Source organism: Hibiscus syriacus, unplaced genomic scaffold (genome assembly GCF_006381635.1).
Source record: "Hibiscus syriacus cultivar Baekdansim isolate YM2019G1 unplaced genomic scaffold, ASM638163v2 tig00110307_pilon, whole genome shotgun sequence".
Classification (NCBI taxonomy): domain Eukaryota; kingdom Viridiplantae; phylum Streptophyta; class Magnoliopsida; order Malvales; family Malvaceae; genus Hibiscus; species Hibiscus syriacus.
The window spans coordinates 1,327,389-1,399,477 of NW_024062674.1; the positions used below are offsets into that span (position 1 = coordinate 1,327,389).

At 34.5% G+C, this 72,089-nt stretch overlaps 1 protein-coding gene, 2 long non-coding RNA genes and 1 pseudogene across 3 annotated transcripts; 3 read left to right on the forward strand and 1 right to left on the reverse strand.

Annotated features, from left to right (window-relative positions):
* The first annotated feature begins 21,591 nt into the window (after nt 1–21,591).
* On the forward strand, nt 21,592–22,680 carry LOC120116946. Its single transcript, XR_005515591.1, has 2 exons — nt 21,592–21,721; nt 22,292–22,680. It is a non-coding gene; the product is annotated as an uncharacterized LOC120116946 (long non-coding RNA).
* A 6,124-nt stretch (nt 22,681–28,804) lies between these two features.
* Nucleotides 28,805–29,604, forward strand: LOC120116925 (heavy metal-associated isoprenylated plant protein 45). The gene is made up of 3 exons (XM_039137306.1): nt 28,805–28,885; nt 28,964–29,039; nt 29,265–29,604. The coding sequence occupies exons 1-3, from the start codon at nt 28,838–28,840 to the stop codon at nt 29,585–29,587; spliced, it is 447 nt and encodes a 148-aa protein (XP_038993237.1). The 5' UTR covers nt 28,805–28,837; the 3' UTR covers nt 29,588–29,604.
* Nucleotides 29,605–61,271: 31,667 nt separating this feature from the next.
* Nucleotides 61,272–72,089, forward strand: part of LOC120116921 — a 19,560-nt pseudogene continuing 8,742 nt past the window's right edge.
* LOC120116922 lies at nt 66,802–67,964 on the reverse strand. The gene is made up of 2 exons (XR_005515589.1): nt 67,602–67,964; nt 66,802–67,473 (listed from the first exon to the last, which is right to left on the reverse strand). It is a non-coding gene; the product is annotated as an uncharacterized LOC120116922 (long non-coding RNA).

Below are 72,089 nucleotides of genomic sequence, written 5' to 3' on the forward strand. Positions count from 1 at the left end.
TCCAATGCGAAATCTTCTTCCCGACAAATCGATGAAAGGATACTTGGGGTCCGGTTAAAATAATCCCTGGCTCAGCTTTTCCAACTCAAGCTATAGTTCAAGCAAACATTACTGTTTTGAGTTAGGAGAAGAAAACATTACCGAGCGAAAAATCCATGATTCCTCTTGCTCCTAATGGTACTAGGTTGATATGTTCTCTTCAGGAAACAAAGCATTGGCTCACTTGATAAATCTCGACTGAATAGTTTGGATAATACTCCAACTGAATGCGTTCATCGCACTGCTTCGGACAACTTTTAAGCTCGAGTTGCCGAATATGTAGCTTATGCTACAACTATGATGAAAATAAAAAGAATGGTCCCAAATATTAACACTAGCAAACACCTTGTTGATGAATTTGCTCTCTGGATCTTGGATGCCTTTTTAAGATGTGAAGTAGCTTGAACAGCTGCTGCATGAGAATTCTCAACATTCGAACCAATGTCATCAATCACGGCTCCTTGCTCATGGATCAAAACTGCTAGATCTTTGAAGATTTCGTTCACTCCACTTATCTCTTGCTGAACTTCTTTAATCCCCTATTCTCGCTCTTTAATAATAGCTTCATTAAATGTGATTTATTTTCCAACAGTACATCTTCTTGTCCTTTTGCAACCAGAAGTTGTTGGTGTTCTAGACACTTAGATGAATTCTCCATTATAAAAATCCAAAATATCTTATTCATTTGTGGTTCCAAATATTTTGAATAAAATAATAAAATTCACAACAATAATAGATGAATCACGTGAATTCTAAAATTCTTTAAACCTCATATTCAATTAAAAAAAATTAACCCCACCAATTGGGGTGTGACACCCCCTTTTATCCAATTTTTCCTTCATCGGAACACGCCTTTGTAGAATCAGCCACAAAAAGCTTCAACTTTGGGAGGTGCAATACCGATCCATACCATATCGATTTACCAAAAAAAAATCCATCACTTGAACCCTTCCATAGAACTCAATCCTCTTCTAAATTTGAGACTTCAAACTTTAAAGCAATGCCCATAGATTGGACCATTGAGCAATTTTCCAATCAAATAGCTTGCGACGTGGCGGAATGGTCCAACACCATTCTTCAGAACTCTTCGACCCAAACTCAGATATCTACCCTGATTTGTTCCTAGACAATGCAAAAATCTCAGGAAATTTCGTAGATAGAGGCATATCGCAAATCATCTGATTATCCGAATAAAAAGATTTCATAATGTTTTTCAATACCAAGAAGAATTTCTATGTAGATCACTAGAAGGTAGAAGGGTATCATCCCCGATATTATATTTACCTGAAAGGACCTTTCTCCAGAAGATGTCCTCCCAAACAAACCTCCACACCCATTTACCCAAAAGAGGACAGTTAGTGACATCAAAATCAACAATTCCTAAACCACCAGCATTACACAACAAACAAAAAGATGACCACTTGATCCAATGTATTTTCCTTTTGTCCGACGAGTCTCCCCAAGGGAAATTGGAGACAGGACTTACCATTTGGTTATAAATAGAGGTGGGCATCCTAAACATAGATAGGAAATAGATAGGCATGCAGGATAGCATATGTTTATCCATTGTTAACCGACCCCCAAATACGAGAAGCTTGGATTTCCATCCAACAAGCCTTTGGGAAATTTTAGAGATGTCATGGTCCCAAATAGTGATTGAATTTCGTTTTGCCCCAAGGGGAAGCCATAGGTATTTCGAAGGAAAAAACCTTTAGAGCACCGAATGTTGTTAGCCCAATTTTCAATGACCTCAACATCGACATGTTGGTAATACTCAATCCGTATTTTGAAGGAAAAAACCTTTAGAGCACCGAATGTTGTTAGCCCAATTTTCAATGACCTCAACATCGACATGTTGGTAATACTCAATCCCACATAGTATTGGAAATACTATTGGGAATATGTATTTATGGTTTGGATTTCCCACTTCCTTGTTAAGTGAAATAGAACAAGGGGGACTCTCGCGCACCGCGGCCATGACCACGCCGAGCCGAGATGAGACGAGACGGATGACGGTAGCGGCGGTGCGCGAGAGTCCCCTTTGTTCTCTTTCACTCAACAAGGAAGTGAGAAATTCAAACCATAAATACCCATTCCCAATAGTATTTCCAATACTATGTGGGATTGAGCATTACCAACACGATATTGATCACAAATGATCTTCTCTTTCTTAGATTTATTTGGGGCCTGACGCCAAGCTCAAACACACGGAGAATCCTCTTTACATTGTGCACTTGAACCTTGAAAGCTTCATAGAAAATTAAAAGATCATCCGCGAATTGAAGATTCAAGATGCACATATTACTAGCATCGCCCCTCATTTTGATACTCGAGAATAATCCCAATGTAGACGCTTTTAATAACATAAGGATAAGAGCTTTGCCGACAAGGTTAAATAATAACGACGACAATGAACACCTTTTTCTCAACCCCGTAGAGATGCTGAATCGATCGAATGATAATCCATTGACGAGAACCGAAATAGAAGCAGTGGAAACACACCTAAAAACATTGGCACCACCTAGACCCGAAGCCCATTTCAACCATAACTCGACTTTAGAACCCTAGTGGACCGAATCATAAGCTTTAAAGAAATCAATCTTGAATGCGATACCTTTAGATCCGCTCTTCTGTACATAATCAATTGTTTCATTCGCAATAAGAGAACAATCCAGGAATTGTCCTTCTGAAATAAAGGGTAATTGGGATGAACCATGAGCGAATCCATGAATTTACGAAGTCTATTGTAGAGAATTTTAGATAGAATCTTGTAGACTACCTACCAAAGAGACAGGCATGTAATCATCCAACTAGGAGGGATTTAATTTTTTGGGAATTAACGTGATGAAAGAATAATTGGTACTTTTCTCTCTCTCTCCCGATTGTGAGAAATGTCTTCAAAGAAACGCAATAGATCGTCTTTCAAACTCGGCTAAAATCTTTTGAAAAAACCTATATTGAAGCCATTGGGGTCAAGGGCCTTATTCCCGTCAGAGGAATGTACAATCTCCCAAATTTCTTCTAAAGAAAACTTCTTTTTTGATTCTGCAGACTACTATGGATTTAGTTTTTTAAATGGAAGTTTCATAGACACAATATCAATAGTCGTAGATTTGTTGTAAGCTTTGTGGAAGTGGTCTTCGACCAGATTCTTCAGCCGAAGACGATCCTCAACATAGTCATTTCCATGAAAAATTCCAGGAATTGCATTTTGTTTCCGACTCACATTTGCTACAGATTGAAAAAAGCGAGTATTTCGATCGCCTCCCGAGAACCATTTAATTCTTGATTTTTGAAGCCACGTCCTCTCCTTATTCCTATAGGCAAACCTAAGTTTTGACTTTAAATTGTGAAGGTCATTAATCAGACTGGAAGAGGGGTCACCATTCCATATTTTGCATTCCAGATCCTCGATCAGTTTTCCAATGAGGGAATACTCGGAAAATCATCCTTGCACTCACGTGCTCACACTTTAATAACATTTCTAGAACTCTTGAGAAGCCCTCCAATCCTTATGTCGACTAGACTTCTTTAAAGATAATAAATATTGTTAGACTAGATTTCCAAAACCTTATTGATCAAACCAATATTAGTAGAACTTAAAAGTTTTCGACCCCCAATGCTTGGCTGTTGAATGGAGAGGGATGGCATTATGGTCAGAGAGGGCCCTTGACAGAAGTTTCGGGGACAAATCGAGAATAGAAAGGATAAGATCTGCCGAGACTAGAAAATGATCAAGACGAACGAGAGTAACAGGATTACGGTTGTTGCACCACGTAAAGGTACCTCCCTCATTTGGTAAATCCACCAGGTTTGCTCTTTGCAGAAAACTCCTGAACACATCAACTGAATGAGAATTTTCGGAAAATCCAAGCTTTTCTTCAGAGAGAAGACAAGCGTTGAAATCCCCGTTGATGCACCAACTAATATTACGGGATGTAATATAATCAAGTATACTCTCAAAGAATTCCCCTTTTTCTGCTTCGACAGATGGCCCGAATACATTTACAAATCCACACAAGTTGTTTAAACCTTCGATTTTTTCAATTAGGACGATAAACATATAGGAAATCACCTTATCCAATACTTCAAGGAAGTCGGGTTCCACCCACTAATAAGCCCCTACCCACCGATCCTATAGTCGAAGAGAAGACCACATGACCATTCACGCTATCACCCAACCTCCTTACAAGAGAAGAATTCATCGTCTCAAGTTTCGTTTCTTGGAAAAACACTACGTTCGCCTTAGCATCAGAGATAAACTTGCAAGCTACCTAACGTTTTATCTCATACCGAAGCCTCTCACATTCCAGGTTAACACATAAAAATTCATAAAATAATAGTGAAACAAAAACCTGTTAAGAGACGAACTCACCGATTAAAAGTCCATAGAGTCCTCCCCAAGTGTGTGACGGGTAATTCAGACGGTGACGCTATCGCTATTTCGCGGGAGCTATCACATTTTCTAATCGCAATTTGAAACTCTGGTCCTCCCCCTTCAGCTCACACAATTTGTTATAAATCGCCTCTTTTCCCCTTTAAAAATAACCTCCAACGAATTACTGATTGCCCATACTGCCTCAGCTTCAGCTATAATAGATTCTACAACACAACCCGGTTCAGAGCGAAAACGAGAAGCACCACCCTCAAACTCGCCAGTGGTAACCCTGATCTGCTTCCTTACAAGCCTCCTAGGCTTCGCGTGGAGAAGGAACCCTTTAGGTAGCCTAAATATGGGCAGTTCACGACAAAGGGTGGAATAATTACCCATACCAACCAAGTCGTATGACTCGTTAGAGCCTAGAGGTTGAGTTTTTGACCACCTTTAATTGAACTTCAAGTATCTCCACACTATCTGCCACCACCTCAGTAGATAAACCGTGAGAAACAGAAAACCTGCAATTATCCAATTCGTTCAGGCCTACAAAAGAAGAAGACGGTCCCACCAAGGAATTGACTGGGTGGTGAAGTGGTCCTGATGGGTTATTGAACCGAAGAACTATGGCCATGAATATTCAAATTATTAGTAATGTGTACATGAGGATGGCCCACCAACTTAGCACAGGTACCTATAACGTCTTCACGCTATGCTCCAAAACCAGTGGAACAGAATCTACAGGAAAGGCTGCGTCGAAGTTGGAGTCAGCCACAACAGTTCCCAAGGAAATTGGAATACGAGTGGACTTTTCTATGACATCCTTAGAGGACGGATTGTCGTCTTATGAGAAAGATGAATCATTGGCCATTGGCTCCACAAGATCACCGTCTTTAAAATTGGCACCCAAACTGTCTGGCCAGACATCTGCCCACCCATCAGATGTGAAATTCCGACGAGATGACTCTTCAGGGTTAAACCGAGACTCGACCCTAATTTTAGTGTCAAATGGTCGACCTTTCGAAGAAACTTTGATTGAGTCCGGGACTGATGAGGGATCAATAAACCTAATGAAAAATTTCGTAGTATCAAGACTATCTTTCAATCTTGTTTCAGAGGCTAAACCAATATATTTACCCCCATCTATTCCCCAAGTCTTTGAAATTTCTCGTGCCAACATAAAAGGAGGACACCCACTAAAGATACCAAACAAATCATGTAAGGTAGGCCATCTTCTAAGATGAGAGGGGCGAGCCAATCAAACCAATACCAGAGAACATCTTTCTTATGACTCAGAGTGAAGCGCAAACAAGCTTCTGAAAAAACATCAAGACATAAGAATCTACTTTCCGAAAAGCAATCTTAGCCTCAATTCCTTCATTGTAGAGGGCTTCTTGAAACTTCTCTTTGCTGAAGCAGCCCTTCGGAGTTCCGACCATACACCACCTTAGCCATGCAGTTTCCTAAAATGGAAAAAAATGTCGAAAAGACTATCTCTAGCCTTATATCCTTGGATTCCATCTAGACCGCTACCAGAGGGGCAATTTACTTGCAGAAACTGTATAGGTCCCCCAAAAACAGCCTCTTTGTAGGATATGTTATCTCCGACATGAAAAGTCTTCCCGCCAAGCCGGTCGAATTGCTGACATCCTCTGGTTTTTTTCGCCCCGAGTTTCTCCTTGCAAAGTGGGTTATCCTGGCTTTGATAATTATGAGACGGACTTCCTCGTGCTTTCGAATATCTGGCCTACGCAACACTGACAACTCTACCAAATGTTGCCTTCATATTAAACCTGCCCACCACCTTTTCCATATCCTCAATGGAAGCAAAGCTGACAAATGCGAAGGTTGAATCCTTATACTTGGCCCTATTATTAACCTTTGTGATTAAGACCCTGGTGACCTTCCCATAATGGTGGAAAAGCTCACGTAACGCTTTCCCTGACACTCTCTTACTCAGGTTATCAACAAATGCAGTACACTCGTTCGCTTTTGAGAATGAAAGGATTGCCCTGTTCAAATCCTCTTTTTGGTACTTTATGATTGATACTGGGATCAACATCATCGAACACAGCTGTCGGAGCACCTCCATCTCTGACGCCAACGACATCAACTCTCTTCAAACTAGCTGCCCCTTAAATGACTCTTCCACTCCACGCTCTGAGAAGTGACTCTTGGAAGGATCTAGACTAAAGGCAACAACATCTTGAACATCTTTCAGAACACCTCTTTGTCCCGTGCCAATGCTAACTCCGTACTCCGATCTAACTCTCCCTCATGGACAGCTCTTTAGTTCCACGCTCCGTCGAGAAATATGATTAAACAAATGAATTTTAGTAAAATTTTAAAACGAAAACATTTCCTCCTCTTTCCACTCCTACTTTTTAAAATTTTAGTGAAATTTTAAAATTAAAATCTTCTATTGACTGGTAAGTTATTTTATCTTTCATCCTGCCCTATTTTCTTTTCATGATATCAGCACTCTGTGCCTCCATTGTTTTCTTTTCAAAACCTTCGCAATTCAATTGTTTAAACCCATAAAAAATCAGGTTTTTACTTTATATCTCTCCTTCAAAATTTTTAATTTTACAATCCCCAATCTCCACCTGTCGTAACCGACTTTGGGGTGGATCCGGAATTAGACTTCGACTTAAATAAAATAAGTTAGAGCCACCACCGATCACTTTTTAAATATTTAGGTTGATCAGATACCTTAATTTACCATCTTACCTGATCTGCGTTTAACTAGAAATATATCGGGCTCAAGAGTCGGTTACAGTCAAGGAAGGGGATTAGCACCCTTGAACTGCCCTTTCGGTACCATTTTAATTTCTCGATTGTCTTAATTGCGAAAATTAAAATTCAAATTTAAATACTCGATTCGAATTACTTTCTTTTGATTGTTTAAAATCATTCCTAAAATTACAATTGAATAAATAAAATAAAAAAGGTTAGTATTACAATTGAAATAAAATATCAAAGGAAAAAATAAAGTAAAATTAAATAAAATTGAATAAATAAAAGAAGTAAAAGAAAATTTAAATTAAAAGGGTTTAAAAAAATCAAGGACCAAATTGAATTAATTGAAAGCTGCAAAGAGAAAAATCAAAGTCAAAGGGTTACATTACAAAGATTATGAAAAATAAAAAAGGATTAAATTGAATTAATTTAAAATCTCAAGGCCAATTTATAATAGGTGACCAAAATGGAATAAGCATCAAAATAAGAGGGACTACGGAAAATTTTTTAAAATTCTTTAATTACACAAAGGTCCCTGGTATATAAATACCCAAAAACCCATTTATTTGTCATTTGTTTCACTTTCACCCAAACTCTCCTTACCAAAATCCTCTTAAGCCTCTCTCTTTCCCCAAACTCTCCAAACAGTCGATCATCTTCTCCGATGGAACCCCACCGCTTCGTTGTCGTCCGAAAATCGCTCCGTCCACCATTCATGGTGACCGGAGACCTATAAAATACACCCTTCGAAAAGCCTTTTCTCCCCTGACCCCGAATCTAGCCACCAATCATCGAAAAGGGACCTCAATCATCGTAGATCTACTCAAATAGATCTACTCAAATATATGTATGACGCCCTTGCTAAACATACAACCCTAATGTGTTTCGGGTTTATTTCTGGGTCAAATTTAGCGGGTCTGCTATTTGGATCTAGACCATGGTTGGGCTCCTTGCTGGACTATTTGGATTTATTGGACATAAAAAAAGAATAAAAACAAAAATAACAAAATGAATAAATAAATAAATAAGAAATAAAATGTAAAAAACTATATTTAAAAAAAATAGTATTATATATATTTTCGAAAAACGTTTTCAAAACCATATATTATATATATTTTCAAAAATATTTTTCAATTATATATTATATATGTTTTCCAAAACGTTTTTAAAATTCTATTATATATATATATATATATATTCAAAATGTTTTCAAAACTATATATTATATATGTTTTCAAAAATGTTTTCAAAACTATATATTATATATGTTTTCAAAAAATATTTTCTAAACTATATATTATATTTTTTCAAAACGTTTTCAAAACTATATATTATATGTTTTTAAAAATATTTTCCAAAACTATATATTATATATGTTACATATATATACTAAATAAAACCCGAACGAAAATGAGTTACTACAGCTGTCCCTCTTTGCTCATTATCGTGTAACAAAAATAGGGCAAAGACAAAAAGACACGAATTTTCGTTCGGTGCATATGGGCTTGGAAACAAGCATGTTCCTATGAGAGTTGTCAACTTCTGAGTTTGAAATCCAACTCAATGTTGCCGTTGAAGCTTTATCAACTACCCTCTGCTGTGGAGTTGAGATTTGAAGAAAAAGACAGCTCCCTGTTGTTGAGTCGTACTACGGGTGACTCTTAAGATGTCTTTGAACATGATATCCTTCGTTTTGAAGTTGAAATCGTAGTTTGAAATTTGAGTCATAAGGTTACTTCTTGTTGCCAAATCGTAGTTAACATTGGTCTTCTTATTGACTTAAAGGCTTCGGTTTAAAAATTCAACCGGAAAGTAGTTCCTTGCTGCTACTAAGCGGTTAATATGCCTTCGAGCTGAATGGAATCGTACTCGAAAGTTTTCGTTGACATATAGCCCTTCTTGCCTTGAGTTATGCTGTAGATTAGGCTAAGAGATAGTTCCTTGTTGCTAAATCACAACCAACCTAGGTCTTCTTCTTGAGTTAAATACCTCGGTTTACTTCAATCGAAAAGTAGTTCCTCACTGCTACCATGCAGTTAATACACCCTCGAGCTAAATGGAATCAAACTCAAAAGTTTTTGTTGATAGATATCCCTTCTCACCTTGAGCTATGATGTAAATTTAGCTAGTAGATAGTTCATTGTTGCTAAATCACAACCAACCTAGGTCTTCTTCTTGACTTAAAGACCTCGGTTTAAAATTCAACTGATTAGTAGTTCCTCGCTGCTACTATACGGTTGATACACCATTGAGTTGCATGAAATCGAACTTGAGTTATGCTGTAAATGGTCCCGCTAAATGAAAGATGGCTCCCCTTTGCGGGTCTAAGCCGGGAATAATTCTTTAGATGACTCCCCTTCAGGGGAAAGTCAAGTGAGATGACTCCTCTTCACGGTTTAAGTCAACCTTGATTCTTCGGATGATCCCCTTCTCTAGAAAGTCAAGTAGTATATTCTTTCAGTCGGATATCATCCGTCATGGAGTTGAAATCTGGCTTGAAAACTTACTAGACACTCGTCGTCGAGTTAAGATGAACCAAATTTGTTCTGAATTGGCTCTCGAACTCGTTTGAATTGGCTCTCATACCCGATTTGAAGTTGATTCAAATATCTGTCGATCTTTCAATAGGTCATGTTGGTTGAGGTGCAGCTCCTCGCCACTGAGTTAAGCAACCACCATCGATTTTTGAAGACTCTTTTGAATCAAGTATCTTTCATCGTGAAGTTGAAACTTGACTCTAAAGCTGCAAAAATTATGTATGTGGAAATTGATAAATGTGATTCTCTTAAGTATGTCTAAGTGTATACAAAATGAATTAGTTTTTGTTTTGTCTCTTAGATGGAGTCTCATTCTTTGTCTGATGATCTTGTCCTTGGAATCGATCATGCCTCAGCACACTGACGGCCTCATGGAAAATATCTGACATTTGCTCATTTGTTAGATCAATCCAGTGATATTTCTCTCTTGATTGAATGGATCAATTTTAATCTATAGATTCTTAAGTATTCTTTTAGCCTTTGTTTACTCGAGGGAGTAAGACTTTTTTGCATTTTGGTTGATGATCAACTACTGGAACTAGTTGAATCATCATCGTAGTTGACACATCAATATTTAGCAAAAGCTTCCTTACATGGCTTGGAAGCTCAAATGGCAACTACAAGAATACATGATGCCTTGAAATTATATAAACAACCCTCAGTGCCTCTTGCAGAGTGCTTTGGCAACAAATCTTGTCTTAAACGTCATTGAGTTATAAGCATCTTGCTTTCTTTATTTCACGCTCATTTGGGTTGTCATTACCATTAGGGTTTGTATTCCCATTGTTTCTTTTTGGTACGACATCTTCAAGTACAACAATAAACTCATGTTTCAGGAGAGACCCGATAGTGAATGAATTTATCATCATCACGGGCTCAACTCTTTCTGGCCAACTCATTGTTGTAGGTCTCTTTGTACCTTACTAGACGACCATCTTCATAGTAAAGAAAGATATTATGCTGGATAAAGCAACCATCTATATTGTTCATACTTTGAAATGATTATTTAAAATGGTTATTTTTGTTCCTTCGATCTAGTATCACATCTGGCCATGGATTGTAACACTACATTTCACAATGTCAAGCTCTGTTTTGGTAGGAACCACGTCAGGAGACACGGGTGGTAGAAAGAGAAGTGATTGGAAATCTGGAGATGCCCCACATCGTCTCATGTCCTTCAACCGTTATTTCAAAAAACTATGTCTTGTCTGAGATATATCTCTTTTTTAAAAGGTTAGGTATAAAAATGACGTCAGAGCAATTGAAGCAAAGTATCAGCTCACAGAATATTAAATAAATGAATCACATAAGTTGTTTTCAAAAGTTATAGCCCTTTGACAAATGTCAAGATCCATGGGTGATAGGAGAAGACAATGTGATTTGGTTTTGATTTTTATTATTTTCAAATAGAATGTAAACAAAATAGCGCTACTGATACATTCCACTGTAAGGCCCTTTAGAAGTATTTCTATTTCAGTTCTCAGGAATCTTCCATTTATTCAAATTTTAAAGACTCCTTAGGCAGGGATAGCTTCGAAATATCAATCAAAGAACAAAACCTCTGAGTACTTTTGTGCAGTCAACTATAACAGATGTTTCTTGACTCTCTTAGTCTATTTTTATTGAAATTAATTTCAAATCCATGTTTATTATACTTTGTTAAACTTGATTTCCTTGCTTTGCTGGGAGATTCATCTCGACACCTAGAGACTTGTGTCATGATCTGAATGTACTCGTATTCATAAAGTTAGGGAACTTAACATTGCCTATTACTTTAGCGAAATACCCTTAGTTAAAGGATTCAAGTGTCAGAAAGTCTTTGAATTGAGAAACTCACACGAAACTCACTTTATAAAGCTCGGACATTACCACCATAGTTGCTTCAGACATTACCTCTGAAGAATAACAACCTACTACTTTCATCGGAGTGCCCCTAGCATTGTTAAAATTGTCGTTCATTAATATCACATTAATTATTCAATTTCGAGATTTCCTAAGTTTGTCAGGAAGTATCTGTTACAGTCTGAGTGTTAGTGAAAATTAGAAAATTTTGTCTTTAGAACTGATCTAAGCCAAATTTGTTTATTCCACCATTCCATTCGTGAAAATTGTATATCGTCATAGAACGTCTTTAATAGACATACAAACTAAACCGGTCTTGTAATGTCATACATCAAAGATGCCCCATCTTGTCTACTACCATACTTGTACACATGATAAAACATTTTTTCTTTTTCGGGTAAAAGATATGGATCTTGTTTTTAAGGAATTTGATCTCGGCATATTTAAAAAGGCTATAACATCATTTCCCAAATGTGTATTTCATTATACTTGATATTCACTGAATTTCAAACAATTCTCTATTATTCAAAGAAATGTTATTTTAAAAGAAAGGTTCAAGCATATAAAAGATAAATTCGAGCAAGACATTATTTCATTGGAAACACAATTATGTGGTAAAAATGATGATCTCTTCTTGTCACATCCCAAGATACCATGTTCATTGATTATGGCCTTCACTTTTTGGATCCATCTACAGTTACACAAACATCGGCTTCGGGAGTGTCTTCGCTTTCATCATAAAATTACATCTCCTTTATATTTATCATTAGCTGGATCAAAGCTCTAAATTCGAAACATTCTTGTACATCATGTACATCCTCATTGTGATAACAGTAATGACTACCACATTTGCAATCTGATGTGCTAGGATGCGGCGCAAGAAACCTGCTTTCACCATCTGTCTCCATACCCAGGCTAGGGGATATGTTATTTCAGTGACATTTGTTTTGACTCTCTTGTTTCTTTCTTTAACAATTGCACTAACTCCACCTTCTTGGTGGTTAGGCAAAGGGTTTCGTGCATTATTCGGTGCCCTTGAGTTGTTGAAGTGGATCAAATTCTTTTTTTACATTCTCTGTACGATCCTCTTGAATGCGAGGTAGTTCTTGATAGTGTGCCCTGGGACACCGCCATGATATTCACAACGTGCGTTCTCATCATACCACCTGGGGTATGGGGGTTTCATAGGTTCCACTGGATATGGTGACATTATATAAGTGTCAAAGAGTTGCTGATAGAGTTCTTTGTAAGTCATGGGAATATGATTGAAATGTTCCCTTTCTCTTTCTTTCTTGGGTTCCCTTGAATCTTGTTTGGAAGTATCTGACGGTACAACTACAGTTTATTTTGGGTTGGAGATTGTAACAACTTTATTGTTGTAGGTGTTGATGTTATTGACCTCTCCATCCCTCTTCTTCATAAGAGGTTTCTTATTGGTCTCCCCTCCCACAATCTTCCTTTGTTTTATGGCCATTTCTATCATCTCCCCAGCTATAACTAAGTCAGAAAAATTTCCAAATGTGATTGTAACCAGGTGCCCGAAGTAAGAAGCCTTCAGTGTTTGCACAAAGAGTTTCTTGGTTTCCTTTTCATCCAAGGGTTGATGAACTTGCACAGTTAAATCCCTCTATCTCTGTGTATATTGTCTGAAACTTTTGTTATGGTTCTTCTTCATACTTTGCAGCATAACTCGATCTGCTCTCATATCATTTACATGTTTGTATTGTTCCAAGAATGACTTGGCTAGATCTTTCCAGGTCTTGATATGAGACCGGTTTAGCTGGTTGTACCACCGGATGACTGAACCAGACAGACTCTTCTGGAACCAATAAATCAGGAGTTGGTCGTTTCCTACATATCATTTCATCTTTCGATAGAACATGGTAATGTAGGCTGACGGGCAGTTATTCCCATCTAACTTCTCAAACTCCAGGGATTTGAATTTCGGAGGAAAAATAAAATTTAGGACTAAACTTAGTTCCATGTCATCGACTCCATAGTAGTCACGGTCTCCTTTAACCACCTTCATTTGGTCCTCTAACAGCTTGATCTTCTCTTCTATTTTTTTTACCTTGTCCTCTTCATCAAAATCTGGTATATAGTAATCATCCGGATTATTCTCAGGGTTGGATATAGAAGTTTGTACTTTTACAGCAGACGAGGCCTTTGTTTTTGCAGCGGATGAATCCCCTTGAAATCCTGGTAAGATTCCATGTCGAATAACCATTTACGGGGTAGGTGGCATAGTTACCCCTTTAGATGTACATGCTCCAGGTGCACTTGCTTGATTCAGGCTAGCTAATTTTGCAACAATTTCATCAACCAAAGACTCTTGGCTTTTGGTGATCAACTCCAGAGTATTTTGATTATTCTAACTAATTTTCTCCTCCAGCTCTTTTTGTAATCTTAGCATGTTCTCTTCGAGTTGAGCTATCTTGGCTTCCATTTTCTTCTTCTTTGAATGGGTGTTATGAGGATGAGGTGTGTTCAATGCTTGGGGTGGTATGTCCAGTGTTTGTTCTTTTTTTTGATGAGACATTTTCTGTTAGTCAATGTGAATATAAAGAAATGAAGAAAATCTAACAAATGCAAAATATGTATAAATGCATGATGCATGGAATGTTTGAGGCATTGATCCAAAAACACGTTTGTTATTATAAATAATCTTTATTGGGACAAAAGTGTTATTTCTTTATAGACAAAAACATTTTAAAGGTATATTCCGACTAAGTCCTCTAGACCCATAACAACTTCTAACAGGTTGACAAGTCTTCTTCCATAATTTGTCACCTCCTAAATACCTTGTCGGACTACTCCAATTTCTTTTTCCAAACCGTGCAGGTGATGTGCCTCTTTCTGTACTTGTTCCAAGAAATCTCGAATGACTGCATCTCTAGCTTTCACCTTTTACTGAACCTTCTCCCAAGGAAAACGCCATTGAAATCCTCCATCAAAGGGAACTATCTGAAGCTCACTTGTTTAAAATAGTCTACAATGACCTTTAACTCAGCTATGGTTTTGTCATCATATTCTTGTTTGTCTTTGAAGGGACCTCTCCAGGTTAGTAACCTTTTTCTCATCTACCCTTGCAACCTTTGTCAACCCTTTTTTGAAAAGTTGACTTTTGATATGCTTGGTGTAAACTCGGTCCATTCTAATTCATTCGCAATGCAACAAAGTGGTATATTCTTCGATTGTGGGGACTATATCTTCTTGGTTATATGTGAAACAATTGTACCCTGGATTCTAGAATTATACTAAGGCTCGAATTAAGGGCTCATCTATCTTAACATAGAGTAGAAGTGCGATATCACCATATCGCTGGCAGAATCTTCGCTTCTGGTCACTTTTCCAGTTGTCCTAAATGCTCCACAGTTCTTGAACATTGTTTTGCTTAAGGCTGAAAGAAGTATAACTAACCAGATCTGACACATAGTTGCCTTGCAGTGTCTCCCTTTTCCTTCTGAGTCTTTTCTGACCATAGTCAGACCTCTTCATTTTTCACCTCTTGTATTACAACCCCTTTGTCCATTAATGCAAACTATTTATGTTAAACAAACACGTTTTTATGGATCAACACCTCTTTTGAATGATGTAAATGATAAAAAAATAAAATAAAATAAAACAAAAATGAAAGGAAAAAAGTTAGTGAGATAAAGATAATAATCAAAATAATAATGAAAAAAGTCCTACCCCACATGATATTTACCTCACATGCTTATTATTCCTACCCGGACATGATCTATATCCCGTATGATAATTTTGAACAAGTCCTAACTACATAAATTTCTAGTTCACATGCTCTGAACAGAAAATAAAGTAGGAAATAACTCAAAACAACCTAGGTTTTAAAATGAAGTTTTGGGGTGGGCTCCAATTCCTTGCCTCTCGGTTTAGGTTCTAAATAAGGGTACCCGAGTTCTCTTTGCTGGTGCCTCCTTGGGCTTGCCAGACCCTTAATCCTAAGCCCATTACAAGCTTATGTGGACCAAGTTAAACTCAAGAGGATACATTCACTTATGTCTATACGGAGAATAAATTTACACGAATACATAAGGTATATGAATCCTGAAGGTTACTTGCTAAGCCTATACGGAGAATAAATTCTCATGAAAACATCGCTTTCACCTCCACTTATAAAAGGGTTTGGAGCTCGAGTGTAAAGCTTAAGATGAATTTTTGAAAAGCTAAAATCATTGGAAAAAAACATCAGTGCAACTATTTATTTGAAGAAAATAATCAAAGATAAGTAATAAGGATCAAATAAATAAATTAAAATTTACACTTACAATTTCTCTCTTAAAAAGACAACCAGAAATTAACTTTAGCCTGACTCACTTACCTGTCCCCAGCGGAGTCACCAAGTTGTCGTAAACGTCTTTCGGGTGGGCCCGAAATTGGGCTTCGACTTAAATAAAACATGTTAGAGCCATCACCGATCATTTTTTAAAAAATATTTAGGTTGATCGGATACATTAATTTATCATCTTACTTGATCTGCATTTTACCAGAAATATGTCAGGCTCGGGATTCGGTTGTAGTCAAGGAAGGATTAGTACCCTTGAACTGCCCTTTCGGTACCATTTTAATTTCTCGGTAGTCTTAATTGCGAAAATTAAAATTTAAAGACTCGATTCGAATTACTTACCTTTGATTGGTTAAAATCAATCCTAAAAAAGTTAAAAGGGTTAAATAATAGAATAGAATAAAATAAAAATAAATAAAATAAAAAGGTTAGTATTAGAGTTGAAATAAAATATCAAAGGAAAAACAATAAAGTAAAATTAAATAAAATTGAATAAATAAAAGAAGTGAAAGAAAATTTAAATTAAAAGGGTTTAAAAAATATCAATGACCAAATTGAATTAATTGAAAGCTACTAAGAGAAAAATCAAAGTCAGAGGGTTAAATTACAAAGATTATGAAAAATCAATAAGGACTAAATTGAATTAATTTAAAATCTCAAGGACAATTTATAATAGGTGACCAAAACGAAATGCATATCAAAATAAGGGAAACTGCGGAAAGGATTTAAAAATCCTTTAATTACAAAAAGGTCTTTGGTATATAAATACCCAAAAACCCATTTCTTTGTTATTTGTGCCACTTTCACCAAAACTCTCCTTACCAAAATCCTCTCAAGCCTCTCTCTTTCCCCAAACTCTCCCAACTGTCGGTCATATTCTCCGATGGAACCCCACCGCCCCGTTGCTATCCGGAATCGCTCCGGCCACCACCCATAGTGGTCGGAGACATATAAACTACACCCTTCGAAAGCATTTTCTCCCCTGAATTTGAATCTAACCACCAATCATCGAAAATGGACCCCAATAATCGTAGATCTACTCAAATAGATCTTACAATTTACCTTTCCCCGGCGATAATTGGGCCTCTCGGCGACGCTTCACTTCTTCCCGGTTCTTCTCCTGTGAAACAAAACTAAGCTTTTTTTTTATCATTCACTATATTTTTGATTTTTAATGATTTTTGGTGCTTTTTTTCGAAAGCTCCTCACTACCCATTGCCCCTTTTGGTGTGTCTCACTGGAGGCTTTTTATAGCCCCGATTTTGGCCATTTTGAGTCCCGAACCGGACGAGATTCGTGGGCTGTTTGTTGATTTACTCATTCTTATTTCCTCGTGCACACCGTTCGGCCAGGATTTTAGGGATAGTTCAGTCCCGATCTCGATCGAATGTTGACCTCTGATCTCTACGCTTCGCGCGTGGTATGTGCGGTGCCCCTTGCTAAACCTACAACCCTAATATGTTTCGAGTTTATTTCTGGGTCGGTTTAGCGGCCTGCTGGGTCAGATGGGTCTGCTAGTTGGATCTGGACCTTGGTTAGGCTCCTTGGTGGACAGTTTGGACCTAAAAAAAGAATAAAAACAAAAATAACAAAATGAATAAATAAATAAATAAATGTAAATAAAACTATATTTAAAAAAATAATATTATATATATTTTCGAAAAATGTTTTCAAAACCATATATATTATATATATTCAAAAATGTTTTCTAAATTATATATTATATATGTTTTTCCAAACCGTTTTTAAAACTATATATTATATATATTTTCAAAATATTTTCAAAACTATATATTATATATGTTTTCAAAAATGTTTTCAAAACTATATATTATATTTTTTGTTGAAATTATGATTCTTTCATTTTTCGATAGGTTTATGTATTTCATTGAAAAATTATCTTTTAATGGTCATATTAGTTCATCGTGTGTTCTAATTTTACATGTTTAAGTGGTTTGTCCATGATTTGCTTTGCTTTATTAATTTCTTTCAATGACTAGTGTTTGCTAGATATTTCTACGTGTGGTTAAATGATTTCTAATAAGCTATTATAGTGCATTAGAAAAGACTTTGAGATGATTGCTCTAGTATGAGTGCTTTTTGTGTTGGGTGAATCCTTCAAATATTTGTGTAAGCAAATTTTTTGTTTTGGCTTACTTGGTCAGTAGCATAAGATTGGATGCTTGTTGAAACTCTAACAGCTTTTGATAATGTGTATACTGTTCTTGAAGTTGTTTGTGGTCGATATACCAGTTGTCAAGGTGTGAAAGTAATACTTTAGTGATGATGGAATGAATCTTGAATTCGTCGTTCATAGACGAAAATAGGGAATTTCTACCGTGAATATATTATTAAGGAAATGCGTTATAAATTTTATTATTATTTTTTTTAACAAAATCGATAAAAGAAATTACCTAAAACATTATTATTTCTATTTAAAATATTAATTTTTTTAACATTTTCGGTAAAGTGCCCAATAATAACAAAACCGGTAGAAAAAAATAATGTTTTAGGTAGTGTTTTACCGGATATATTAATAAAACCGGTAAAACGCCCAATAATAACAAAATCGGTAAAACGTCCAATAATAACAAAATCAGTAGAAATAATAATGTTTTAGATAATTTTTTATCAGTTTTGTTAAAAAATAATAACAAAATCGATAACACTTTTCTTTACCATATATTAAGGTTATCGCACGTGAAACTTTCGTTTTCACAGAAAGACTGACATGTAACCTTTACCAATTGCATTTTGAGTCTACTTGTCTTCTTCCTTTTTTTTTCATTTTCTTAAAGTGGAAGTAATGCGTCCTCACTACAACACTTCAATTGCTATAGTCGATGACGATGAAGGTTAAATAATTCTTATCTATGTTTCATGTTGTTTCATTCTTTCAAGTCGTATTATGGCATTGATGTTTGAAGGAAGGAATCGGATTACTTTAACTATATGAATTGGAAGTTTTTCCGTAGAATCCGTAACTGTAATATTTCAAACCTAATCTTGAAGTATATCAATCATCAATGAGATTTTTCGGTTTTGTCTTGTATTTATGTAAAACAAATGCTTTGCTGCAGGTGCTGAGGTTTCTATACTTTGCATTGCAAAATTCGACCAAGTAGTTAACTAGCAAGCTTTCACAAACGCCAAGGGGTATGCATCGTGGCAGAAACAATATAGGAGATCGGCACGAACTCCGGCGATCTCGGTGGTAAATAAATTTTTGTTATTCCTTAAGGTTCCAAATTTGAGCACTACGAACGCCAAGGGGTATGCATCGTGGCAGAAACAATATAGGAGATCGGCACGAATTCCGGCGATCTCGGTGGTAAATGCATCGTGCCAGGGGTACAAGTTTTAATGTCAAATAATTAAGAGTTATCTTTGAGTAGATACTACTTTATACTTACTCTAAATTAAAAAAAAAAAAAAACTGACAGGAAAACTCATGGGATGGGGTGGATGGGAATGTAATAAAAGCAATGTTTTATTTCTCAACGAAACAATCTTAGCTTTCAAGATTTTGATATTCTGTTGTTTCTCTTAAATTTTTTATATTCATTAATGAAACAACGTCAGATGACGAAGATATTTAGTTCATTTTTATTTTTCCTCGGCAGTTTTTTTATTATTCAATGTCCTGCCAATGTATTTGTGATTATTCTAAATTTTCAATTTTTTTCATTCTCGTGGATCTTGTTACTTGAAAGCATAATTTTTGAAAATTCGGATAACCTGCTACAACAAAAAATTTGAGAATAACTTTATAATTAATATAACAATATATTTATAACACAATCAACATAAATAATTCATATTATTTATAATTCTAAAAAAATTATGAGTGATATTAATTTTTAATAATAATAAAAATAATTTAATAAAAATGAAGGAAAAATAAATAAAATTTGCAATGGTTTGTTTTAGTAAAAACATATTTTAAAAATATATTTTTAAAAAAATTACCAAACAACGAAAAATAAATTATGAAACACCATCTAAATATCAAAAATATTTCTGGGAATCCGTTTTTTAAAAATTATAATTTATTTTTAGAAAATTAGTTACAGGGAAACAAACAAACCTTTAAATACAAAGAAATGAATAGGCAAATCATCATCTATTGATTTATGCCAAACGCCTTCACCAAATTAGCCAAAGTATACCATCATCCACTGTGGCTACCATTCTCCAAAATTAAGAGGAAAAAAAACATAAAGAGAAGAGATTAAAAAAAACCTTTTGATGAATCTTTTGAGAATCAGAGTCTGTCAGAGAAGAACATGATAACATCTCCATATTCTAAAAAAAATTCGAATTTCATAATCGAAAAAGTATATCTAAATCATTTAACTTGTTTTTAAATTTATATTTAAAATGAATACAATTAACATAAATATTTTTTTGACAATAATAAATATTTAAATTAAACTATCATTTTTTTGCAGTTTTTTAAATATTTTTTTAATGTAAATACAATATAAAACTGACCTAAATCAACACTCTTTATCAAAACTGTTGAAATCAATTATTAAGTTGATTTTTTGAGTTATAGTGCACTATTATATATAGGGACGTGTATTCGATCAAGTCGAGTAAAAAAAACTAAGTTAATTAAGTTGAAAAATTATATTTTAGAATTCAAACTTTATTTTTTAAAAAAATTGAGTCAAGTCAAGTTGTTTGAGTTTCTATTTAAATTTAATTATAAATATTTATAACATTATATTGTTAATTGATTCTAATTCAAATGTATTTTTATAGTCATATAAAATATACACATATATTTCTTAATATATAATATACATATATTGTACAGAGTTGAGGGGATCGACTCGAAATTAAAAACAAATCATCAATTATTAAATATTTAAGTTTTTTGAATTATTCGAGACATATTTTATAACTCAAACTTTATTTAAAAAAAATTCAAGTCAAATTTATGAAATGAAAATTCAAATAAACTGAATCAAAATTTTAATATTGAACCGAATAAAAAAAATTAATTTTTCGAGATAAGTCAAGTTCAATTCAACCTATAGCCCTACCCCTAATGAACTTTTAGACCTGTAATAAAATTATTTAATTTAGATATGATTTTATGTGAAAATAAGTGCTCATACTATAATCTAAGTTAACTTTAGGCATTTAAAGAATTTTTTTTGTTAAAAATATGTGTCTAACGTTTCTTTCCATTATACTTTTAAGTATCTAGTTCGCTACGATCGTGAAATTTAATCGTTATCTAACACATACCACTACTATACAATTTTAAAATTTTTATTTTTTTAAATCTAACCCCATGTTTGCTTCCCACTTGGTCCCTCTATCCCCTCCCACAACACACGCACACTAATTTTCCATTTGCCTCAAATACCTATTAAGTTTAGGTTTATAAATTTAGGGGTTTGAAATAATGAGAAGCATGACGATCAGTTAATGGTTGAAAATCGACAAATAGACGGTCTTCCGACGATTGAGATGGTAACGATTAGAAATGAGTTTGAAATTAAGGACTTTAGTTTTTTTTTTTTTTTGTGATTTTAGAGAATTTTTCAAAATAAATTATAATTCTAAATTTTTGATTTTAAAATTTTATAAATCTAACATATGTTAAATAATAATTAAATTTAATATCTGTATATCTAAAAATATAATAAAAAAATTAAACACCTCTTTAAATAGACACTCTACTACAAATATAATCCCTTCTTTTTATATTAAACCTTTAATAAAAACATAAGTAACTACTCGACGGCAAGAGTAGAGGGGCAACTCGAGAGTAGAGGCGCAACACGAGAGTAGAGGCGCAACCGCTGTCTTTCCCTAGCTATCTCCCGTTCTGACACTTCCTTGAGCTTCCCTCCTTATATATCAAAGGTTACCCTCTTTCTTTATTTTTATTTATTTTTATGCCATTTTGTTATATGAAATAAAGTGTGTGTTTTCTTTTGAAAATCAGTTTCTATCATTGATCCAAATTAATTATTTATATAGATTCGAAAAAACAAAAAAAGTGCAAAATGGGTTTTTTTCGTAGTTGATTGATTTTTTGTTTCAGTGAAATAATTGATTGAACTTATCATCCATGAAATTGTAATTTGTAAATGAATGGTAAAAGCAAACTATAGTTTCTCACTTGGTTGTTCTTTTTCACACTTCAGATTTCGTTACTTGTATTTTGCTTTGATAAGAATTGTTTAAAAATAGAACCAAACGGCTGTAATCATGGTTCCTTATATACGAGGAGCTAGGAAAGTATAACTTAGATTCAACATGATCCCTTTATTGGAAAGGAATGTCATACATTTTGTTACCTGTATGTTTTCGATTGTTCGAATAGGTTTTTTGAAAACAATATGTAAGTTGTATGAAAAACAACCAGTGGAGTCCTAGATTTTATGGGTATTTTTTTGTTTGATTGATAAGATTAAGAATTTCCTTTTTCAGGCTTTCAATATGGAAGAGGCTGCAAAGACTGCAAAAGAATCCCTGGACCTGGCATTTCACATTTCAAACATTCTTGATACTGGTCTTGATCGGCATACTCTGTCAATTCTCATTGCACTTTGTGACATGGGTTTGAACCCTGAGGCATTAGCCGCTGTTGTTAAGGAACTCCAGACAGAGCCCTGTCCCTTGCCCCCAACACCAACTGTACCATCACCAGTTCCTTAAACAGGTTTGTGGTTCTTCCTTGTTGTTTTTTAGAATGATATAGGAGGCTTTAAGGTGGTTTTGACTTCTATTCTCTTATGTCTTGTTTCTAAGTAAGGAAGGTTAAACTGTTAAAGGAAAATGGGGTTGATAAATGTTTCATTTTTAGTCTATGATATGCTTGTAGCCTTGTAGTAGTTAAACTTCATATCCAATATGTATACGTACAAAGATGCATTTCTACAAAGGTGATATCGTTGTGATGGATGCTCTCTCCCATTTACTGAATACCATCTTTGACGATGTTTTTTACTCCTTTTCTTACGGATATGTTACAAGTTTTTTTTTATAGAAGTTGGAGGTCTCATTAAAAACTCCCTTCGTATTCTTCCACATACTTAGAAGTATGTTGAAGAACATAGGAAGGAAGAAAAGAGTGCCTCAAATTTTATTGAATAGTAAACCAAGTACATGTGGTAACACCGATCCCTCATATGGGAATATACACCATTACAAACCATATCACCTAGAAATCTTACATCTTCAAACAAAAAGCCCCTAAGACAATAACCCTATTTCTAAAATACACCTCAAGATGTAAGATAACATAGCGAAATGGAAACCAACAATTACAACCTCAAACAAAAATAAACTATCTTTTTTATATAGAAGTGTAGGCCTCGTTAAAAACCCCCTTCATGATTAACGGAACACCAATCGGTGTTCCTTAATCAGCGGGAGGAGGAAAAGAGTGCCTCAAAATTCATTAATAAGTCAAAGATTACATAATGTTTAAAACAAACAAACCAATTACAAAAACAACCCGAAACACACCAAAGAACACATCTTCACTCAATTAAACAACATCCTAACCCAACAAACAATAACTACCCAATACCAGCCTTAGCTAAGCTATCACTTCTATATTTGTTGTTCTGTCAACCCATCTGATAGCTCCTTCCAAAACTCTTATCATGACAACAATATCTTTCACTAGATGAAGGAAAGCACCAGGACAACTATCTAAATTCTTAACCTAGTCCACATCAAGTTTTCTATCAGATTCAACAATCCACCGATTCTTAAACCTCTGAAGAATAGGCTCAAAGATAAGTACACCCCTCATAATGGCAATAAGCTCTAGCAAAGTTGGAGGGCCTGGATCTGCAGATTCTTTAAAAGAACCCATAATCTTGCCAGCCTTATCTCTTAGTAAACCACCTACACCGCTCTTTCGCCAATCATTGCAAACTGCTGCATCTACATTCAATTTTAGATAACCCTTTGGAGGAGGAATCCAGGACACAATTTTAGTAGTCGAATTTCTAGAAGAAGAACAAAAATCTGCAATAGATGGATCACTAATCAGGGAGTCTTTAGTAATAGTTACCGCGTTGAACTTAGCTAAGAACCAAGAAGCAAGCCTTAGCCTAGCCATGAAAAATAACTCAATCTGATCCAAGGACCTTCCTTCAAACACCACGACATTCCTGAATTTCCAAATGGTCAAAAGCACTGCCCCCGGAATTAAGGACCAAATAGAAGAAGAAAGCATCATATCATTCCAAGCAAGTAAAAATCCTCTGCATTTACATGAATAACCGAACTAATTTTCCAAAAATTCAAAAACTTATTCCATAGGGACCATACCACCATGCAAGAGAAAAATAGGTGAGGGACAGATTCAATCTCTCTTTTACACAAAAAACAAGAAACATCAACAATCCCCGCAACCCCTCTTTTTTGTAGCTCAAACTTAACTGCCAATTTTTGATGGGCTACTTGCCACATAAAAGTTTCTATTTTAGGAGGCACCAACCCATTCCAAATACATTTCACCCAAAAATTGTCTTTTACCGATTCAACAAAACAAGTCTTCATGCAAGAGTTAACAATAAATATGCCTTCCCCATTCCCTCTCCAAAGCAGACCATCTCTTGACTCTTGGGATAGGCTGAAGTTATGAATGATGGCTAGAAAATTAGAAAACTGTTCTAACTCCCAATCACATAGGTTTCTTCTCATCTGGACATACCAAGACCACCCCAAATGAATTGAACTCACCAAATTCATTTAATATCCCAAACTGAAGAAAGAGCATATATTCTCGGGAAAGCAGTCTTCAAAGGATGATCTAGAGCCCAAATATCAAACCAAAACCTGATTCTCTCCCCATTACCCACTTTGACTTGGAACATGCTACGAATCTTAGCACCAAACTCATCATCTTTAAAATGATTATTAACCACCGATTTCCAAATCCAAGAAGCATTTGTTGGTAATTTTTTAGAGAAAAAAATCAGATTAGTGTTCTGATTATATTTGGAACAAATCATCTTCTTCCAAATTGATTCGCTATCATTAGCAAACTTCCAAAACCATTTCTCTAATTAGGCCCTATTCATAAAATTAAGATTCAGCACACCCATACCACCACAACTTCTTGATTTACAAACTGTTGACCAGTTGACCCAGTGTATTTTCTTAGATTCTGCCCCTCCTCCCCACAAAAAATTGGCCATGATGGATTGCAACTTAGAATTCACTGCTGCTGGAATTTTAAACAAAGACAAAATAATATGTAGGTAGAGAGCATAATACTGATTTCAATAAAACCAGTCTCCCTGCCAAAGAAAGAGTTCTTGCCTTCCAACCCGACAGTTTCTTGAAAAATTTCAGCACAACCAGATCCCCCAGAGCTGCAGAGTTCCTATTTGCTCCAAGCGGCAGCCCTTAATAATCAGAAGGGAAAGTACCAACTGCACACCCAAGGTCCCCGGCCCACTCCTTGACCTCTTCATCAGTAATATTAATGCCAAATAGTTTACTTTTGCTGAGATTAAGCTGTAGACCAGACATAATTTCAAAAACCCGTAGAACTCTCTTAACGTTTAAAATATCCGTCTTAGAAGCATTGCAAAAAATAATAAGGTTGTCTGCAAATTGCAGATGGGATAGCATGTAACAAACATAAACTATCAATCACCACAATTTGTTTGTGGCATTTTTGTAGTGTTTTTCATTGGGCTCCCATTAAGGGATAAGGCCTTTTTACATACTATGGGATTAAACAATTCTTTAGCTTTTTGCTTTCCTCTTGCTTTTTTTATGATTCTGAAGCCATATGGTATTTCTGATGTCCTTTGTCCTGAGATCACTGGGTTCAAGTCTAAGCATTGGTCTAGCTGTTTTTGAACCAATGGAAAAAGGGCCATGGTAAATTCTAATATCTTGCGGTTGATGTGTGCAATGCGTGTTCAGAAGTTCTATATGGTTAGTCAATGTCTAAATGGCAATTACTAACTTGTTTCTATAAAGAAACAAAACAAAATGAAAATTAAAATATTGAGTAATGAGACTGTAGTTACTGGATTGATATTATAAGACAATGAGTGTGATAAACTAGTATACATGTCTAATATTTTAACCATTGCATTATATACTATGCAACACTTGCAAAACCAATCCCTCCAAACTGTAAATGCATATTATTGATGCTACACCAAACCAAGCTTTAGTATTATCATCTGTGAACATAGTTCTCAGAAATATATAGGTGACTGAGTGAGGTTCATGTAGTTTGTTATGTTTTGGGATAGTTTCTGGATATCACTCATCTAGCCTTTGGATAAATATAGTCTTAATGCACATATAGGGGTATTATGTAGTATGAACTCCTTAAGTATGGCTTGTATCATATGTAGGACAAAGGTAGTATGAATGAAGGCTGAGAATATGTGCTGTTTCATAATTACCCGACAGTTCTCTGTATTAAATACCAATGTCATGCATGCTTGGTACAATAATATACCCCTGAAATATGTTCTCATTCTATTTTGTCCGTAGTTGCTTTTAAGGCTTTAAAGCATAACATGCTAGTTTTTTCCTATGTCAGTTGCCCAAATCTTTTAGGCATAAATGCTTCTATCACATCATCCTCTATGGTTTACTTGATATTTACTTGCCTGATCCATACAGCTTGAATTACATTTTAACAGTTGCTGTGGGCTTACAAGAGAGCAGTCTTTCTGTTGCCAAGTATTACTGCTCAACCATGTATCAGAATAGTGTGTGCCTAATAGTTCTAGGTTCAGAATCATCACTATCTTGTGACCTATGTTGAGTCATAGGAGATTCTTCAATTTCTTTCATTTTAAGAACTTTTATGCGAACAAGTTTTGTTTGTAAATGTTCTCGAACAAACGGTTACCTTAAGTTATCCTATTTGTCTTATTCTGTTAGAATAAGACCTGTTGACATTATGTTTCTCTTTTATGAATTATATGAATTTTTTTTTTGAATCATTAGCGGGGCAACATCCAATAGATTTGAATTATATGTTGCAAGTGGTCTGAGGGTCTGCATCTGGTAATGCAGGAATAGTTCTTAGTTCTGATTGTATTGACAACATAGAAAGGATATTTAAAGGATGAGATTCTTAGGAGCTAAGTCTTGCAGTGGCATCTTCCATCAGCATCAGCTAACAGTCGCAGACTTTTCTCTGGAAACAATATTGCAGTGCGTCGGCAGTGATGAGGAAGCTGCTGCGTATCAATAGGCACACTAGCACCACATATGCTCTATCGGACAAGTACACTTGAGATACAGATAGATATTCTACTTGCCCCCCAAAACCTCCATCTAACCATTGCTTTCGTTCTTGTAATATTCTTTTGTCCGTATCTAGTCCCTTCAACTTGCTTAAATTAACATCACAACAATATCAAATTATGATACGCCTAAAAGATGGCTTTTTTTTTGAACTACATTCTTTTGTGCCTAACTGAAAGACGCTTTTTGCAGGAAGCATCAAAAGGGTCATAACTTTAAGAGTTGGGCTGAAATGAAAGAAAAAAATATGGGCCAAAAATATAAAATAAAATTATATGAATTTTATCCAAAAAAAAAAAAAAAACCTGCATTGCACAAGCTAGATGGCGACAGTGTGTGTTAATCTTACGTTCAATCATTTAATAAATGTATGTTTAACAAGTTATATTTAAACAATTGAAAAACTCACATATTTAAACAATGTGGGATTTCAAATCACATATTGTTTTATTACGTGGGTTTTCAAGTGTTCAAATATAGCATTTTAAATATGCATTTATTGAATGATTGAGTATAAGATTAATACGTGTGTTGTTGCCTTTGGCTTATGTAATTATGTGTCTTCAACATGCATCATGTGCGTTTAGTCTTTTAGATACAATTCATATGATTTATTTTTAATATTTTTGGCCCCATTCGTGACAAGAAAAGAGTGTTAAATTAAAAAAATAATATACCATGAATGTTGGAATGAAAAGTTATTTTTAAAAACGTCCTAAAAGGCATCAAGGTTGATTAAGACCAAAGCCAGCACGAACCTGAAAAAGCAAATAAACCCGTTAGAAAATATTGAAGTCATTACTTGAATTGCATACAGGGGCGGAACAGTGGAAAGATGGGCTATGGTCTCAAAATTTTGAAAAATTAAATTTTAGACCCTTGAATTTAAAAAAAATTAATTTGTGCCTCACAAAGCTTTTAAAATTTCATGTTAGGCTTTAAATTTTTTGAATGTTCTTAATTAAACCCCTCTTATAATTTTTAAAAATTTTCATTAAGCCTCTCAAATTTTCAAAAATTTTAGTTAGCCTCAATTTTCTTTTGCAAAAATGTAAATTACCCTTCAATTTTTTTTGGAAGTTTTAATTTAAACCTAAATTTTATCACCAAGTTTCGCCACTAATAAGACATTGTAGATGATTCTTACACTCTTTTGTTTGCTTCATTCCCCAAAAGTTAACCCTTAAATTTCATATATGCTATTGCTAGGTTTGATATATGTGTACTTTTATGGGTGTATTTTTGTTTTGGTTTTTTAAGGTCCTACCTGGATGGATATTAGTGACACTTGTTTCATGCACGAAGAAATCAAGGCATCCATTTTGTTTGACTGGAACATATTTGGAAGAGAATAAAATTGTTATTCTCTATCTTTCAACTCAAAATGCATGCTTTTGATTTTAGTATGGCTCCTGGAAACATAAATGTTCAGCCAAGAAGAAGAAAGAATCGATTCCATTGGCTATAGTTTCAGCCTATAGACCAATGCCCATGCTGATATTCTTCTCCATTTATCCACTAAATTCAGTAAATTCAGCCAGTATTCTTTAGATATGATCTTGGGTATCAAAATTCATAATTTTAAGAAGAAATGGAGGGCTAAAAAAAATCACATTTTGCAGCTGTATTTAGCTTCACATGGAAGCCATGTTTCACTACTTAAATAACCTGCAGGCACATAGGATAGCTTTAAGACAAATATAAAAGCCTTTGAAGTTTTTTCATAAAATGTTTGGTATGTTCAATTGCAAGACAAAATTTTCCCATGCCTTGTCTGTAAGTGCTTGCTCTGCCTCCATAATCTCTGCTTCTATATACATATTGATTTTCATCCTATTTTCTTCCCATCTTTAGATTATTGAGCTTTCCGTACATATGGATTGTGAAGGGTGCGAAAAACGGATCCGAAGAGCAATCTCGAAAATCGATGGTGCAACACTTCATTCTTCCTCTTAATGTATATTTCTTGCATGCATATCACAAGGGACGGATACATGAAACTTTTAAGAGGGGTGACCATCCCGCTAGTCTCCTCTCAGTCTATTCCTGAGTCTGACACATGCATAACATATAAAGCAAAATGAAGAGTCGATGTAACATAAAAATTGATACCGAATGAAACGCTTCGTCTGAAGTTAAATCGAAATGAACGCAGGGGTAGACGGGTTGGAAATCGACATGGCTATGCAGAAGGTAACGGTGACTGGTCATGTGGACGAGAAGAAGGTGCTGAAAGTGGTGAGGAGAACCGGAAGGAAAGCAGAGTTTTGGCCATTTCCATACGACAGTGAATACTATCCTTATGCTTCACAGTATTTGGATGAATCCACATATAATTCTTCTTATAACTATTACAGACATGGGTTTAACGAAAGCGTGCATGGGTACTTCCCTGAACAAGCTTACACCACTGTCCCTGACCAAACTGTTCATCTCTTTAGTGATGATAATGTTCATGCTTTCTGCAATATCATGTGATATTCACTTCCGTTTTAATATTTCTCATGAATTTACTCTCTTTTTTTCCGAATTCTTAGCTCTATCTTGTCAAAAGTTTTATTCTAGTATTAAATCAGATTTGAACAAGTATTTATACTTTATTATTCTAGTTCAAATCCAATTTAATACGATAAAATGAATAACTTAAATCAAACCACCGCGCCGTTAATTTTTAACAGATGTGGTGACGTATCCAATAAATTGACATAATTATATATTTGGTCTTTAATATTTACATATTCTATCGATTATTCAATTAGAACATGACACGTTTCAATACATGATTGGAAGATTTTATTTATAAATTTTAATTATTTAATTAAAGGATTTTTATCCAATCAGGTGGTGACACCGATTGAAATGGAAAACAGAAGAACAAATATGCGCTCAGGGAGAATTGAACTTGCGTATGTAGGGGAAGAGGAAACCAGGCGCCCAAACCGTTGGACTAAAGGTCCCGAATGATTTTAACTTACAACAATCTATATTTGACTTTTATCGGGTTCATATCAATTCGATACAGGTCGAGTTCGGTTATCATTCGGTTAATAATTTTTTTTAAAATTTGGTTAATTCGATTAATGATTTTCAAATTAATTCGGTTCGTTAATAATTTTCAAAAAAATTTTGGTTCGATATAACCGAACCTAATTAACCGAATTTTTTTCTTTAACCGTTGATCGAACAAAAATTTATTTGAAAATTATTAGTCGTGAATAATTTATTTAATAAAATAAATTATCCGCGACTAATAATTTTCAAATAAATTTTGGTTCAATTAACTGAACCGAATTAACCGAATTTTTGCTTCGATTAATTCGGTTAATAGTTTTCAAAAAAATTCAGTTAATTCGGTTTGATTAATAATTTTCAAATTAATTCGGTTCGGTTAATAATTTTCAAATAAATTTTGGTTCGATTAACCTAACCGAATTAACCGAATTTTTTTTCTTTAACGGTTTGTAGACACTCATTTTTATCCAATTTATTATTATTATTATATATATATATATTATAGTTTGCAAATGATTTTTGAAATATATATAATATATATAGTTTTGAAAACGATTTTTTGAAAATGTATATATTATATAGTTAAAAATATTTTGAAAATTATATAATATATAGTTTTTAAAAAAACATTTTGAAAATATATAATATATAATTTTTAAAACATTTTGAAAACGTATATATATTATATAGTTTTTAAAACATTTTGAAAATATATATGTATAATATAAAGTTTTTAAAACATTTTGAAAACATATATAATATATATAATTTTTAAAACATTTTAAAAACATAGTTTTTAAAACATTTTGAAAATATATATATATTATATAGTTTTAAAAACATTTTTTGAAAACATATATAATATATAGTTTCAAAACATTTTTAAAAACTATATAATATATAGTTTTGAAAACATTTAAAAAAATATATAATATATAGTTTAAAAATATTTTTGATATATATATATATATAGTTATATTATTATTATTATTATTTTATGATTTATTTATTCATTTTATTTTATTAACTTTATTTCATTTTTATTGGGTCCAATAAGTCAAACTCTAGGTCCAGCAAGGGTGTGGGCTGCCCAACCGGGTAGGCAGGCCTGACCCAGCAAGCCCACCCGAATTAGGGTTTCAACATTTGTCACAACGCCGCAAGCATGACAACTGTTGGATCAGATCAACTGATCCAACAGCCCACAACAGATCAGAGGACTAGGTTTGCAAAACCCTAGGATATCATATGCGCAGCCAGATTTGGACCGTTGGATCTGACCCAATCTAACGGCCAGAAGTAATCTCAACAGCCAGGCATCACGCGTCGCCGGTCAAACATGCAACAAGATCAGAACAAACACGTTCCATAACGTCTAACAGAACGTAAATCTCAACAAGATCGGGAACAACCCCAAGATAATCGGGAGTAGCCCCAAAATGATCAAAAACGGCCCTGATGGGGCCTATAAATACCTTGCAAATCCACGACAAGATAAAAAACACAGACCCATCACAACAAGACCAACAAACCATCATCAAACAAACTAACAGAAGATCGGGAAACCACGAATACAAAGTAACCAACACGATAAAGCAAAAAACCCAACAAGCAAACCAACAATCTTTCGAAACCCACATACAAAAAACAACAAAAATAGTAAAAAACCAGTATGCATCGGAACCGAGAGGAGCACCTCGGGAAAATGAAGGGTTTTGTCGGGGAAGGTAAAAAGTCGAAGTTTTTTTTTTCAGATCTAGGCCAATCAAGATTTTTTGTGGTAATCAGGCTTTGATTTTGGGTTCAAGGCATAGAGGGGAGTGTTTTGGTGAGCTCGGGTTTTTTTCGGCCACCGAAGATGGCGACCGGAGCGGCGGTCGGCATGGCGGGGAGGCCACTATGCGGTGGCCTGCCATCGGGGCCGGCTGATGGGTTGAGAGATGCTCTCGCTTGGTGGGGGAAGGTTTTTGAGGAAATAGTGAAAATGAGTGAGAAATAGGTGTTTTGGGGTATTTATATACCAGTGACTACCTTGTAATTAAAGGATAGTTAAATTCTTTCGTTGTCCCCCAACTTTTGAAGCGTAATTCATTTCAGTCATTGTATGCAATTTGACCACTGAATTTTTAATTTATTCAATTCAGTCCCGATTTTTAATTTACATTTTTTGCAATTTGACCCCTCTAACTCTTTATTTTTCTCTTGCAACTCACTTTTAGTTTCGATTTAATCCATTAGTTTCGATTTGTTTCAATTTAATCCCCTAATTTTTTTATTTTTATTATTATGTTTTTAATTATTATTAGTATTATTTTTTTACCTCATATTGCTTCCATTTTATTACTTTTAAAATAATATTTTTTTCCTTTAATTTATTTAATTTTTCTTTATTATTTATTATTTATTTTATTTATTTTATTTCATTGATTTATTTTATTTTTTATTTGTTTATTTGTTAGTTTTTTATTTCTTTTTTTTACTTTGATTTATTTTTTATTGTTATTTTTTGTCTTTTGATTTTTATTTATTTTTTTATTTTTTATCTAACATTAGTTTTTGACCTTTTTTAGTAGTAATCTCAATCGATTAAAGGTAAGTAATTCGAATTGATTTTTTTTAATTTTAATTTTCCAATTAAAGACAACCGACGAATTAATTGGTATTGAAAGGGCAGTACAAGGGTATTAATTCTTCCTTGATTGTAACCAACTCCCGAACCCGATACATTTATGGTAAAACACATATTAGGTAAGATGGTGTCCGATCTACCTAAATATCATTTTTAAAATGATCGGTGGCGACTCTAACCCATTATTTCAAGTTGAAGCCCAATTTTGGGCCCAACTAAAAGACGGTTCCAACAACTTGGCGACTCCGCTGGGGACAGGTAAGTGAGTTAGGCCGAAATTAATTTTCGGTCGTCTTTTTGAGCGGAAATTACAAGTTTAAATTTTAATTTATTTATTCGATTCTTATTGTTTACTTTTGATTATCTTTTCAAATAAATAGTTGTACTGACGATTTCTTTCAATGGTTTCAGCTTATCAGACTTTTCCATCTAAGGCTCTATACCCGAGCTCCAAACTCATTTTTTAAGTGGGGGTGAAAGCGACGCTTTCGTGAGAATTTATTCTTCGTATAGGCCTAGCAAGTAACCTTCGGATTCATATACCTTATGTCTTTGGTGAATTTATTCTCCGTATGAAAATAAGGGAATGTATCATTTCGAGTTTAACTTAGTCCACATGAGCTTGTAATGGGCCTAGAACTAAGGGTTTGGCAAGCTCAAAGGGGCACCATCAAGGAAAACTAGGGTACCTTCTTTAGAACCTAAACCGGGAGACTACAGGGAATTAGAGCCCACCCCAAAACCTCATTTCAAACCCTAGACTGCTTCGAGATTATTTCTTGCTTTATTTTCTGTTCAAAGTATGTGAACTAGAAATTTATGCGGTTAAGACTGGTTCAAAATTAACATGTAGGATAGAGATCATGTCCGAGTAGGAATAATAAGTATATGGGGTAGATATCATATGGGGTAGGACTTTTTATTTTCATTATTGTTTTGATTTACCTTATTAACTCTTTTTTGTTCTTATTCTCTTTCATTTTTTTTCATTTGCATCATTCAAAAGAGCTGTTGATCCACCAAAAATGTGTTTGTTAAACGTAAATAATTTGCATTAATGGACAAAGGGGTTATGATACAAGATATGAAAAACCCAGAAGTCCAGCTATGATCAGAGAATACTCATAATGGATCTGGATTTACACTGTGCACACAAAAGTCAACTTTTTGAGCTGGCAAAGGTTGCAGGGGCAAGGCAAGAAAAAGTTATTAACCTGGAGAGTCCCTTCAAAGATAACAAACCATTGTTGACAAATCCAAGAAGCAAACAAGTGAGTTTCAGATAGTTCCCTTCAATGGAGGCTTCCAAATGCGCTTTCGTTGAGGGAAGACTCAGTAGAGAGTGAAAACCAGAGATGCAACCTTCTTGGGACAAGTACAAAAAGCAACTAGTCACTTGCACGGTTTAGCCAGAGGAGTCGGAACGGTTCGAAAGGGTATTCAACCGGTGACAAAAAAGGCGGAAGATGAATTAACTTGTTAGAAGTTATTCGGGGTCTATAAGACTTAGATGTTTTTTCTCTCTTAAAAAATAACACTTTTTCTCAATAAAGATTATTTATAATAATAGACTCGTTTTTGGATCAATGCCTCGGACATTGCATGCATCATGCATTTAGACATATTGTGCATTTTTTTATTTTCATTTATTTACATTCAGAGAAGCATGTCTCATCAAAAGGAATAAATACTTTATATACCACCTCAAGCATTGGAGACGCCCCATCCGCATAACACCCGCTCAAAGAAGAAGAAGAATGAATCCAAAATCGCTCAACTTGAAGAAAACATGCTAAGGCTGCAAAGAGAGCTAGAAGATAAGATAAACCAGAGCAATCTGAGTACTCTGGATACAATCACGAAGAACCAAGAGTCATTGGTCAACCAGATTGTTGCCAAGCTAGCTGACCTACGTCAGACAAGTGCACCTAGGGCAGGTTCATCGGAAGGGGTAACTATACCACCTACCCCTCAAGTGGTTCTCTCACCGGGAATCTTACCATAACTTCAAGGGGACTTATCCGCTATAAAGGAGAAAACCCCATCTACTGTAAAGATACAAACTGTTATATTAACCCTGAGAACAATCGGGTTATTACCATATACCAGATTTGGATGAAGAGGATAAAACAAAGAAGATGGAGGAACAAATCAAGCAATTGGAGGACCAAATGAAGAAAATTAAAGGAGACCATGACTACCATGGAGTCGATGCCATAGAACTCAATCTAGTCCCAGACTTGGTTCTTCCTCCGAAATTTAAGTCCCCAGAATTCGAGAAGTTCGATGGAAACAGCTGCCCATCCACCCACATCACCATGTTCTGCCAAAAGATGTCAGGATATGGAGGAAACGACCAACTCTTGATCCACTGCTTCCAGGAGAGTCTGTTGGGCTCAGCCATCCGATGGTATAATCAGCTAAGCAGATCCCATATCAAGACTTAGAAGGATTTAGCCAAGTCATTTATGGAACAATACAAGCACATCAATGACATGAGGCCCGATCGAGTTATGCTACAAAGCATGGAAAAGAAGCATAACGAGAGTTTCAGGCAATACACATAGAAATGGGAGGATTTGGTTGTGCGAGTTCATCCACCCTTGGATGAAAAAGAAACCATGAAGTTTTTTGTACAGACCCTGAAGGCTCCATACTTCAGACACCTGGTTGCAATCACATCAGAAAGCGTTTCGGACTTAGTTATGGTCAGAGAAATGATCAAGTCAGCCATAAAGCAAGGCAAGATTGAGGATGAGAATGCAAGTAAGAAACCTCTTATGAAGAAGAGGGATAGAGAGATTAACAACAGCAATACCTACAACACTAATAAAGGTATTATAATCTCCAAACCAAAATCAACTGCAGATGTAACGTCAGGTACTTCTAGTCAAGATTCCAGAGAACATAGGAAGAAAATGGAACATTTCGACCCTATTCCCATGACCTACAAAGAGCTTTACCAATAACTTTTTGACACCCACGTAGTGTCACCATATCCGGTGGAACCCATAAAGCCCCCATACCCCAAGTGGTATGATAAGAATGCCCATTACGAATATCATGGCGGTGTCATAGAGCACATTATTCAGAACTGTTACGCATTCAAGAGAATCGTGCAGAAAATGCGTAACAAGAATTGGATCGACTTCATCAACTCGGGGGCTTCTAAATAAGAAAGAAGATCATTTCATTTCATCATTTGCAGCAGCCTGTTTGAATTCGTTTTTTGAACTTTCTCATACTTTTGGTGTAACTTGTTTTTTGAACTTTCTTTTTATATGGACATTTAAATAAATTTATGTTACTTTAAAGATGGCGAGCAATAAATCAAATTTGCAAACTTGAAATTCTTTGAATATCAACTGAATTAAAAAATATGTAAATGATTCAAAGTTAAGGATCTTTGACAATGTAACATGATTTAAAAGTGGTAAAACAAGGACTTTGACCTTACCTAAGAAGATATACTCAAACATCGTACCCTTCTCTTGTAAATAATCGATATAGCCTTCTCCTCTCATAAGGAAATGAAAAAGAGGCTTGGTATTTAGGTGTGCATAGGTGCGAATAATATGGGGCATCTTTTTGTTTAAGACGTTCAATGATGATCATAATCTTTACAGATGGAATAGTCAAGTAGGTGAATCTAGTTTAAGTTAGTTACTTGGAAATTGAACTCTAAGGATGAGATTTCTTTACTCTCAACAAACAAGACTATATCAGGTTCTTCTTGACAAACTTAAGAAATTGGACTCGTATACCCATATTATAATGTTATATATATATATACATAAAGCTTGAGTTGTCCCTCTAAAGTAATTGGTTAAACGCCCCGACTTTATGGATAAGATTCAGCTAGCCTGACAAGGGTGGTTATAATATACAATAAGGCTTGAGTTATCCCTCTAGAGCAATTAGTTAAACACCTCGACTTTATGGATAATATTCAACTAGCTTGATAAAGGTGATTATAATATATATACAATGATGTTGAGTTGTCCCTCTAAAGCAATTGGATAAATACCCCGGCTTTATAGATCCTGCTAGCTAGACAATGGAAGATTAAATAAGGAGTTTTGGTAAAGATGGACTAAGGGAGTTAAAGAACACATGTTATAGTCAATCTCACACGAGCACTCAGGAATTTCACTTTTAGACCGATATTTTTGCACTGTCTTTATTAAAGTAGCCTACGAAGCTTGAACAAATGGAAGATTTCAGAGAACCAAAATATAAGGTCTTGTAATTGATTATGTTAGTTGCGTCATTTTTTCCATATCCGATTAAAATACCAAGCCAAGGAAAAGAGGCATGTTGCGATGTTAAAAAAAATAAATGACATTTTTTGGTGGCCGAAACCTTAGAAATTAGGAAACCAATTCATCAATTTGAATATTTGTCAAATAGCTATAACTCTGAAAGCATGAAAGAGCTATTGATTCTTTTGATTTTTTGTAAACTCACATTTATGATTTGATTCGATTGTGAGCCTGAATTAAAACACAATGTTTTACAAAATCCTTATGTTCTTTTTTTCCTAAAATAAGAGAAAGGAGAAAAACATTTTCAAACAGGACAATCTCAAATATGAAAGGTCCTTGAAGCTGAAACCTGAGAAGAAAATGGGGCACGATCGATTCCAAGGAGCAGATCGGCATACAAATCATGAGACTCCATCCAATAGATAAAATAAAACTAATTCATCTTGCATGCATCTTAGACATACTTAAGAGTATCACATTTATCATTTTTCACATGCATAATTTTTGCAGCTTTTAGAGTCAAGTTTCAAGTTCATGACGAAAGATACTCGATTCAAAAGAACCTTTAAAGACCTTCGAGTTTGATTACACTCAGCTCAAAGGCACATCAAATTCGTAACATAACTCAAGGCGAGAAGGGTTAACTGCAAACAAAAGACCTTCGAGTTCTATTACATTCAGCTCAAAGACATATCTAATTTACAGCATAGCTCAAGGCGAGAAGGGCTATATATCAACCAAGACCTTCGAGTTCGATTACACTCAGCTCAAAGGCACATCAAATTTACAACATAGCTCAAGGCGAGAAGGTCTATCTGTCAATAAAAGACCTTCGAGTTTGATTACATTCAACTTAAGGCATATCAAGTTTACAGCATAGCTCAAGGCGAGAAGGGCTATCTGTCAACCAAGACCTTCAAGTTCGATTACACTCAGCTCAAAGGCACATCAAATTTACAGCATAGCTCAAGGCGAGAAGGGCTATCTGTCAACAAAAGACCTTCAAGTTCGATTACATTCAGCTCAAAGGCATATCAAATTTACAGCATAACTCAAGGTGAAAAGGGTTATCTGTCAACCAAGACCTTCGAGTTCGATTATACTCAGCTCAAAGGCACATCGAATTTACAACATAGCTCAAGGCGAGAAGGGCTACTGTCAATAAAATACCTTCGAGTTAGATTACACTCAGCTTAAAGGCATATCAAATTTACAACATAGCTCAAGGCGAGAAGGTCTATCTATCAACCAAGACCTTCGAGTTCGATTATACTCAGCTCAAAGGCACATCAAATTTACAGCATAGCTCAAGGAAAGAAGGGTTATCTGTCAGCAAATACCTTCGAGTTAGATTCTATTCAGCTCAAGGGCATGTCAGATTTACAGCATAGCTTCAGTCGAGAAAATCTATTTGTCAACAAAAATTGTCGAGTTCGATTCCATTCAGCTCGACAACATATCAACCACATGGTAGCATCGAGAAACTATTTTCTGGTTGAAACCGAGGTCTTTAAGTCAAGAAGAAGATCTGGGGCAATCTCTCAGCTTAGTACAACATAACTCAAGGCGAGAAGGGTTATCTGTCTATTAAAACTTTTGAGTTTGTTTCCATTCAGCTCGATGACGTATCAATTGCTTTCCGGTTAAAGTTTAAACCAAAGTCTTTAAGTCAAGAAGAAGACCTAGGTGACAAAAAACCATCTTCCAGTAGCATAACTTAAGTCAAGAAAAGTTATATGTCAACGAGAACTGTTGAGCTCGATTCCATTCAGCTCGATGACACATCAACCACATGGTGGAGTCAAGGAACTATTTTCCAGTCGAATTTTCTAACCAAGGTCTTTAAACCAAGAAGAAGACCGAAGTTGACTACAATTTGGCATCGAGAAGCCACATTCCAATTCAAATTAAGAACTACGGCTTCAATTTCTTATCATTTCAAGATGGACTCAACTTCACAATGGATGAGTCATCTGCAACTCAATTCGACAGGGAGTTATTCTTAATTGAAATATCAGAGTCAACTTTCAACTCCACCGAACGAAAATTTGTGTCCTTTTATCTTTATCCTATTTTTCGTTCCACGAAAAAAGACAAAGAGGGGTAACTGTAGACACTCATTTTTGTCTAAATTTATTATTATTATTATTATTATTATTATATATATATATATATATATATATTATAAATAGATTGCAAATGATTTTTGAAATATATATATAATATATATAGTTTTGAAAACGATTTTTTGAAAAATTATATATTATATAGTTAAAAATATTTTGAAAATTATATAATATATAGTTTTTAAAAAACATTTTGAAAATATATAATATATGATTTTTAAAACATTTTGAAAACATATATATATATATTATATAGTTTTTAAAACATTTTGAAAATATATGTATAATATAAAGTTTTTAAAACATTTTGAAAATATATATAATATATAGTTTTTAAAACATTTTGAAAACATATATATATATATTATAGTTTTTAAAACATTTTTTGAAAAAATATATAATAATAGTTTTAAAACATTTTTGAAAACTATATAATATATAGTTTTGAAAATATTTTTAAAAAATATATAATATATAGTTTAAAATATTTTTGAAATATATATTATATAGTTTATATTATTATTATTATTATTTTATGATTTATTTATTCATTTTATTTTATTAATTTTATTTCATTTTTATTTTTGGGTCCAGGGTCCAGGGTCCAATAAGTCCAACTCCAGGTCGAGCATGAGTGTGGGCTGCCTAACCGGGTAGGTAGGCCTGACCCAGTAAACCTACCCAAATTAGGGTTTCAACATTTATCACACCGTCGCAAGCATGACAGCTTGCAAAACCCTAAGATATCATATGCGCAGCCAGATCTGGACCGTTGGATCTGACCCAATCCAATGGCCAGAAGCAATCTCAACGGCCAGAAGCATCACGCGTCGTCGGTCAAACATGCAACAAGATCGGAACAAATAAGTTCCATAACGTCTAACAGAATGCAAATCTCAACAAGATCGGGAACAACCCCGAGATAAAATAGAGTAACCCCAAAGTGATCAAAAACGGCCCCGATGGTGGGCCTATAAATACCCTGCAAATCACAGCAAGATAAAAAAACATAGAACTATCACAACAAGACCAATATACCATCATCGAACATAACCAACAGAAGATCGGGGAACCACGAATACAAAGTAACCAAACACGAGAAAGCGAAAAACCCAACAAGCAAACCAATAAATCTTTCGAAACCCACATACAAAAACAATAAAAGCTAGTACGCGTCGGAACTGAGAGGAGCACATCGGGAAAACGAAGGGTTTCGCCGGGGAAGGTAAAAAACTGAAGTTTTTTTTTCAAATCTAGGTCGATCAAAGTTTTTTGTGGTGATCGGGCTTTGGTTTTGGGTTCACGAGCTAGAGGGAAGTGTTTTGGTGAGCTCAGGGTTTTTTCGGCCGCCGACGGTGGCGACCGAAGCAACGGTCGGTACGGCGGGGAGGCCACTAGGCGGTGGCCGACCATTGGGGCCGGTTGGATGGGTTTAGAGGTTCTCTCGTTTTGGGGGGAGGTTTTTGAGGAAATGGTGAAAATGAGTGAGAAATAGGTGTTTTTGGGTATTTATATACCAGGGACTACCTTATAATTAAAGGATACTTAAATTCTTTCCGCCGTTCCCCAACTTTTGAAGTGTAATTCATTTTAGTCACTGTATGTAATTTGGCCACTGAATTTTTAATTTATTCAATTCGGTCCCTATTTATAATTTACATTTTTTTGCAATTTAACCCCTCTAACTCTTCATTTTTCTCTTGCAGCTCACTTTTAGTTTCGATTTAATCCATTAGTTTCGATCTATTTCAATTTAATCCCCTAAAATTTATTTTATTGTTTATTATTATTATTATTTTTAATTATTATTAGTATTATTTTTACCTAATATTGTTTCCATTTTATTACTTTAAAATAATATTTTTTTCCTTTGATTTATTTAATTTTTATTTATTATTTTATTATTATTATTATTATTTTATTTTATTTGTTTCCTTTTATTTATTTTTTATATTTTTATATTTTTATTTTTATTGTTATGTTTTTTGTCTTTTGATTTTTTTTATCTAACATTATTTTTTTGACATTTTTTAGTAGTAATCTCAATCGATCAAAGGTAAGTAATTCGATTCGGATTTTTTTAAATTTTAATTTTCGCAATTAAAGACAACCAACAGAATAATTGGTAACAAAAGGGCAGTACAAGGGTGTAATCATTCCTTGACTGTAACCGACTACCGAATCCGATACATTTATGGTAAAACGCTGATCAGGTAAGATGGTGTCCGATCTACCTAAATATCGTTTTTAAAATGATCGGTGGCAACTCTAACCCATTATTTCAAGTCGAAGCCCAATTCCGGGCACAACCAAAAGATGGTTCTGACACCGTTAATCGAACCAAAATTTATTTGAAAATTATTAACTGAACAAGATTAATTTGAAAATTATTAATCAAACCAAATTAACCGATTTTTTTTTAAAAATTATTAACCAAATTAATCGAAGTAAAAATTCGGTTAATCGAACAAAAATTTATTTAAAAATTATTAGTCGTGAATAATTTATATTATTAATTAAATTGGTTAATCGAATACAAATTTTTTATTAAATAAGTTAAAACCATTCAGGACCTTTAGTCCAACAGTTTGGGAGCCTGGTTTTCTCTTCTCCTATAGACACAAGTTCAATTCTCCCTGAGCGAATATTTGTTCTTTTATTTTCCATTTCATTCACCACCTGATTGGATAAAAAATATTTAATTAAATAATTTAAAATTCATAAATAAAATCTTCCAATCATGAATTGACACGTGTCCTGTTCTAATTAGATAGTTAAATTTATTTAATTGAATTAAAATAGTGACTAAATTGATAGAATATGTAAATATTAAGGACTAAATATATAATTATGGCAATTTATTAACGGACACGTCACCACATCTGTTAAAAATTAACGGCGCGGTGGTCTGATTGAATCAATTAAAAGGTTTGGTGGTCTGATTGAGACAAAAAATAGTTCGGAGGTCACATTGACTTTTAACCATAGTTTGGTGGTCTCCCATGTAGTTTACCCAAAATATTATAAGATATTAACTGTGTCCATCGAATTTAAATGGGAGTTTCCATCTTCATTTTGGACCACTAGATAAATGGACATTATGTGATTAAAAATAAAAAAATGAGGATTTTATAATAAGGTTTCAAAGGAGGAAAATGATGAGAAAATGACGCATCTTCCTCTCCCAACAAGCATAGTCGATAAGCGTAAGTTCTCTCCACAACGGTTTGAGGCAATTAACATGGGAAATCAATAAAAGATTTTTCTCTCTACGTGACTCCAAAACACAACAGTTAATTATCCAAAAAAAAAAACACAACAGTCGAACGAAGAAAACCTGATGTTTAAATCAAACAACAACAAAATGTTATGGTGAAGCTAATTAGTGCTACGACGACGTCGAGGCGGTTATCATGCTGAAGCAGGGGCTTGGGCCTTGCACGAGAGGGGACTTGAGAGAAGAAAATGACACGGCTGAAGAAAATAAAAAATAACCAAAAATGTAAAACTCTCATAGAAGAAAAGGTAGTTTAAAGTATGGATGGGCTAATTCCCAAAAAGGTCCCTAAGCCTCTCTAATTTAATGCTAATTAATAAGAATTTTCCAAAAAAATTAGTTTGGACCTCAAAATTTGCACGTTTGAAACTAACCCCAAATTTGAGTTATGACAGTTTTATTTATTTTCTTAAGTAAATATAATTTTCTTCATAGTATGGATCTACAATGTAATTGTTAGAATGAGTTGCTTTCGAATTGTTGTTGGTATCAACCAGTGGCGGATGCACTAAGCCCCATAGGGGCCAAGTACATCCCTATTATTTTAGAAAATTGGTTAAATTTAACTTAATGTGTTAAGGAAAAAAGAAAAAAAATTACAATTTTTGCATACCCATTATTTTTAAGAAAATAAAATTAAAATTAAAATTTTGGACCCTCATACCCATTATTTTTAAGAAAATAAAATTAAAATTTTGGACCCTCATTCTTAAATTTATGAATCCGCCACTGGTATCAACAAATAAAAATTAATTTTTTTAGATTGAACGTGTGGTTGGAAATATTTAGAGTTTTTTATAATTAAGAAACTCTCGTTTTTTTTAAAGGTGGCGAAACTCATTAATCTTAATTTCCAAGTTAGTAATGAATATTCATTTTCTATAAAAAGAAATGCTTAGAGATTGGTGAAATTATTACTACACATAAGGTTTTTCAAGGTAAGAGGTGCACGAACCTAATATTTTGTCACGTAAGGTAAGAGGGTTTTCAATGCTTTGAGGAGGGCACATATTAGATGACTAAATAAAATCCCTAATCATCTAAATTTATAATACTTGAAGCTTATATGCGGCATTAATTACACGTAGAATACTGAAGAATTGAGCAAAACGTAGATATTTTTCTTTCGCATGGTTTAACTGTAAAACTTCAAAACCTGAATGTTGTCTCAATAAATTTTGTAACTCTTTCTCCTTGATTTCTTCGGAAAGACCACTAATGGAGAACCTAAATCCAAAATAAGTATTTCTATCATTTATACAATACATACAAAATCAACAACAAAATACATTCCAACTCATTTGTTTGATTAACTCATCTAAGTAATTCTATATTATTAATCAAGTGAGACATAATTGACCTTGAGAACAGGATGCAACTTGATCTATTCTCAATTGAGTTTCTTAGTTTGCACTGACAATGCCATTGCAATTACATTGTGAACTTTATTAATGAATAGTGTGGTGAGGATCACCTCTCACTCCTCATGCGCTCACTCCAACGTCCTAGTCTAAAAGACTAAAGAAACTGGGAAAGAAAATAAGAGATACTAATATTTTATTTACTTTATTTTGCTAAAATATTTGGAGAATGAGAAATGATATCCTTTTTATAGAAATTATGTGGCAAGAGCAGCCATTGTCGACGATAACATCCATATATGGAAGGAGATTAGGCAAAGCAAAATTTCTTGAGTTGGACTTGCACGGAACCAAGATATACATCAGCAAGGTAATATCTCTTGGACACGGGTGTCTTTTGGTGGTTAAAGAAAACAGTCGTAATATGATAAATTTTGATATTTTATAATATTTTTAATTATAAAATATTTTAGGAACATCTTTTTAAAAAGTATCACAGGACCTCCATATCATTTGGGATGGGCCTGACCGTGCATGGTGTAAATCAAGATGCATCGACGAGTGGTAACATAAGCGATGAATATGGAAGATGGATCTTTAGGTTCACCAAGAGTTCGGACAGTTGTTCTGCTCTTTTAGCAGAGCTATGGGCAATATGTGAAATACTCAAACATGCACGAAGACTGGGCATCTGAAAAACTCGAGTTGAGGTTGATAATGTCGATCAGCGAAATTGGCTCAAATTATCCAATTCACTACAAGGACATGAGCTTGTGGATATGATTTCAAATCTTCTTCAAGGAGATTGAAAGTTGCATATCATACCGATTAAAAGAGAGCACAACATTATTGTGAAAACTTTGGTCAAGATGTGTCATGAAAGTCTATTACCGAAGTATGGTTTGAGAATCATCCATTAGTAGTTGCAGCAGTTCTCTTGGATACTTTCTTCCTTGTTAACCAAAGAAGCACCTAAATATGGACCAATCTAATAAGGACCAATGACTCATCCCAACAAGCAAGGAATTAAAAGGATTATCAGCCCAAAGTTGAAACTTAAACCATTAAACCCAAGGTGAATAGTATTTCAGCCCAATTGTTTTGCGGGTTATTAATTTTTATCGTTCCATTTACTAAAAGGTCATTAAAAATATAGAAGGGGTCTATTTACACCTACGGTAAAAATATAAAATTTTGTATATTTTTACGACTTTTAAGGTTAAAAATTATTTTAATTAAAAACATTTTATTTCCTTTCATTTAATAATTATTATCTTCCCATGACTACAATAACTTGTGTCTTGGTGTTCTAGTTTTCTCCCTAAAGTGGTTCTCAAGTCCCCCCCCCCCCCAAAAAAAAAAAAACGTCATCTTAGACAATTTAGTGTCGTCCCTTTTTCTTATTTTTTTTTACTTCATTTTCTTTTGATTTAGATCTAGATAAACATCTCCCCGTTTTGATTCTTTCTTATTGATTTTCTTGAATTATTTTTCTACTTTTATGACATAATTTTTTTGTCGTTATAATAATTTAGTGTTTTATGTTGCTTTCATCACGATGCACCCCTAATTAGGAAAGGGTTGACGGTCACCTATAGTTAGATCCCTTTTACAACAGTTTTTGATGTATTCAGAACCGTTTGTGAAGTAATCTATCATATTGGTTCTTTTAATCTCCATGCCTACATCAATCCTGAGTCTAATTTTGAATAGAAACAGAGAGGTTATTATTAATTGTTAGATTTTTTTGAAAGATGAAACATGTATTTAACGAAAGGTTTTGGATTTATTTTTCTTCACTCCCTTTGAATTTTTCATATTCAGGTTTAGGATAGTGTAGGGAAAAGGCCATGATGATCAGTTTAAGTACCAAGACAAGAGATTTACAAATTATTCCTAATCTTCAAAAAATAAAAAGTAAACGTTTAAACATAAACATAAAGCACTTTAGTTTCCAATATTTTTCTGATTTTCTTTCATTTTTATTTTCTTTTATTTTTTTGTGGGTTTTTCTTGTTGTTTTCTGCACTGTACTACTATAATTGTTCGAACTAGTTTTTTCTTTTTTTGAATATAAAAAATAAAAAGGTAAAATAATAAAATAAAGAATATACATCAATGTAAACAACTAATTTACTTGTCTTAATAAGGGTATAGAAGAGGAGTAAAAATAAAGGCTTGAGTTTAATTACGTGGTAAAAAAATGGATAAAGGCTTAAAAAGTGGTTCACTATTGGATATATAAATGGGTATTCATTTGGGAAAAAGTTGGAGCTCTCGGTGGGGAGCCTTGCCACCTTTATCCACTACGACGAGGAAGAGGTGGCCCGAGCAACGAGTTGGATTCCCTCGAAAAATGGATGAAAGTCGGATTGGCATGACAGCGATGTCCTCTAAGGTTGAGCAGTGGAGGGATAACTTGGTTGGCTTGGTTATTGTTCTTACTATTATGTGAAGAGATGAGATTGCAATGCGAAGAAGTACGACAGCTGCATTGGTTCGATAGACGTTGGCACTATTAATTGATCGGCGATATCTTATGTGAGTTGGGCGGTGTAAGTGAAAAGAAAAAAAGATAGAAGAAGGCAAGGGTATTATGCGACTGAATAGGAAGAAAGAATGAAAAATAAGGGTTTTGTTTTTTTGGGTATAGGTCACATATGGTATATAAAATAAAAAAAGGGATCCCTTAATACCGGTAATAATCCAGCCGGTTGCTCTTTTATGCGTACGTAACATTGTTACCAAGTTATCCTCTTCTTCTTTTGATAACTTACTTGAGATAAAAACTGACAAAGTTTTGTTTTCTCCTAAAACTACACACTTCAAGTGCTCCGGTAATTTCTTCAAATCAATTTGAGGTGTCTGCAAAATATAAGGTAACAACTTAGGATTTGAAGGAATAAAACGTGAATCAAAATTAACAAAAAAAAAAAATTCTTCAAACTCCTTAGTCTCATAATCAAATTCCTCCAATTCCCTGCATAAATTATCAATAAAGTTGGATTCTATAAATTTTTCAACAGCAGGCTCAATGACATCAACAAAGTTTATACTAGCAACATTATCAAGATAATGCATTGCTTTGTATACATCAAATTTTACGATCTCATCGTCAAACTCCATTGTAAGAATTCTAATTCCTGTATTGATTTTTTTAATTTTTATGCTAAGGAAAGGACGGCCTAGAAGTATCCCAGAACAAGTATTTATTTAGTCATTTTCCATGTCAATGACATAGAAATCTGCTGAAAATATAAGTTCATTTACCTTAACTAAGACATCTTCCAAGAGTCATTCGGGACATATTATTGATCAATCTGCTAGCTGTATTTTCACTCTTGTATCCTTCAAGGTCTCTTTGGAAATTAAGTTGTACACATATAAAGGCATAATATTTATAGAATCCCCTAAATCGCACATTGCATTTTAATTTCCAACTTTACAATTTTGTATAACGAACAAACCTTGATCTTTTAACTTTAGTGGAATATTTCATTGGAAGACATCTAAAACGTGCTCTCCTAATACACATTTTCTATTTCGGTGAGCCTTCTTTTTTGTGGTGAAGAGGTCTTTAAGAAATCTAGCATACCTTGGTATTTTTGAATTACATCAAGGAATGGTTTGTTGATTTTAACCTTTCGAAATACTTCCAATATTTCCTTATCTTCAACTTGTTTATTTCTTTTTACCAACCTGGAAGGAAAAGGTGGCGGAGATTCATAGGGAGATGGTGTCAGATTAGGCTTTGAAACTTTTTTCTTCTTTCTCTAAGGATTTGCGTTAATCCCCTTTTCCTTAGGGAGATATGTGCCAATTATTTTTTCTTCTATTCAGGGTTTTAGATCTTCTTCATTCCTTTGGGGATTTGTTCCTACTACTTCTAGGATTGGTTGTTCCACTATTATAACACTTAGGAGAGTAGTGGCACTTACATTCTCTCTTACATTTGACTTCGTTTGAGAAGGTAATTTCCCTTGTGATTCTAACATTCCCATTGTTTGATCCTGTTAACTAACTTTCTGGTCTAATTCTGGAAAATGGGCCTCAACTCAATTTTGGAATTTTTCTTAGGACAAGGCCAAATGTTTAACAGTGGATTCCAAAGAGGATTTTGGAATTTATGGTTGATAGGTTTGATTTTGCCTTGGGTTTTGTTCATAGATCAACTTTGGATGGTCTCTCCATCCCAGATTATAGGTATTTGAGTATGGGTTATAGGGTCTTTGGGGTGGTCCAAAAAGTTCCCTACATCATTCGTTTTTGTGCTAGTTTCTTTCTGTAACATTAGACAGTAGTTTGTCTGATAATCTGGTATTGTACATATTCCGCTTACTCTTGTTGGTCCAATTTTCCCTGCAACCAAAGAATTAACTACATCAGTTAACTTATCGATTTTATTTTCTAAGTAAATAGTACTTATCTCATGAACCCGTCGACTGGGTTCGCTAGAAGTATCAAACAACTAAAAGTTGGGAACCATTATTGAAATTAACTCCCTTGTTGCAGCTGGTGTTTTCTTACAAGAGTTCATCCACTAGCATATCTATAGTCTTCATCTCTATTGGAAGCAACCTTTCATAAAATACTGGAGGAATGTTTACTCGGATAATTTGCTACGGGCAGCTTGCACAAAGCTTCTTAAATCGCTCCTAGTAGTCGTAAAGTGATTCTTTATCTTTTTGTCTTATTCCCATAATACTTCTCCTTAGTTCGCTTGCTTTTGCTGCTGGGAAAAACCTATCAAGAAAAGTCTGAGTTAAATCAGCTCATGTATTTATAGAATTTGGAGGTAAATAAAATAGGCATTCCTTAGCTAAACCAGATAAATAAAAAAGGAAAAATCCATAATTTTATTTGGTTTTCAGATAATCTCTGAGGTTTCATGCTTGAACAGACCATATGAAACTCTGTGAGATGTTTGTGTGGACTCTCACTGGGAAACCCATGGAATATAGGAAGAAGATGAATAAGACTCATTTTCATAGTAAACAGAGTTTCTCCTTGAGGAAAAGTGATGCATAGGAGTTTTTGTACGACAGGTGTCACAACTAACTGGCGAATTGTTTGATCTGTCATTGGTCCAGGCGTGTTGTTTGTGCCAAGTGTATCTTTTCATATTGGTTCTTCGCTTGTATTAAAGCAAGATGATCCTTCCAGATTTAATTATGGATTTGATTGCTCCAGTTATTCCTGTTATTGTTTCCTTCTTGAAGTGTTTTTGCGTGAATTTGTCTGGCTCATGCTTCGATTTCTGGACCAAATTCTACCAAATCATCTGAATTACTTCTGCTCTTAAATAAAAAAGAATACTTTATCAGTTACTTTAGCCGAAGTACCTGACAACGACGGCAATTTGACAAGCGTCGTTATACTGTCAAATAATTTATTCTTATCAAATACAAATAAATAAAATGATAAAGTAGTAAATATAAGTAGGTTCGGTCCACAGGGACTTTGGAGTTTCTGTAGTTGTGGACTTTCTAATTTTATATCTAGATAAAGATGAGAAGAGATAAGGATTTGGATAAAGATGAGAAAAGGTAGGGATAAGATTAAAATGGAGGATTTTAAATTGTTTAAAAATAATATGAGATAAGGATAAAATAAATAAATCAAGAAATAAGAATAAATTGAGATAAGAAAACTTATTGTAAAAGCAACCTCAGACGTTAGCTTTACCTCAATTCTATTTGATCATCGGAATAAAATTTAACTTCGGATAACTTTCGGTTACAATCTTCAGGGCTCAATCCCTATAACTTTTCTCTCTCTTGTACAATGATAATCGAGAAGTTATCTTTGAATTCAGTCCTTATGTAGACTAACTATGATTATCATCGTTAGTACAACTCAGTTTTAAAGCTTTTGAAAACCCTGACTCAGACTATGTTGAACTTGCTACCAGCCAATTCTTCCTCCCAACTATAAACCAGAACAACATCCAAACCAACGTCAACTTTTTGATTTAAAAGCGTTTTGATTTTAAAGTATAGGTCATTACCAATCTGTTTCTCTAGAAAATTGAGAAATAACCTTAAATTATTTTTGTTCTTTTCAATCCTCACAATAGGAATTGAGTCATTGCTTTAGTCCTTGACTTATGGAGAAATTAGCTAAGAATGACAATCATACATAGCATCTTAAATAAAATAAAAATAAAAACTTTGAAAGTAAAGAAAGAAAACAAACTTTTATAAAACTCAAACTAAAGAAGAAGAATGAAATCTGAATGTGTTTTCAAGATTACCCTGAGAGGGTATTTATCTTCAAAATCCCTAGAAATAATGAAAATATAATTCCTAAAAATAAGAGATAATTCCTAAAGATAATTCTTGAAAATATTCAGACTAAAATCCTAAAAACATGAGATAATATTGAATTAGAATTTCAAAAATACTATTGATTCATTCGTCCTTCTAGAAGTGCTGGCTAGATCTTCTGAATCTACTAACTCAATGCCACGTCAGACATGTCAGATGCCACCCAGATGCCATGCCCACTAATCAGCATTGATTCCAAAAATAAAAAAAACCTACATAATTCTGTCCTTTAAGATCAATTTCTAGAATTTAGTGTCATGCACATAAAATGATTAAAAAAAAACCAGCCACAAAAACCAACAACTAAGGAGCAATTTAAAGACAAAATAATAACTAAATAAACCACCTATCAGATTGACTAATGATGAATGTTTATGTTGTTTATAGTGGTTGATTCTTTACCATACATGAAATTACATTATGTTTTAACTAGTACTACGTATTACAAGGAACTTTATTTTTTATACATGAAGAATAATTACTCAATACAGTGTATAAGTTTAATTTATGAAGAATAATGTAAGTTCGTTGAATCGAAAAAAATCTCTTTAAATTAATAAAATATTAATTTATCGATTAATTAGTATCTCTTTAAATTAATAAATTATTAATTTATCAATTAATTAGTACCTCTGTAAATTAATAAATTATTAATTTATCGATTAATTAGTACATCTTTAAATTAATAAAATTACGTGATACCGATATTATTAATTTAAAAACTTTATTGTAGTGAACTTATAATTAAATTTTATTTTAATTAGTACATTTAGATATATTATTTTTAAATTATAAGTGAAATAAAATTTAAATAGATATTGTATTTGAACTATTAGCTGTTTGAGATAATATCAATGATTTCCCTATGGAAAAGGAAAATTGAATTTCTCTTTGTGGATAATTAAGACAGTAGGTCCCCACTTTCTCGAAGCTTAAGAAATAATTCCAATTTGAAGGTCAAACTCAAACTTTATTTTTTAAAATTATAAATTATAATATTTAAGATGAGCACAGTAAGAGGAGGGATTTCTTCTCCCAGCACAGTGAATTAATTGAGGAGATGGGTGTTCCTGTTATAATCGAAGGTGATTTTAATACTGTTAAAGAAGGTAATGAGAGGATAGGGTCGAGCGGCAGCTCCTGTGCAATGAGAATTTTTAACGAGTTCATTCAGAATAGGAATTTGGTGGACATCCCTTTGTTAGGGAACTGTTTTACATGGTTAAGAGGAGGTGAGTCTATAATAACAAGTTGGTCAGTGATTTAAATAGCGTTTGTGGTCATATTTTGGTCGCGTCGTGTTTATTGTGGTTCCGGACGTAACGGATGTTATCACGGTCACTGCGGGTTTCGCGGTCATGAACTTTTTAAAATTTTACACAACTTATACTAAAACATAATAACATAAGTATACGAAAAGATAATTTTCCTCTTCCCTTTATAGACCAAATGATTGAAAGATTATCTGGGAAAACTCATTACTGTTGCCTTGATGGTTTTTCAGGTTTTTCCAAATCCCAGTAGCGCCAGAAGATCAAGAAAAAACGACTTTTACTTATCCTTCGGTATATTTGTATATAGACGAATGCCCTTTGGCTTTTGTAACGCACCGGCCACCTTCCAAAGATGCATGTTGAGTATATTTTCCGACTATATGGAGAATGACATCAAAGTCTTTATGGATGACCTTACGGTTTATGATCATTCTTTAGTGAATGTCTTGATAATTTAACTAATGTTATTAAAGATGCTTAGAATATAACCTTGTTTTAAACTATGAAAAATGTCATTTTATGGTTGATAAGGGTAAATTTTAGGTCATATTGTCTCCTCAAAAGGGATTGCGGTTGATAAAGCTAAAAAAGATATTATAAGCTCACTTTCTTACCCCACAATTGTAAGGAAAATTCATTCTTTTCTTGGCCATGTAGGATTTTACCGCAGGTTTATTAAAGCCTTTTCGAAGATAGCACAACCTTTATGCAATCTTTTCATAAAGGATCAAGACTTTGATTTGATTCAAAATGCAAGGCGTCTTTCGATTCATTAAAGGAAAAGCTTATTTCAGCCCCAATTGTTCAACCACCATATTGGAATCATCCTTTTGAACTTATGTGTGACGCATCGGATACTAGCGTTGGAGCCATTCTCGGCCAAAAATAGGCAAAGCCACATGTCATAACCTAGCGTCCGAACTTTGGACTCGGCTTAGAAAAATTATTCAACTACGGAAAAAGAACTTTTTGCTATAATTTTTGCTTTAGAAAGATTTAGATCTTATTTGCTTGGCACTAAAATTACAGTTTTTTCTGTTCATGCAGCTTTAGGATATTTGATGAGAAAAAAGGAAGCAAAACTGAGGCTTATCCGATGGATCTTACTTTTACAAGAATTCAACTTGGAAATTAAAGATAAAAAGGGGTGTGAAAACTTGGTAGCTGATCACTTAAGCTGAATTCCCCTTTCTATAACTGATTCACCACTTCGAGAAGAATTTCCTGAAGAAAATATGATGGTGGCGCAAAGGATAACTCCATGCTTTGCGGATATGGTTAATTATTTGGTCATAGGTAAGTTACCATTAGATTTGCCAAGAGCTGAAATTAATAGAATTAAACGAGAATCCCTATATTATATTTGGGAAGATCCTTACTTATGGAAGCACTGCTCAGATCAGGCAATTCGACGATGTATTTCTGAAAATAAGGTAAATTCAATTTTATAATTTTGTCACCCTTACTCTTGTGGTGGTCATTTTGGGCCCAAACGTATAACCCATTAAATTCTTGAATGTGGTTTCTTTTGGTCTCACATCTTTTGGGATTCTTATTTGTTCTGTAAAACTTGTGAGAGATCTCAATGTACATGTAATTTAAGCCGTAGAAATGAGATGCCACTAAAGTCGATACAAGTTTGTGAAATTTTTTATGTTTGGGGAATCAATTATATGGTCCTTTTTTTTGTCATTTGGAAATATTGGTATTATTTTAGCTGTAGATTATGTTTCTAAATGGGTTGAAGCTAAGGCTACCTGGAATAATGATGCTAAAACTACAGTTAATTTTTTTTAAAAATTCTACTTTTCCAAGTTTGGCACGCCACGGTCTATAAGCGATAGAGGAACTCACTTCATTAACCGAGTAATCGAGTCGCTAATGAAGAAAATTGGAGTAACTCAAAGAATTGCTACCTCTTACCATCCACAAAAAAATGGACAGGTAGAAGTATCGAATCGGGGAATTAAAAAAATTCTTGAAAAAATTGTTAAACTGGACCAAAAGGATTGGAGTTTAAAATTAACTGATTCACTTTGGGCATATCGAATCACTTAAAGGTCCCATTGGGATGTCACCATACCGGCTTGTTTTCGATAACCATGTCATTTCGGTTGAGTTAGAATATCGAGCTTATTGGGCTGTTAAACAATGTAACGTGAACATGGATGCGGTTGCCAAAGCTCGAAATTACATATCAAGAACTTGAGGAAATCCGAAAAATGCTTATGACAGTGCTAAGATATTTAAAGAAAAAACAAAGAATTTCATGATAATCGAATTTCTTTCAAAACATTTTCTGTCAGTCAAAAGGTTATGTTATTTAACTTTAAATTTAAACTTTTTTCTGGAAAACTCAAATAAAATGGCTCAACCATTTACAGTGACTCAAGTATTTCCTCACGGTGCTGCTAAAGTTGAAAATAACTCAGGAGTTCGATTTAAATTTAATGGTGAAAGATTGAAGTCGTATTATGAAAATGCTCCAGTTTGTCTAATCAAAGAAATCAATTTAGAGGAACCTGCAGTCTGAAAAAAAATCAGATCGTCGAGCTAACGACTTTAAACAAATGTGCTTGATGGGAGACAACCATTTCATTTATTTTTAGCAAACTTTATTTCATTTTATTCCATTTATTTTATTTTCAAATGCTTAATTTTATTTTATTTTTCTGAATTGATCTGAATTCCAATCGAAATATAATGAACGAGCAATGTTCATGTCTGGAGACAAGAAGTAGGCACACGTTATCATAGCCCAACCCCATGTGGCGTATCATAGCATTCCCCAAGTCAAAAATTTTCCCTCTTCTACCGAAATTTCTAATTAGGGTTAATTTTTTCAATTTTTAGTGGGACCCACTTTATCTACACTATCTATACCTTTCTACAATTCTAAACCAATCCCAACATCCATCTCTTTCCATTCTACATTTTAGTTTGACTCAATGTCAAACTCTCTCTTTTTATTTTTACACGTGACCTAGACTCCCATTAAATAAAAAAACCATCTCTATTTCATTTTTCTTAATCCCCCAACCGCATAATAAAACCAAAATCCATCTTCTTCCCTTCTTATCATCGATATACCTCTAAGCCCACGCCATCAACTACATCGCTGAGCATCAGTTCTAATTGCTCGTTTACCCTTCTTTTTCCCTAACTCCATCGCCTCTCCTTTTTCCATAATGGTACGAACACACAACCAAGAAAGTCAGGAGTTCCACCGTCAGCTACTCTGACTATCATAGATGTTCCAAGCGATTCTGACTCGCTCCTCTCTCCAAATCCTCCTCATCATGGTGGACGTCCACCGTAAGGCTCTCCACCGAGAGTCTCAGTGCCCAAGTATGAAACCGTCTCCATTCCTTCATTCGCCGACCATTCCACCTCTTTCCACCATCACGTTGCTGATCCGAGTATTCCACGACCGTCCATACCCATTATTGGCCAATCTGATATTCTACTCAATGTTATCGGGTTCCACTTCCGTTCCATGCCAGATGTTGCATCCCCACCGTTTGCAACACATGAACAAACCCAAGGTAAATTCTAAACCTGTCGATATTGAACCGTTACTAATGTCACATCCTATTTTAGCTATTCCAAATATTTTAGGAATTGATTCATTTTTTCGGGTGGTGTACCCCCACAATTAAGCCCTACCTCACATGGACCTGAGCCTTCCTCATCTTTCCGCTCACCCGGGCAGCCTCAACCTTTGTTTTTTGACACATGCTCGGATGAAATCGAAGGGCCACCATACGAAACGTTTGATCATTTCAATGAAAGGAATCAAGAGGTCGAACCTATTTTGTACACCCAAGGATATACTGTAAGGTTACCTCGATTTTAAAGGCGACGAGGCTAGGAGTTTTGATAGCATTAGTCACTGTAGGTTTCAAGTTTGTAAGTATATTCCATCTCATACACTTGACACTTTACATTTACGTGATTCTGTGATGCACTATTTTGATATAATTGGTTGGACTCTCTATTCAAATATTAGATGTGATACTTATTACGAGTTAGTTTTGAGTTTTATACCACTTTAATTTTTCTGCAGCGTCGTGTCGTTTCAATCAATACACCTGATGTTATTGTTTTAGGTTGTTGGGGTAATACTTTAGGATGCCTTTAAATGATTTAACTTCTCTATAGGGTTCGTGACTGATGTCATGGACCATGGTTATCTGACATCTTTAAGTGAAATTTGCAAGAATTTCATACTGATATGGCTTATGAAGCACTTACAGGATTGGCATGCGTTTAATTCGATGTACGCGTTACAAAGACGTAGCACATTCATGACCCCGCTCTCTGTTACATACACTGATTCATTGCTTATAACTATTCTGGTCTTAATGATATACATCTTGTTTAAGTAAGGTTAAACTATTTTTCTATAGTGTATGCAAACTGGCACGAAGGTAAACTTAGGATATTGGTTCACTCAAGCTTTCACGTGAGTTATACAAACCAATCGATCCTTGATATTTTGACCTTATATTATACATTTAGCATCTCGTTTGTTTCCATTGACCTTTGACACTGTGAATTTTACTTATGCTTTTGCTATGGATTCACTAGATGCTAGGTGTTTGGACTCAATGGGACTTCTCGCAGGCACTCCCGCTGCCCCTCACATTGTACCTCCCAGCACCATACACCTTGTAATATGTACGTGTACATGAGGAGGACTGAACCACCTCCGTTAACCATAACCCAACCGGATATGCAAGCCGAGATACAAGGCATGTCTGGTTGCCTTGACGCTATGAAGCCAACCTTGCTGAGGTTTTTTCTACCTTCGTACGGGCTCATCTAGACGTCGTGGCCGCGGTCGCCACTAGATCTGGGATTATTCCTTTTCCCTCTTTGTTTATAAATTGATATATGTTTGGGACAAAATGAATTAAGTGAGGGGGAAGAATATGTCAAAGTTTTCCTTGACTTGTTTGATTGTTTGAAATTTTGTTATTATGATTTGATGTGTTGGGATCATTGGTTGTTATTCTTGAACTCCACTTTATACTCTTGCTTCCTTTTGGATTGTGACAATGTTTTGATCGAATTTAATTTGCATGATGGTGGTTGTTATAACTGGTGTTTTTTTTTGGTTGAGTTTACTTATTCTGCTTTGTTGATAGAGATGAACTGATTCGGTGCATATAATTTTTCTTGTGAGATTCAAGCCTAACGAGCATACATTTTCTTTCTTGCTAATTTTAAGGTTCGAACAGTTGTATCTTCAGAACATATATGTGTTATTAATTAATTTAGAAAATTATGAATATATTTACCTTATAATCATCGCATACTATTAAAAAAATTACAACTCAAATGGTTGTCCCTTATTCCCATATGTAATGGGGTAAGGGGGAGGTAAGATAGTAGGCTGCCCACAACACTAGGTTGAGAGCAGCTTCCGTAGGAGACCTCCAAATTATGAAATACCCTCCATGGGACTCGATCCCACGACCTCAAGGTTAAGAACCTTGTACTCTAACAACTCAGAAGAACATTACATAATTGTTCATTATAAATGAAGCCATGGGTTTGCAAAATCAAGCAACTAAGTTTGTGATATGTATGTATATTACAGGGCTGGATGAATGAGTCAACTATATTAGAATTGTGTGAATCCGATGACAAAATTGCGTTTCTTAATTAAATAAAAACAATATTTATGGTTGGGTCAAAGTCATTGCTCTCCAATTTCATTTTGTTATCTTCTATGTAGCCCCAAAGTCAAAAACAGCTTTAACGGATTGAGATTCCTATGTCCCAAGATGATTTGGTTGGTTCAAATTGATTCCATTATCTAACTAATAAATAATGAGAAAATAACTTCAGTGACCGAAAATGCCTTATAATATACGATTTTAACCAATTTTTTTTATTTGCGAAAATGACCAACAAATTCGCAATGCGAACTCCAATTTCGCAACACAGGTTCCAAAATCGCAACGCGAAAGTCAAATTCACAACGATAATATGTATTTCGCAACGCGAATAGGTAAATCGCAACGATAATATGTAAATCACAACGCAAATTCTCCAAATTCGCAACTCGAATTTCGCAACGCTAATTACCGATATAAGTAATTAGCGTTACGAAAACGAAATTCGCGTTGCAATTTTGGAGAATCGCGTTGTGATTTTTCAAATTCGCAACGCGAATAGGTAAATCGCAACGATAATATGTAAATCGAAACGTGAATAGGTAAATCGCAACGCGAATTCTCCAAATTCGTAACTCGAATTTCGCAACGCCAATTACCGATATAGGTAATTAGCGTTGCGATTTTCCAAATTCGCAACGCGAAAGTCAAATTCGCAACGCCAATTACCGATATAGGTAATTAGCGTTGCAAAAATGAAATTCGCGTTGCGAAAACGAAATTCGCGTTGCGATTTTGAAAAATCGCAACGCCAATTACCGATATAGGTAATTAGTGTTGCGAACAAAATTCGCGATGCGATTTTCCAAATTCGCAGCGCGAATAAGTAAATCGCAACGCCAATTCTCCAAATTCGCAACTTGAATTTAGCAACGCTAATTACCGATATAGGGAATTAGCGTTGCGAAAATGAAATTCGCGTTGCGATAGTACGGTTTACCTATATCAGTAATTAGCGTTGCGAATTTGACTTCTGTGTTGAGATTTACATATTCGCGTTGCGATTTACCTATTCGCGTTGCGAATTTGGAAAATCGCGTTGCGAATTTGGAACATGTGTTGCGAAATTGGAGTTCGCGTTGCGAATTTGTTGGTCATTTTCGCAAATCCAAAAAAAATGGTTAAAATCGTATATTATAAGACATTTTCGGTTACTGAAGTTATTTTCTCATAAATAAATGTCCAAATTCATTTTCACGCATAATAACTAATTATTATCATCACCACTAACCTTTTTTATTTATCGAAACATTATTATTTTTTATCTAGGTACTCATTTTTTGGCGTTGTAGGATGATCTAATCTTTCCTACATGTAATCTACTTCTAAACTTAATTTTGACTCTAAATTTAAACACATATTATATTAATGATACCTGGTCGTAGCCAGCCTAAAACGACCAATGGTGACTGTTTTAAAAATGTGCTTTTCAATGCCCAACCTTCGAGATTTTTCAGACTCAATACATTGAACTACCACAAAATTATTTTGACATACTTACATCTGATTTTCTACATGAGATTGGATACCATATATTATATTATATTAATTTATTATATTAGAAGGAATTAGTATAGATGCTATTATGAAATTGGGTTCCCCATCATGATTACCTGATTGCTATATGACATCAAGTGCTAATGTTGTTTATGTATATGTGCTTGATGTGAATATGAATGTTAACTGATGCTAGGTGAAATCAGGAATTGAATGATAACTCTATCATGTAGTTCATAGATTGCAAATGATTAGCATGATACCTAATTGATGATACTGCATACCTAGATTTTTACCCTATGCTTATATTGCCTAGCATGTTTACGCATATGAAATTCAGTATTTCAAAAAATATATAGAGTAGAAATATACCACTGAGCTTTGTAAAACTTGTTAGTTGTTTCTATTTGTAGGTAAGTAGATAAGCCTTGTTCGAGGAGCATTGTCGCAATAAGATTTCTAGTGTCTTCGCATCATAGTACAATATTATACTCTATCTATTGATGTTCGATTCATTTTGATTGATTCCATTTTACATAAAGCTACAATTTTGTATAAATGTATTATAACTATTTGATATCATATTATGATTTGAGATTATATTGGAAAAGGGAATATTAATTTGGTAGTTACTTCAACGATCCAATATGACATCTTAGACTCATCATATTGTGGATTAGATTGGGTGTTCAATGTCCATGACCCGAGTGTCGTGGAGAGTGGATAGAGAGAAGAGAGTAATCATCCACTCTAAGATGTCATAGTTGGAAGGAAAAGGCAGTAAGAATGACCACCTTCTGGAGAGAATCGACAGCTATGTAGTGGTAGTTCATGGCATACAACTCGTTTGGGGAGATGAAATTAAAGGAAAGTTATACAATTACAAATCTGCAACAAAATGTTGATGCTGAAACATTGATATGGGATAAAAAAAAAATCATTGGAAATCAAGGAGTTCGTCGATAGCGAAGATGATGATCGTTGCAATGGTTGATTTCAGTGACAGACGTTGTGTATTTTAGTGTCCATTCTAGAATTTGAACTTTTTATGTTAGTTGTTCATTTTACTATTGGTATCTACCCTAAAATTTATTTATACATATCCTATACAAAAAAAAATTAAATTATTAATGTATATATATGTCCATCCTAAAAAATAGTTATGAATCAGTCACTAACTAATTTGGTAGTTTGATAATATTTCTACTGGTTTCTAGGTTAGAGAGGAGAGTGAGCACATTATTTTTTTCTCCAGTTAATTAATTAAGAGTGAAACTAAAATATGCACATGCCAATTTTTGAGAGGTTATTGGTACCACATCAAATTCCATCAAAGTAACTAAAGGATTGACGGAGTAATACTTCATGTATGAAATTGAGGAAAAAATTGTATGACATTACAATTTTTTGATATAGTAAATGTATCAACAAACAATTAATCCTTATTTAAAGTATTTTTAAGATATCTATTTATCAAATTCTCTAATTATATATAAATTTAACTTTTAGAATATTAAGTATATTTTTGATTTAAATTAACTATACTTTTTCAACTGATCAAACTTCATCATTAAGAGTGCTTGTCGAGCAAGTCGATCGTGCTGGACAGTGCTCAACTCGTGCTCGTTAAAAAAAAATTTACTCGACTCAACTCCTTACTTGTTAAAATTTTGTTCGACTCATGCTCATTAAAAAAACTTGTTACTTGTTAAGCTCACCAAAATTTTTACCTTATTTTCTTAACTAGTATAGGTAAAATTGACTAATAATATATAGTGCTTAATATAAAACATAATTATAAATTTAACCATAAATTTATCAAAGAGTGTATGAAGAAATTTCAAGTCTAAACTCCAAAGTAACAATCCACAAATATATATTAAAATAATAAAAAAGTTTTGATTTTTTACTGTAGTAAAATATTAATTAATAATTTATTATTTTTGTTGTTTATTAGAAAATTAATAGAATATCAATTTATCATCTTTTTCTTATCTATTAGTATTTAGTAATTTTTTAATGAAATAATATTTTAAGATAACTACTAAAAAATTATAGAAAATAATTAACGAGTTGCTCGCGAATTTATCGAGTCGAGTTGGACTTTACTCGACTCAACTCGTTAAGGTCTCGAGTCGAGTTCGAGTTTGAATCAAATCAACCAGAATCTAGTTTTACGGAATTTTGATAAATTGAGTTCGAATTACACACGAGTTGCTCATTCATAAGCACCACCTAATTATCATACATCTACAATCGAAAAAGGTAAAAATAAAAGAAAAATGAAATATTTATAATAATTCAAGTTCTTAGTTTTATAAAAGACAAAATGATACAAATTATTTGACAAGTCAATTGGTATTATATTTCCTTTAAACCTACATACACGCCGTCGGATACTGAGTTTAGACCAACTTGTAGTGTGTCTCAAATGCGGGAAGTTCAATTACAGTTAGTTGATTAGTCTTTCACGCTCACATGTCCCACACGTCCCCCATTATTATTATAATCATACCGAGATTCTAAGCATCATGAACTCGCAAAACAAGCAAAAGCTACTATTGGTTGTCAAAGTCCAAAACCACCCAATCTTCTATTCTCATTTTAATAAGATTCACGCTCTCTATGTGATCAAGTGTAGCCAACCGCGCTGCTTTTCACTAGCATGTTCCTACTTCCAACCCCTTTTCCTTTCCCTATAAAACTCTCACTAGTTCTTTCCTTAGGATTCATTATTTTGTAAAGAGAGGAAGAAAGTGAGGCTATAGAGATGGATGAAGATAGGGTAGAGAATGGATTACGAGGGACGAAGGAGATGGAAAGAAGAAGGGAATGGGAGGAGAGGTCGGTGGAAGAGATATCGAGAGCCAGGAAGTGCCGACGTGGAGGAATCAGCTGACGATCAGGGCGTTTTTGTCGTGAGCTTTGTGTTGAGCATCATGTTCTGTTTCATCGTGATGAAGCTCAACTTGACGACGGGATCATCCCGTCGCTCAAGTCTCGGCTGGCTGTTGGGATCTTTTCGTCAAGACCTGGACCAAGATGCTCCAGAAATCGGGTTTCCTTTAAACAGCTTTCACCAGGCAGGAAAACACCGTTATTCAGACCTGCGTCGTCGCCTCCTCCGGCATCGCCTTCAGCGGTACGTGTGTTTTTCTTTCTTATTTGGTATAACCACCGGTATCCAGATTGAAAATTGTTGTGTTTTGCACAGGTGGATTCGGGAGTTACCTGTTGGAGAAGTGAACGCATTGCCAAACATCTGGGGACAATAGTGATGGTTTCAAGAACCCCTCACTAGGATGGATTGTTGGCTTCCTCTTTGTTGTAAGCTTTTAGGTCTTTTCTCTGTGGCTGCCTCTTCGCAAGGTAAGCTCTCTGCTCTGTCTCTAACATCACACATGCAAATAGGTAGGGACAGTTGTCCCTTGAAAATTTTAAATTATCACATATTTTAAATATTCTATTTGAAAATTTTAAAACTTCGCCCTTAACATAAAAACCTACATATATGTACAAGTTGCATGATATTGAGTGATGTTATTGGTATCAGATAATGATTATAGACTTCAAGTTGACATATCCAAGTGGTACAGCAACTGCACATCTTATCAATAGCTTCCACACTCCTCAAGGAGCCAAGCTAGCAAAGTAAATAACTGTCACTCGTCATTAATTTCCATTTCCATCCATGAATTAATTATACCTAATTGTTTCATGCTTTTGGAGATTTGTAGAAAACAAGTAAAAGCATTAGGCAAGTTCTTTTCTTTCAGCTTCTTGTGGGGTTTCTTTCAATGGTTTTTCACTGCTGGAGATGATTGTGGATTTGTCAACTTCCCTACATTGGGATTAAAGCATGAGAACAAGTGAGTAAAATAATGCATTCATACTAATATTTGCTTCTGATTTGGCTAATAATACTTGCTTTGCTAATTTTCAGGTTTTACTTTGATTTCTCAGCAACATATGTGGAGTAGGGATCTGTCCCTAATAATTAACAATCGGTGCTTCTTGGAGGGATACTTTCATGGGGTCTAATGTGGCCTCTCATTGAAGAAAGAAAGGGCGATTGGTATCCTGCAGGTCTTCCCACAAGCAATATGCATGGCCTCCAAGGTTACAAGGTTAGTTTCCTATATGCTTGTCGGCATCGGTAGTATTTTTCGTCTTCCCGTTGACTTTTGACGCTCGACTTAATCCGGAATACAGGTATTTATTGCCATTGCCATGATTCTAGGTGATGGGCTATACAACTTTTTCAAGGTGTTTAGCAGAACTCTCACAGGCTTGTTCATCAAGTCAGAGGCAATCAAGCTCTCCCCGTTGCAAACCAGCCTAGAACCCCTGATGCCTCGAAGAAGTATCTTACGATGACCAGCGCCGAACCGAGATCTTTCTAAAAGATCAGATTCCCATATGGTTTTTCAGTTGCGGGTTATGTCACAATCGCTATATCTCTACCGTCCTTCTTCCGCACCTCTTTCGTGATCTGAAATGGTATTACATATTGGTCATCTACATATTTGCACCAACTCTGGCTTTCTGTAATGCATATGGATGTGGACTGACCGACTGGTCCCTTGCCTCCAACTACGGAAAGCTAGCCATCTTATAATTGGTGCTTGGGCAGGCTCACATGGTGGAGTCCTTGCAGGCCTCGCGGCATGTGGTGTGATGATGAACATCGTTTCGACAGCCTCCGACCTGATGCAGGATTTTAAGACGGGCTACCTCACCCTGGCTTCTCCCAGGTCCATGTTCATTAGCCAAGTGATTGGCACTTCCATGGGCTGTATAATTTCACCCTGCGTCTTCGGCTTTTCTTCAAAGCATTCGACGACTTTGGCATCCCTGACAGCCAATATCCCGCTCCTTTCGCCATCGTTTATCGCAACATGGGCGATATTGGGGGTTCAGGGGTTCTCTGCTCTACCGAAAAACTGCCTATCGCTTTGTTACGGGTCTTTGCTGCAGCCATCTTGATTAACTTCATTAAGGACGTGTGGGAAAAGGTAAACAAGGCGAGGCAGACGCATTCTCGCCGCCGTTGCCTCGGGTCTCATCTGCGGAGACGGTATATGGACGTTGCCGAGTTCAATACTTGCTCTAGCAGGAGTTAAACCACCGATTTGCATGAAATTTCTATCTAGGGCTACTAATGCAAAGGTTGATACCTTCTTAGGATCATAAATTAAGACGTTGGATCACTATCAAAAGAGTGTAGGTGAGCCGTTGAATAGAGGGTTAAAATTGGTGTAGTTTGTTTCTTTAGCATCTCTATCTGCCTTTGTCTATTTGTGCTGTTAATTAAGTTTTTTGAATTTCTTGTTTCCTTTAATTATTAAATTTTTTTATAAAAACAACACAACAACATAAATGTATTAAAATAAGTATAGTGAATTATTGATATACTAAAATTTGTATCGCTTAAGTAGACTTTGAGTTTGGGTTCTTGTATATGCAGAAAATCTCTACTAAGAGACTTCCCTACCAAAACTAGATATGCGACGTGAATCTATCTAAATTATTCATAATGAAACTCAGAACCAGAAGTGCAAAAAAAAAAAAAAAAAAACAAACAACATCAACATCACATACCATTTTGATAGACATCGTCGGTTTGATATTTAAAATAAGACGTAGATTAAATGGCACCAAAATCTTGAGATATTAATGGATGGCCAAAAGGAACAATATTTTAATAATAATTATAAATTAATAGATAATTTTTTTGTTATATTTGTTAGACTTTTTCAGCAGTTTTTATGGACATTTTTTTTTGTTAGTTGTGTAGCCTATTTAAAGAGGTTATTTTGCTCCATGAACAATATGTCATATTCTTTCCAAATTATCTCATTTACTTTAATATGTTGCTCACACAACAGTGTCATCAAAGCCGGATTTAATTAGCGATAAATCAACAATTTTCCCTCATATATTTAACAAAATGGCCTATGATAGTTTTGTACAACCATCAATTTCTCGCTTTGATGGTCACTACAATCATTGGAGCATGTTGATGGAAAATTTTCTCAAATCCAAGGAGTATTGGCAAGTCGTCTCTATGGAATACCAAAATCAGGCACATCACAATGGATGCACAACGGCTAGAAATTGAGGCTTTGAAATTGAAAGATCTTAAGGCAAAAATTATCTCTTTCAAGCGATTGACCGTTCAACCTTGGAAACTATCATTTGCAAAGATATGTCAAAGGATATTTGGGATTCGATGAAAAAAAAAATTCCAGGGATCAACCAGAGCAAGGAGGCAACAGCTTTAGGCACTTCGCTCACTATTTGAACTTCATTGAATGCAATCTAGGGAGACCATTTCTGACTTATTCTCAAGGACAATGGTTATGATCAGTAAGATGAGAACATTTAGCGAGAAAATAGAGGATGTGGTTGTAGTCGAAAAAAATTATACACTCATTAACACCAAAGTTCAATTGCGTGGTATATTTCATTGAGGAGTCAAAAGATCCTGATCTTTTATCCATTGATGAATTGCAAGGTTCATTGTTGGTTCATGAAAGAAAATTGGTGCAGCCAGATAATGCATAATTAACATTAAAAGTTTCGTCAGATCATTCGATTAAAGGCAATAGAGGACACATATCAAATGGCCACAATGACAGGCTGAGGTAGAGGTCGCAACAGAGGTCACGATAGAGGAACTATGGTCATCCACAGAATTCAGGAAACCAATCTCATGAAAGAGTAAGAAGATATTGCAGTTATCAAACACAACCATCAGACAAATCAAATGTTGAATGTTATCGCTGTCACAAGTATGGTAATTACAAATTAGAGTGTCGAACCACTTTCTCATGTGCACATGGGGAAGAATCCAATTTTATTGGAAAGGAAGGAGAGAAAGATAAAGATATATCATTGTTGATGGTATGTCTTGCAAAATAACCTACCAAGAAGCATTTGTTGTATTTAGACACCGATGCAACAATTACAAGAGTGGAGATAAGCCAATTTTTTAGACTCTTGATGAATCATTTAGAGATAATGTAAGTTTGGAAACAATATTAAGATCTCTGTGATGAGCAAAGGACATGTAACTATTCTAAATAAAAGTAATGTTACTCAACTATGTCTGATGTCATTATGTTCTATATTTAAAGACCAATTTGTTAATTATTGGTCAATTGCAAGAGAAGGGTTACTAGATCAAAATTAAAAATGGGATGTATCGAGTTCAAGATGGAAAATCAGGATTAATTGCTCAAGTAGCTATGACAACAAATCAGATGTTTACTCTCTACCTCAATCATTCTACTTAGTCTTGTTTTACAGCAAGATTGTCTGATTCAATGCAACTATGACATTTTGTTTCGGTCATCTCGATTTTGGAGGCTTACAAAAGCTTAAACAGAAAACATGGTAGCTGGCCTCCCATAGTTCTCTTTCCTACAAATGTCTGCGAGGAATGTGTGCTCAATAAGAAGCATCGATAACCATTTCCGAAAGGAAAATTTGAAAGAGCAAGAACCTATTGGAGATAGTGCACTTTGATATTTGTGGGCCAATTAATCCCATTTCTAAAGGAGGTAAACGTTATATCACCTTTATAGATGATACGAGTAAAAAAATATAGGTTGATTTTACAGGAAATCTGAAGCTTTAATTTTTTCAAATATTAAAGCAATAGCTGAGAAAGAAGCAAGGCGTTCTATACATGTTTGCGGACTGATCGCAGAGGAGAATAAATTCGCATGATTTCACTCGATTTGTATAGAGCGTGTAATTAAAAGGCAATTAACAGCAGCCTACACACCTTAGCAGAATGTTGTATCCGAAAGAAAGAATCGAACCATTTTCAACATGGTGCGAAGTTTAATTCCATGAAGCAAAGTTCCTGCATTCACATTCTAAATAGGAATCCAACTTTTTTTGTACGAAATATGACACCGGAATAAACTTGGAGCGAAAGGCGACACGATGTCAGCCATTTCAAAATCTTTGTGTGTATTGCTTATGCACGTCCCTGATCAAAAAAGAAACAAGTTAGAAGGCAAAGGAGAAAATAATCTTTCTTGGTGTTAGTGAACGTACTAAAGCATTCAAGTTGTCTAATCCTAACTCTAAGAAAAATTGTTATCAGTCGTAATATGATTTTTGACGAAGCAACGTTCTAGGTGTAGATGCTCATTTTGTCCGGGGGCTCTCCTTTGAATTTTTTACTCCATTATATATATGTGTGTGTGTGTGTGTTAAAAAGTTGGCTCACTAAAATAAGATTTTATGTTTACAGGTCCAAATTAATACAAATTACAACAGGCCCGAGCCAATGAAGTTTAGCTGCCCAACACCAAGCCCGAATTTCGTGAGCCCAGTTCTGCAGCCTCTTGGAGAAACCCTAGGCCCGTTAGGGTTTCCTATCCCAGCCTCCAGCGCCGCAACATGAAGTCCGTTGGATCTGTAATTTAGATCCAACGGTCCCCAGCTATCTGTGATCCTCGAGCGGGTACAGGAACCCGAGCCAGCGTGCGCAGACCCATCTGGAACTCCAAGACAGTGCGTTGTTTCCACCCAGCACTCCTCGGGACAGCACAGGAACCCGAGACAATGTGTGAACCCACCGAGACCGAGGCAACGCACGCATGCAGCACCTACCCATGCTGGTCGGCCGTCCACCGTAACCGATGCTGCTACCCAGGCTCTGTCGGCTTAAGCCCATACCTCGCATGCACCGATTCTTTAGCTTTTCCGAGGATGCGTGGAGATGGGAGAGGCAGGAGGATAAAAGCAACAACGAAAAAACAAACCGGGGGTCAGTGATTATCAACGATAGATAAAAAAAGGGTAAAAAAAGAAAGAAAGAAAAACACACACAAAAAAACAGAGGAGAGTGAACGAGAAACCACCATCAGTAACGAAACCATCCAGTCAAAAAAACTAACCATCAACAGCCATCACCGAAAAGAAACAGGCAGAAACAAAAAGTCATCAACAACCAAAAAAGGGAAAGATCATCGAGTCACCAGAAAACCGAGAGCATTCAAGAAAAACAAAGAGATTCTTACCCTCGATAGCGTCAAAACCTTGTCCATCGGAGTAAAGTCGCCAATTTTTCGAAGGTAAACGCCTTACCACCGTAGATCTAGGTTTGTGAAAACCTTTAGCTGCAAAAAGTAAGGGTCTTGATTGTTTTAACCCTTAGGTTTCGAGTTTCTGATCTGAGGAATTTTGAGGTCGGGGTTCAAGGTTGTTCGTGGAGTGGGTTTGTGCATGAGGGGGCTCTTCATCGGAGCTTTAGGCCATGGTGGCCGTGGTGGCCGTGGGGGTTGTTTAGGTCGATAAGGGTTGAAGGGTTAGGCCGAGTGGGAGATAGGGAGTTGAGATAAAGGAAAACGGCTGGGGTTTGGTGTCTAAGTAGAATGAGGGATACAATGGTGTCAAGTTAGGTTAAAGTTTACCCTAATATCATATATGAAGACGTAAAAACGGTGTCGTTCCTTGATGGACTAAAACGACGGCGTTTCAGGAGGCTAGACCCATCCTACCTTGACCTGTCTCGTTATAATCCATAACCCGGACTCTACTGGTTTCTGATTTTGCCTTGTAATTTTCAGCGTGTTTTAATTTAGTCCTGCATCATGCTACGGGTATTTTGCATTATTTTCAATTTGGATATGTAATGTGGAAAATGTTCATTTTGGTCCTGAATGCTGTTATGCATTATTTCTAATATAATTCGTAATTTTGGGATTTGCAATTTAGTCACTCAGCAGATTTATTTATTTTAGTGGTTAATTTCTATTTTTGCATGCCTAGTTTAATTTTCTTTCATTGTGGTCCTCTATGGAAATTTTGAATATGAGACTTGAGTTATTAAAGGCATATTTAATTTTATGTTGTTTTACTTCAATGTATGTTCATTTTGTATGCCTGTATGTACCATATCACCCAATTTTATTTTAGGCCTTTGTAAATTAATAAAATTAATATTATATCTTAGTTATTAATTAATTTAGTATGAAAACCGTTTATCACATGTTATGTTAATATGGTAATAGCAAAATTTTATATTTTTAAAATATTAAGGTTTCATTATCATGTTTGCCGATTAGTCATGTGTACAAGAGTATGTGTATTTTAAGCTTAAATGTTTTGTTAATGTGTGGCATTATTTACTTAGTATTGGCATGTTAGTCTCATGTGCATAACTCGACGTATTTACATAATTTAATTAAGGGTAATATTCTTTTAATTTAAAATTATTTTAAGTGAGTTGTCTTAACTGATTAGATATACATTTTTGACGATTTTAAATTAAAAGTATATCTCATTATTGACACTTTAAAAAATTGATCCATCATTTTAAAATTTGGGAACGGAAGAAAAAGAAATATTCGGCTATTTAAATTTATCGAGAAAATATAGTTAGAACTTGTCTAAGATCTTGTCTCGATATTTGTAAAAAATCGAATATCTTTTATCTTTCTAAATGCTTGGTAATTTTAATTTAATCAATTTTGGTGCTTTTGCATGTCGTAAAATTTGTATGTTGTTGTTTTAAGGGATCATAAACCAAATTAAGCTTGAATTCATAAATTTCATTGCAAAGACATTAATTAATCGACAAGGTACCGATTTAGGGCGCTGTGGGGGTGCTAATCATTCCCCACGCGTAACCGACTCCCGAACTCGAATTTTGGTAATGCATACCTAAAATTGTTGTTTAATTAAAATTAATTTTTTTATTTAAAATGGCAAACATTTTTGGGTGCCCAATCACACCCTAATCAAAGATTGGTGGCAACTCTTCGAACCCGTGTTTTTATCGTGAATGAATTCCCAAATTTTCGAAACGAGAGGTTTTTCTAAAATAACATTGTTTTCTAATTAAAATTCAAACATAAAGCAGATAATTAAAAATTGATGCGGTTTTCAAAATCTCGCTCCCCACTTTAAAAATCATTTCGACACTAGTGTTAGGAAACACCAATAATTTAAAGGAATATTCCAAATTAATTTGATGGAGAGTTACACGTTGAAGATACTTCGCAACCACCTAATGAGCAACAAGAAAGAATTCAAAACTCACCTGAAGTTGCAACAGAGCCAACAACACCATGTATAAGAAGAAGACCTGCCTAGATGAGAGATTATGAAGTTCAAAGAATTGACCAATCCTAGGACTCACTCACTTATTTTGCTCTTTTTTTAGACTGTGGTCTTGTCTTTTTTGAAGATGCTAAACAATCAAAATTGGAAGAAAGCAATGGATGATGAAATTGTAGCTATTGAAATGAACGAAACGTAGGAGTTAACTGAGCTTTCAAAGGGACATAAAATCATTTATGTGAAGTGGGTTTATAAGACAAAACTGAAGGAAACAGGTGAAGTTGACAAATGCAAAGAACATATAGTAGCGAAAGGTTATAGTTAAGAGTTCAACATTGATTACAAGGAGGTATTCGCTCCAATTCCTAGACATGACACAATCAAATTGGTGATCGCATTGGTTGCTAAAAGTTCTTGGTCAATTTGTCAACTAGATGTCAAGTCGGCATTTTTGCATGAAGACTTGAATGAACATGTATTTGTTAACCAATCTCCTGGCTATATTAAGTTTGGAGAAGATCATAAAGTGTATAAATTAAAAAAAAAGGCTTTGTACAGACTTAAACAATCCCCTCAAGCTTTGTATAATCATATCGAAGCTTATTTTCTCAAAAATGGTTTTCAGAAGTATCTTTATAAGCATATTTTTTGTGAAAAAAGAAAATGGTGGAAAATTGTTGATGGTCTGCTTGTATGTTGATGATTTGTTATTTACTGGGAATGATCAGACTATGTTTGATAAATTTAAAGAATCCATGATGACTGAATTTGACATATCAGATCTTGAAAAAATGCATTATTTTCTAGGTTTAGAGGTTGCAAAATCAGATCCAGGTATTTTTTATTTCTCATAGGAAATATGTGTATGAGATTCTAAAGAGGTTTCAAATGATGGACTGCAATCCGGTTGGTACACCAGCAGAGACAAGTTTAAAGTTGGTAAAAGATGATAATCGAAGAGTCGTCGACTGTACTTTGTACAAGCAAATCGTGGGGAGTTTGATGTATCTCACTACGAATAGGCCAAATATAACATATGTTGTAAATGTTATTTGCATACTCAAGGAACATCTAAAGGAAATGCATCTTCAAGCAACAGAAAGAATCCTTAGATATTTGCAAGATAGAATTGAATATGGAATATTGTACAAAAAGGGAGAAAAATCAGACTTGATTGGGTTTAAGGATAGTGAATTTAAAGGAGACGACCAAGATGATAGAAAAAGTACATCTGGTTATATTTTTATGTTAGGGTCAGGAGTTGTTTCATGATCGTCACGAAAGCAACCAATTTTCACTCTATCAACAACCGATGCATAACTTGTAGTTGCATCAGCATGTGTCTGTCAAGCCATTTGGATGAGAAAGCTTCTTGAGGAAGTTCATTTCAAGCAAAAGGGACCTTCTATTATCTACTGTGACAATAGTTCAACCGTAAAGCTTTCTAAGAATCCTACTTTGCACGGGCGAAGCAAGCATATTGACATCTGATATCATTTCTTGAGAGATCGTGTGAATTATGAAGAGATTGATATGGTATATTGCAGAAGTAAAGATCAAATCATAGATATATTTACAAAGGTCCTCAAACTTGCAACATTTCAAAACCTACGACAAATGCTTAGAGTATGCAAGGCAGAAAGATTTCTTAGTTTTTATGAACTTAAATACCATTGAAACAGGTAAATTAGAAATTTAATCCGTCAATTTTATTCTCATTCCTATTTGGTCACTAGAGTTTAATTTCTTAATTTAATCAACGAAAGTTTTAATTATTTTTATTTTGACCCTTGTGTCGTTAAATATCAACATTATAACATGGCTTACAGCATCAAATCAACATTTTGGAAAATCTAACTTTATGCCAAAAGGAATCATTTTGAATTCATACAAAAATCATTTTGTATATTTTTCATTTCCTCTTCTTTTTTATCCTTCTAATTTTCTTTCTAATATCTTAAACCCGACCTAGACATTATCCGAATCTCGTAAATTACACAAATGAAAGTTCATAAGAGCGTTATATATATATATTTTTTTTTATTTTTTTTATAAATCATTACATTTATCATAGCAATTTATACTCAGATTATCCAATAGGTTTACAATAATTATATACCAAGTGAAAACTCACAAAATTTATTAATAAGAATCTGAATGTTCATAAAGTATCATCATGCCAAAATATAGTCCAAAAATCTCGAAATATAATCAATATCTCAAAGTCCAAATAAAAAATAAATCAATATCCAAAAATAGTATATAGAGTATAATGAAAATCCAATAATAATCATCTTGTATAAAATATGATGACGCTAGTCGAATTTTCAAGTACTAGAATGATTTTAATGATCGTGAGTTATAAAACTCAGTATGGTCCCTAAATATAGACCAATAAAAAAATAAAGTACAATATGAAGTCAACTCACGATATTAAATAATTT

What these genes read in the sequence shown, in the direction of transcription:
- LOC120116925 (XM_039137306.1), top strand. Translation starts at nt 28,838, where the DNA reads ATGTTTGGTATGTTCAATTGCAAGACAAAATTTTCCCATGCCTTGTCT. An exon ending in AATTTTCCCATGCCTTGTCT is followed by an intron (nt 28,886 to 28,963) that starts GTAAGTGCTTGC and finishes TCCCATCTTTAG; the next exon opens with ATTATTGAGCTTTCCGTACA. An exon ending in AGCAATCTCGAAAATCGATG is followed by an intron (nt 29,040 to 29,264) that starts GTGCAACACTTC and finishes AAATGAACGCAG; the next exon opens with GGGTAGACGGGTTGGAAATC.